This window comes from Helicoverpa zea, chromosome 11, assembly GCF_022581195.2.
Source record: "Helicoverpa zea isolate HzStark_Cry1AcR chromosome 11, ilHelZeax1.1, whole genome shotgun sequence".
NCBI classification, from domain to species: Eukaryota; Metazoa; Arthropoda; class Insecta; order Lepidoptera; family Noctuidae; genus Helicoverpa; species Helicoverpa zea.
The window spans coordinates 5791325-5863413 of record NC_061462.1 but is presented as its reverse complement, the minus strand read 5'-3'; the positions used below and the strand labels follow the sequence as shown (position 1 = coordinate 5863413).

The following is a 72089-nucleotide window of genomic DNA, read 5'->3' as shown; positions in this document are numbered from 1 at the left end:
TATCTCAATATAACCTAATTTTTCTTGCTTAAATCTGGGATAGGTTTCATACTCTCGGTATCTGACATTAGCTCGTTCAGAAAGATAAAGCTCCTCGCCCTCACAATGGCTGTATTAATCTAACAGTGCTTGAACAAATCACGCGAGCGCTAGAAATAATAACTAGCTTCGTACGAGACTGAAAGCGACTGCACAAATGGTTTCGAGATAACTCGTCTCGAGTCTATAGGCTTGTATTCTCATATCTAACAGTTACTATGGTACACGTTCCGGTAATAATACATGTGCGTACGCCTCCCGCTTTCTTACGAGATATCCGCCTATGATATGAGAAACCCCTATTAATATCTTTCTATATTTTGTATTGTTAGGAATAAGAGGAAAATCTCCCTTCAAACGATTTCATTCAATTTTCTAATGTTGTACAGGCGCTGAATATAAAAATCGAACGTTCGGTGATTAATCAGTGGTTTTGTGATAAATCGACGCGTCAAAAAAGCTTTTACTTACATCGCCCAATGGATATTGTAATAGTCGCTGAAAGTAGAATTGTTGAAACGTTTTAGTCACAAACAATAATAAATCGTATTTAAATGAAGTATTAGAAATTATGTCCATTGTCAGCAAAGATTGATTCTATTATTATCCAAGAATAACTTTTGTTCTCTTCAATGTACTTTTATTATAGGTGCTTCTTCTTCGTTAGTTGCCTGTTCATAACTCCAATTACGAAATTCTATTAAATTATACAAGTTTTAAATGTCTTACACGAGTATCCATTCAAAAAGTGCAAAAAGCGAACTTGAACAGCACAAAAGCCGGACTAAAGTATCTCAAGCCATACATCAACAAAATTGACCCGAATATCGGTGGCACAAGGAGCAAGATTAAATTTTAAGTACAATAATAAATTTATGGAAGGTTTGTGGAACCGGTAGCGCCGTCGCAGCTTAGCTCGGTGCATAATGGCAAAGATAATGATGTCAAGAGGCGGAAGAAGCAATTACGACCTCGAGCCGTTTGCAATCACGACGAGATATTTCTGAGAAAACAACACCGCTCCAGACAATTCCAAGATTATATTTCTTCTGAATATTATTGCGGCATCTCCCGTCTTCAAGAAAGAAAATCTGTTATCTTATACTATTTTGTGAACAGCCGATAAAATGCTCAGATAAAGAGAGGCACAATACAAAACTATTATTAGCTGTACAATAGTTTTCTGTACGCAATCCTAGACTTCAATCATGTTGGTATTATACAGCTTCTGTTATTCTTACTGGTGATCGCTTTAATATTGAACTTCGAGGAATATTTCGCAACTGATGCTTGGTTTCGTAGAACACACTATTCCCTCAGATAACAAATAAAAGAATGGGAGCGGTCTGCCAGTAGCTTTGCACGTGTAAAATTATTACAGTGAAACTTTTCCAATGGCTGTAAGTGTCGGTAAAAATCGAAGTAAAATCCGCCCTGTATTTTTGAAAATTGTTCTCTTCCTGTACGATTTTTTGTATCGCTCCTTTTGTTTTCAATAACGAATCATACGTACATTAATAATGTTGTTACTATTCGAGCGGGGAATATTCCAGGGTGACAGTTTGAGTCCACTTTGGTTTTGCCTGGCCTTGAACCCTTTGAGCACATTGCTAGAGGGTTCGGGGCTGGGCTATCCTTTGCGGAGAGGGGGTCAGGTTATATCCCATTTGCTTTATATGGATGATCTGAAACTGTTTGCCACTACAGAACTGCAGCTGATGAAGCTACTGAAGATCACTGAAAATTTCAGTAGTTGCATCAGGATGGAGTTCGGTGTGGACAAATGTGCAGTCATGCATGTAAAGCGAGGGGGAATTGTGGAATCTGAGGGAGTACAACTCTCAGATTCCATAAACCTGAGATCACTCTCCGCAAACGATACATATAAATACTTGGGTATGGCGGAGGGGTTAGGCATCAATGTGGCTGTCATGAAACAGTCATTACGGGAGCGTTTCTTTGGCCGCCTGAATAAGGTCCTAAAAAGTTCCTTATCAGGCGGCAACAAGGTTCGCGCCTATAATGGTTGGGTCATGCCAGTCCTGATGTACTCCTTCGGCATACTCAAATGGACTCAAACTGAATTGGATACCTTGGATAGGAGAGTCCGCACACTGCTGACCGCAGAACGAATGCATCACCCACGATCGTCGGTGATGAGACTGTACATCCCACGGAAATGTGGAGGCCGAGGCTTTTTAAATGCAAAGACGCTCCACAACCGTGAGGTGTGCAGTCTCAGAGAATATCTTCTCAAAAGCGACGTGGGTATGCATCGTGATATGGTAGCAGTGGACAAAGGACTCACCCCGCTATCGTTGGCAAATGAGAACTGGCGCAGACCTGTGGTACTAACTACCCATGATCGCAAGGAGGTATGGCAGAGCAAACAGCTACACGGACGCTTCTTCGGGGCTCTTCATGGTCCCGATGTAGACTTCAATGCGTCCGTATCTTGGCTACGCTTCGGTGACTTGTTTGGAGAAACCGAAGGGTTTGTATGTGCAATTATGGACGAAGTTATCCTTACGAATAACTACCGGAGATATATCGTGAAAGACGGGACGGTTGACATATGTCGGGCATGTCACCATCCGGGTGAGTCTATCAGACATATTATATCTGGTTGTTCTCGTTTGGCTAATGGTGAATATTTGCACAGACATAACCAAGTGGCCAAGATTATCCACCAGCAGCTTGCTCTGCAATACAACCTTGTAGACCTTGAGGTACCGTACTACAAGTATGCGCCCGACCCAGTTCTCGAAAAGGACCATATCACGTTGTACTGGGATCGATCTATCATCACTGACAGGACTATTGTAGCCAATAAGCCTGATATTGTGGTGATAGATCGATCAGCGCGCCGCGCGATGATAGTCGATGTCGCCGTTCCGCATGACGAGAACCTTGTGAAAGCTGAGAAAGAGAAACAAATAAAGTATCTCGACTTAGCGCACGAGGTTGTCGCCATGTGGAGTGTCGACACGGCTGTTGTTGTGCCGATTGTCGTTACGGCCAATGGTTTAATAGCCAAGAGCCTCGACGAACACCTCAGGAGGCTCTCGTTGGGCGGCTGGATCAAGGGACTGATTCAGAAGGCAGTACTCCTTGATACGGCACGTATTGTGAGGAGGTTTCTGTCTCTGGGACCCTAACCACCGGTACCTTGGACCCTGTGCCCGATATCGGTGGCAACCTATTTTTTATATTTTTAAATGTTTTTTATTTTTATATTTAATATTTAAAAATGTAAATTATATGCTTGAAAATAAATAAATAACAATCAACTTGTTACTATTCAAATTGATCTACAAAAATAAGCATACATAATGTAAGGAGAAATAAGGTAAACCATTTCGGAGTAAAATACTGGTTTGCATTTAACGTATGTGTTCTTCAAGCATTTCGCTGCAAAAAGCGCCTTAGAAACCTCTTCCACAAGTTTAACCTACATTATGTTTAACGTTATGCGCTTCGCGCTACACGATAGCCAAATGTTGCAGGCACTTGACCCAAGCCATCCTCTAACTACGCGACGCAACACAGTACGCTCCAACAAACTTACAAGATTTACACCCTTGCTTCACTAGTCTTGCTTGAATAACAAAAACATGCTCCGTGGAAAACTTGCATAAATGGAACTTCTTGCAGCTAAAACACACAGAATTCTAGCTTGAACCGCTCAAACTATGTCTACTAACAAGGTACTAAAGTTGCCAATAAATAATAATTAACCAATTGAATAAGTTTAATCATGGCCAACAAAAAAATAAACCGTAATTAGCCATTTAGCCGACGTGGCTTTAAGACCAGGTATAAATTAACTGTGCTAACCAATAATTACAACCCATTTAAGACCCAACTCATGCAAATATTCAATATGCCAGTAGCCTAAACACGTCACTGAAAATTCCCAGAAACACCTATTCGCTGTAAAATTTTACACTTGCGCAAGAAATAACAAAACACAACCCAAGTATTAATTTACGCCTGAGTAATAGTATGTCAAGATTGTCAAGTAATCCGCTTAGAGTAGATAATGTATTCTCGTAAAATAAAGTCGAGTTAAGTCTCAAAGTAATTTGTATTATTTCGCTTCATGTTTTGCTTAATTATTCGCTACATCTAGACAGGCAGGTGCGACGAATCTGTATTTATTTGCATTAAAAATAAATTTACCGAGCGACTTGCGTAATTCAGGATTATCATCCGACAGCTGTGTCAGACAAATTCGAATTTGCGGATTATGACTTAATTTTGCTATCAACATGATTAATAGCTTTAAGCTGTGGCATGTGTGGGCGCTGAAAAATTCTGAAGGAGGTAAGTACGGAGGTAACCCTGTTTGTATTAACTCCCGTATGAAGTCCCTTTATACATTATATATGCTGCTTTGTAATTACGAACAGACCCATGTCTTCCCGCAGGTAGTAAGCGGTAACTAATGAGTTATTTCTCGTAGTACTGCACATTGTATTTTAGCAATTATATGAAATTTCACACATTTTAAACCTCCTTCTAAGTCTGAGAAATGGCCTGTGTCTTTCAGTGGGATAACAAAAAGGCTGATAATGTTTTTAAAGCAAATTATAAAAAGGGGAATTTGAATAAATGTTTTGACCAAGATATAATTAAATATAAACAAAGACTCACTAACTACCGACATAGGTATAGTGGTATAAACCTGTACTCTTATTACTTACGTAGCCCCAAGGTAAGTCAGTCGTCTTCTTAAATACTTGGCACTACGTACAGCAGTTTTCAGGGCATTAGCGACACACGCCCGGAGTTCATTATGAAAGTACGTACGTGTTATAAAAGTAAAATACAACTCACCTGCTTTTACTGAGAAAATTATTTTCCTAAAAATTGTGGGCAATAAATGTTTTTGCCTTTAAAGTTTCGACCTACACACGCTGGTTTTATAAAGTTAGGCGTAATAATAAAATTATAAACGTTCACTTTAAAACATAAAGTTGATAACTATGCAAAGGTGGAAGAAGAAGAGGTCTATAAATTTTTAATTCTTGTGTAGATAATAAATAGTTCCCCTAGATAAATAGTGATATCGTGTGTAGCTTAGTAATATCTCGTATGTACATAACTAAAGCTAATACATAAATGAACGTACCAGCATCTCACTGCAAAAACAAAATGCTCCCTGTAGACAGAAACAGACAGACGTAAGGGAAGTTCTATTTACCTCAGGCGAACCATAAAATAAATTAAAGACACATAAATGTAATCGCCAAATACCGGAAAATAAGACCAAAATACAACGTTGATATAAATTTCATGAAATTTGACACAATTACGGCTACTCCATAGTCAGTTTAAAGTTGCCTAATTTCCACGGAAAGTAGAACAATACACGTAGCCTTACATTCCTCTTGTTTACTCAACTTGAATTGTGTAATCATATCAACATGAACATAGAACACTCTTTACAACAACGATACGAACTGTGTCATTAACCAGCGATATGTAATAATAACCACCGTACAATTTAAACGAAGCCTACGTAGACGTATGTGTACGTGAAATAATAGACAAATATCTACATAGACACTGCTCCGGCTATTCCTCGTCCAAAACAAAGGACTGCCACCAACAAACAAAAACGTGATTTACGGGAGTGTGAAATGAAGGTACCCTTACGAACCTCTAAATTATTATGATAGGGCGATAATAAAATACCTACTATTTTTGCCTTTGAGGACAAACAACTCAATAATAAATTCTGTCAGTGTCTCATTCTGTATTTACTTAAGTAATTTTCCCTACTTTATCTTATTTAAGTTTGTTTAAGTAAATTATCAGATCAAAACGTCTTTAAAACTGAGCAAAGGGAGTATCAATAGGTACGTATCGCTAAAAGTACTCGTATTATTCGATATACTTTGGCAAGCTATTCACGTACGTTCCACCTTCCACATCATTTACCTGTGAGCCTACACCTGCTGACAGATAAACAAACGATTCAATAACTGATTTTATTTTGTTTGAGAATATATTACAATTTATGCGCCAGTAAATACATACGACGTCGCATATTGTGAGTTGCACAACATTTTCTATAAAGGACAATTAATCAAATGGATAATACTAAGACGAACATTTGTTAAGTTTAAATAGTTTAAGGGCATTAAACGATGGCGTTGATTGTATTTATTACTTAATTATTTACCCATTTATTTTATCGAGGATATCCCGTTTCACTTTCTCCATTAAATGTCTTAAAAGGGTTCGAGGAAAGTGGGGACGTTGTGCTTTCCGAAATACGTTCGGTCAGAGAGCCCGTGAGAACGTAACAAGGTGCATACGACCGCGTGCCATTGGATAGCACATGTAATGACCTATTATGTTTTACTTTTATTTCTTTATTATCCCGATTTAACAGCTGTTATCAACATTTATGTTACCAGCAGGCGTCCAGAACAGTAAATACTTGCGCATCACTCACGAATTTAACGCGTCAGTGAAAAGACAATATCTATAATATTTTTACTCTCCATATATTAAGCTGCAAACGTTATTGATGTACCTGACATAAAAATTTATGGATGGCTAAGTTGCTATTTTTTAACAAATATTCTGTTGGGTATTCGTAAAGCTCGGCAATTTCGTTGGCCACTGTTCTACTTTTAAATGAAATAAATTGAATTCATAATTGATACGAAATCGGTCGCTCTCATAATGTAAGAGTTTGTGCTTGATCCTCCGCTGGGGCAGAGTATTAAGGTCGTGAAGTGGAGGCATAGACAATTTGATGACAACAATTGCGGTCTTCACTCAGATAAAGGCCACAATGGCTGCTAAAGAAGACCTTGGAAATTGGTTCGGCTCTTTCGCTTTTATTTTTCGCTTACCTTTGTATACAATTTCGTCGACCCATCGCTTTGAATTAATTTCACGCCAGGGCGGTCGTTTGTATTTCTTTTGTTTCCAAGGTGGGGACGCTTTTGGTCCCAGTTAAAGATATATTTGGCCCGTTAGCACATTGCGACAACTTTGAAGCCGGCTATTTATTTACTTGTCTCAATAGATGCCGCCGCGGCTCGTATTTCAGATTTAATCAAGTCTGACAGCATGATTAACGTCACCTTCCCATTCGTTGAGCTATCAATGAAAATGCTGAGGCCCCGATTTCTACTTTTTAGTTGACTGTTTTAAAAGCAAGCAATTTTGTTGCTTTTATTCCGTCCCAAAAGACCAACATGTTGATTAATGTAGCAAATTAGAACAGTTAGTAGCAAACTATGCTTAAACACAGTAATAATAAGAAGCATCTGGTTTAATTGCGCACTTGTGTGAATAATTGCGTGGTTCGTTCATCTCGATCGCGGCTGACTTATGGGGTAAAGTTGTTCAGGCATTGCGGCTTGCCTCTGACACCTGGCAGTAATTAGGTTCAAATTTATTGCTTTTCCTTGCACCTTCCGTCGTCACACAATATAAATCATTTTCGTTAGTTCTCTGACAGTAGAGTGGCAACGTGTATTTTATGAAAATTTAATTTCACTCGGTATGAAATATACGTTTTCGAACAGATAACGCTTTGTACTCGAATAGTGTCATTTATTTTAGAGTAAACTATGGCTGTCAAAATTTTATTCATATCGCTTACCAAAAAGCAGCAACCCTCTAAAATTTTGTGACTAAAATGTAACAGAAAAGTAACTCCATTAGGGTAATGGGAAACAGTGGGCTCTCACGTTGCTAGATTTTTTTGCTTTAGACCGATGCCGCAGTGCAGTTACAGGAATACATGTATCAAAGCTCTCTTTCATTTGGATACGCGCAACTCCCAGCTGCTGCATCCCAGGAAATATCGGCTTTTATTAACATTACACCCTACCACAAATTATGAATTGAAACCGACTGCTCGCTAGCTTTTACTGTAATCACGTTTAAAATAATATTCATGAGATAGGTACTTGGATACCGGTTCGCCGATTAGTGCGGAATTTATTTTAATTTTCTGTACTTACTAATCTTAACTGTGCCGCAGGTAGAAAGGGCGAGCAATTTAGTAATTTATTTTGGATAGAACGACCAACTAATGCACTTTTCCGTGTTGGCCGTGCAATAAAAACCTTTCTTTTATTACGTGTTTACAAACATATGCAGTGTTCCGGTACGACCGCGTGAAAATTAAGTTTCACCGTGGAAACGAGCCGGCGGTGTATATACAGGTACATAAACTACCCGTGTGTTCACTTCACAGTTTAATATGAAAATATTAAGTGAAAAATTTAATTTACAACCAGCCTAGTTGACGAGCTTTTCGATTTTTTACCGAGACTCCTCACTGTTTAAAATAAAATTGATATCACGTAAAATATTATCACTGTTAAATTATTTACAGTATCGATATCGAATACATTTTTCGAGAGGCCAATGAGAACAGTTTGAATTAAATTAATAATATGACCAGATTTTTCAACCTTCAGAAGGTGAGCAGTTAGTAAGGTAGTAAGGTAAACGTACCAATACTCGTCGGATTTCGGAAATCACCGACTTTGAAGCGCAACTGTGTGTTAAATATTCAATAGAAAATGAAAATTTTTGCATGACGTGATAGAGTATTTATTCGTTATTCTAAGTAACTAATGTTTTTTTAATCTTTTTCATGGGTTTATGTACTTATTAAGGCAAAAGTAAAAAATGGGCGATTTGTACCAATAGTCGTCTGATTTGTACGGATACTCGTCAAATATTCCCAGTACTCGTCAACTTTTAATGCTAATGTGAACTCTCTGCTCTTGAACATAAAGTTCAAGTTATGTACATTTTTTTGTGCTTGAATTTGTTAAGCATACTTGTGCCTTCGAAACATTAGGTAGATAGATAGAAAACCAAATCCCTATTTAGAATAGCAGGTCATAATTTGTTAGAAGAGCAGGTATTCAATAAAACAGATACATAGTTGCATTTTAATTTATATTCCTATCTATCAAACGCTTGGAATCACAAAATCAGTCTATAAAATATATTTCGTAATCAATCATATAACCATGCAGTCATGTGCATATGTAGCACGAGTAAAATTATTACTATTAAAATATTTAAGAAAGAGTATACTGTCCCCCACCTCCGGCTGGCCGGAGTGAAGCATGATGGGGGATAGGTCTCCCGCCTCTTGGCTTGCCTTCATTGGCCCACCAGATTGGAATCGCTAGAGCAGGATTAGCAGCCCTGCTCGGAGATTAGGTGCCTCGTGGTAAGTGGCGAGTGGGCCGGTGATGCTGGACCCACAGGGAGCGCGTGATCTGTGTTTAAAGTCCGCCGAGGTATCCTCACCCTTCAGCCGCTCAAGTACCTGTTGCCCTCTTGTTGCGATTTAGCGACTGATTCCCGGGGGCCCAGTAAGTGAGGTGGTGAGTCTCCACCTGCCTTTTTTACATGTATTTAATACATTGTCATCGGCAGGTGCCATAGTTCCCGTAGTTTCCCCATTCCTAGTCCATTAGCATCCCATCACAATAAAGGGCTTCAGCGTATTGGCTTAGGCCCCACGTTCGCCTTCCAAACATCCGGGACCCTATAGTCCCGACGTCTAGAAGAGATCTAATAATAATCTTAATTAGCCCCGCAGGACATCTGAGGCGGATGACGGGGAGTAGCGACCCCGCGGGGCTATATATACCGAGTACTCCAGGGAGAGTATACTGTCCCTGTCCTGCTTTACTCCGGCTGGACGGAGTGCAGCATGACGGGGGATAGGTCTCCCGCCTCTGGCTTGCCTTCATTCGCCGTCCTGAGTGGAGACGCTAGAGCAGGGTAGGTGCCTCGTGGTAAGTGACGATTGGGCCGGTGATGACCCGCAGGGAGCGCGTGATCTGCGTTTAAAGTCCGCCGAGGTATCCTCACCCTTCAGCCGCTCATGTATTGCCCTCTTGTTGCTATTCAGTGACTGATTCCCGGGGGCCCAGTAAGTGAGCTGGCGAGCCTCCACCTGCCTTTTAACAGGTATTTTATACATTGTCATCGGCAGGTGCCATAGTTCCTATAGTTTCCTATATCCTAATCCACTAACATCCCAACGCAATAGCCCAAGTAGTTTTCCTCCACAGTTAGCAATAGGTTAGCACAGAACCGGGGATTGTCCTTGGGTTCATTTCTATAGTATATGTATACAGGGATAATCGTCGGTTTAGTGTCACCATTTCATTAAAGTTGTCTCAAAGGGCGTTTTAAATTTTCTTGCTGCATCTGATGTTGTGGCCCCTTGATTTACAGCTTCTATGACTTTTAAAAGGCCCTCTTGCTTGAAGTTTCTTTCAAGTATGATCTGCTATTAAAATTACGATCATGCAATCACTAGGTACATACAATTTTAAATAAAAAAATCTTATTAAGATTACTCTTTACCCATCAATATCGAATACGACAAGCAAAGAAGTGACAGGGATGGAAGCTATGTCATCTTAGTTTTTAAAACTGATTTTAATATTTTTTGCGTCAAAACTAGTTGAATTACATAATTTTTATACGAGCGCTATTAAGGCACGTTAGGGAGACGCGGTACAATACGCGTGACGACAAAAAGCATAGTGTAAGAACAGGGAATTTTTGCTTGCCACAAATTGTAATCCAAGCGTAGTAGAAACAAAGGCTAGTGGTAGTTGTATCCAAAGCGGTAGATATGTATCGCGTGTCCTTAATCGAATGGCGGAGGCCTACAGCGGCCAATATATACCTAAAAAAACACACTCGTAGAAAGTTCAAAGTGCATACTTATAGAAAACAGGGGATTGAGCCATTAAGAAACATATTACTGTGTACGTGCATCTAGAACCAGCAGAGTAAAAATTTACACCTAAGAAAAAGCTTAAAAGAAACCCAGTTTTATCAACAAATGTAGTCTAAACCTTAAATATGTTTGTTCTAGAGAGTTAACAATTTTGTAAAAGTCCCGATATTACCTATTTATTCGCATTTTGTACTGTAAAACACAAAATATCCTCATTATGACGAGTTTAGATGCAACTTTTGATCATGTCCCAGTAGTCGTCATAATAATTCTAAAATTGACGGGTTTTGGGTCAAATGGGAGTTTCAAAGTACCAATAGATGTCACATAAAAAAAATATATCTTCTATGTTAAAAGTATTCCAAATTGCATATTACATCGTTAGCAAATAAACTTAACTATCTAATTAAACAAAGAAACATACCACAGACCCCACTAGAGTTATGTAAATCAAAACACAAAACCACGTGCTGAGTTTCACTTTTGACAGCTGAACTTCACGAAAAAACTTTTTTGTTAGGGCACACACGTTTCGAATAACATATCTTAGACACCATGACTGTTAAAACCCCGTATTGTAATTTCAATTGTGCAATATATTATCAACAATACATTGACATATAAACCGGCCCATTTTAAGTTCAGTAGAAATAATAAATAAAAGTTTTTAGACTGATTGACGACTGTTGGGGCATGACGACTTCACCCGCGTTTACCTTACCTATGCATACTGAACCCGATGTATTTTAATTGTTTACCTGCAATTTTAATGACGAACTCTTTCATAAGTAATGTTGCGCCTCCCAATATTTTTGGATACGGTTTTGAAAAACCTCTTTTCGTTTCATAATCCTGAACCATTTTACCATGAATCGCCCACTCGTTAAAGGTTACGGCCAAACATCACCTTCAATGAAAAAATAATAACATAATCGTATTTCCTGATTCCTCTATAATTACCGTGCCCAATATCGGAAAGGGATGGCGTACCTACTCTTTCCAAAAACCAGTAAACACACGTGTAACGGTTAGCTCAAGGTCATTTTTACTATGTTTACACAAGCAGACAAAAGTTATGATCCAGATGAATGATCGTACACTTACGTAATTAAACGACTTGCACTTTTTTTCCTTTCATTGGTTCGGATTTGGCGATACCCACAAAAAGAGTGGGCACAGGGCAAGCTCTGTTTTCCCTTGGGCCATCAAACTTTGCCCATTTGTCCCATTCCTACCCCATACCCGTATGTAATGTGTGCTTAAAAATAAAATAAATCCACGCTTCAGTAAAAGGACGATGGGCGTTTTGGTACCCTGTCCAACAGTGTTGATTTTAGTACCATTGCGTAGGTCTTGGCAAGGCAAAAAATGTTTACTATGACGATTAGTCCCAAATCCTTGTCCATTTCACGTGGCATCGACTAATAGAATGTGTAATGTTTATAAATCGTCAAAGTAGATGTAGTTCTTAAATCCAACTGTATTGAATAAAAACTGGTAAAGTAACAAAAAAACAGGAATTTGGCCTTCTTAGAATGTTTGCCTGCCCACTGCTTTAAATAAAGACTGTGCAAAACCTTTGCAGTTCACGCAGAACTAGCTTATGTATTTGATGAAAGTCTTTCAGTATCTACAATCAATTAAAGTTGAAAAGTCAGAAGACGATGTTTACATAGTACATATTACGACTCAATCTTGCTCCTCAAGAGGTGCTGAGAAAATGATGAATTTCTTCTTAAAAAAAGATGAATAGAAATGTTTTGAACTTTCGTCAAATCAGATGACGATTGTGTTTCCGTAGTAAGACTCCATAGACTATTACAATCTTTAGATTATAATAGAGTGTATCTCAAACAATGTAAGATAAATATTAACTTAGTTTAAAATTATTACACTGACGACATATGCCTCTTAATGATTTTGCATATATGGATGACATACTTGTTGCTATGTCGATTCAATTTTTATCGTCACTCGGATCGGACAGCTAATTGAGGCAAGCCCCATAGTTTTTATTATTCTTCACGTAAATACCTTTCTAATGATATATCATACGTTACTGTTGGAGCGGGTACCAAATCCCATACAAAGTGCCCATTGTCCTTTAACAACACGCAATAAATAATTTACATGAACGATTAAATTGCCCTTTTGCGTATGCTATTTATTATTTCAACACCTTATTTACCTGTGAACTATAAAAATGTCAAATGGCTCACCAATTATGTGAGGATTAAGTTGCGCGATGAAATCATTTTTAAATGTTTGTCAATAAAAGATAAAATATAGTTTACATTTAACGTTTATTTTTATCTCGTTCATGCGAATGTAGGCCAGAGTAGCAGGCTGCTACAGTAATTTAATTAAATTCAAATATTTCATAGACGAGCCTAGACTTTAATGGAGATATATTAGTTAAGGTAGGATAGTTTATTTTACAAGAATTCCTGGCTACAGTAAACTATCGAGGAGCTAGGAATATCTTGATGTTGGCCAGCGTGACTAGAATATTCGGCATCTGTATCAGCTTATAATCCGACTCCTGAGCGCTAGCTTCATAGATATCGAGCGCTGTGTTCGCTATTAATCCGTTTACCAACACGGCTAACATTACAATGACTATTCAAACCGCAATATTCAAAGATAATCTCTGTGTTAAAGGCGATCACTTGTATCGGAAAGTAATCGTTGTTTAAAGCACGAAATTCAAAGCTCTCTTTGACGAAATACTTATGGTACTGTACATTCGTTTTACACGACAGTGATTTACCTTTAATGATTGTAGCAAAACTACAAAAAGCAAGATATTGTAATCAGAAATCAATTGAAATTTTACTAATCCTGTGCTAATATGCAATTCAGTAATTATAATGGTCAACTCTAATTATAATTTTGGCAGCAATGCGTAATTAGTGTCCTAACAGAATTCGCACCGAAATACAATTTAAAGTATGATTATTTAATAACATTGCAGTAGGTAACATGTATTCAATTGGCAACGGTTTCATGAAACCACTTATTTTATGATTTCAGTTGGCTGGGACACAGTTCTATTTTTCAGACAGGAAAAATATATTTGTGACTTAAAAAAACAATTGAGAAGCACACTCAAACGAAAAAAAAAAATGCGTTTAATACTGCAATCATAAAGATTTCAGGTAATCAAAAAAGTGACCAATTCAAATATCTTATGGAAAATATTTTTTCGTGTACAAGCATGTTTCTGAGATTCAATCTTATTAGTTATTAATCAGAGGCTATTGTAAAGATATTAGAGCAGGTACGAACGGAACAAGAAAGTCTTTCATTCTATTAAATGACTTTTGAAGGAATCTTTTCATCAATTTCCCTCCTTAATCCTTATTTTATTTTGCAATTGCTTTCATTGTTTATAATATTGTTGAGTGAACTTTATCAGATTAAAAAGTCTTTAGGCCAAATCTTTATTTAGAACTTTAGATGACTTTGTTTATTTTTCAATGTTTGAAATAACCAATGGAAAATATAGAGGCCTGAAAGTGGAATACAGACTTTTATATACAAGAGAGTGGGCGATAAACAAACAACGTAGCTGGGAACATTTTTGTGTCCCAAACGTATGTATACATACATACAATGTGCATAGGCCATTCGTTTCACCGGTCATTGCAATATACAGAAACTAGTAGGTACTCTGTGTGACCAACTGCAAGCTTTTAAATTGCGCACATGACGATATTGCTAACCTTATACTTACATCTGTGTATTTGTCAACCTGCATCATAAAAGCCCCGGGCGTTTCCTCCCATAACATAAAGCAAGTAGGTAGGTAAGTTTAAACCACAAGCAAGCGCTACCTTTCAGGAAAAGCAACACTAACTTATTCTAATTTTCAAAATGCAAATCCTTACGAATATAATAAAAGCGAAAGTAACTCTGTATGTCGCTATTATATACTAAACCGATTTAAGGTACACATAGATAATCTAGGCCCTAAGAAATGACACAAGCTACTCTTTATCCGGGTTCGGGAAGTAGGTGGAACCACAGGGAACACCTGTTTACAAAATAAACCGCTTACGTTTAAATAAACATGAACTTGAAATATGATAAAATATAATTATACCTCGCTTATTTCATTATTTTGTAGTACTATTTGAGCTCTAAATTATAATTATTTACCTTGAAAATAATTTCTCAATGTTTGCTTGAAGTAAACTAAATTACCTAGTCGATTTTTACGTTCTTATGCACCGGTCGTCTATTTAGTAGGCTACTTTAATGATATGCAAATGTGGTTCGGACCATTTAAAACAACTTTGTGTAAATGCACACGTAGTTGCAAAACCGTTTAAAAATAATGTTGTCAATAAATTATGCAGTAGTTTTAAATCAGAGGACTCGAATACTAAATTTAATAAGTTATTTAACACACTTTGTCTAGAATTTAATAAATCATGTCCTATTAAGAAACTAAAAATCGACAATAAATTAAAATTCAACGAATGGTGTACAAAAGGGATTAGGATAAGCAGAGATGTATTGTATAACCTGTACCGAGAAAAATCAATGACATCTGATAAATCTTTTCATGATCATGTACGGAACTACTCTAAGGTATTCAAAAGTGTATGTATTCTTGCAAAGTCTAAATCAATTAGTGACAGAATAACTAAATCGGATAATAAAATAAAAACCGTTTGGAAAATAATAAATGCGGAAACGGGTCAAATTAAAGTCCGGGATACCGAACTATCGTTAACGATTAATGATGCAACTGTGTCGGATAATGTGCAGGTTGCTAACGCGTTTGATAATTTTTTCTCTAATGTACCAGTAGAGGTTACTAAATCACTTAACTCGTCCTCTACACTTGCAGAGTCATTACTAAAACAAAATTTTACTAAAGAAGTACCGGATTTCGGATTCCATTACATAACTTTTAATACAGTAAAAAAAGCTTTTAAAAACCTTAATTTAAAAAAAACGGAAGACTTATGGGGCATCTCTGTTAAAGCCCTGAGCTCCGTGATTGACAATATTGCACCAATACTCAGTCAAATCTTTAACTCATGTATAGATGAAGGCACCTTTCCTGATTTGATGAAACACAGTAAGGTCATTCCAATATTTAAGTCAGGTTGTAAGAAAAATCCGTCAAACTACAGACCCATTTCTATTCTCCCGGCTCTAAGTAAAATATTCGAAAGGATCATGCTTGATCAGATGTTAAACCATTTCAACTTAAACGATATACTGCACGACCGTCAATTCGGCTTTACAAAGGGTAGGTCCACTACGGACGCAAGTGCGCGGTTAGTCACTCAGATTTTGGAAGCCTGGGAGAGTTCGCAGGATGCCGTCGGTATTTTCTGTGATCTCTCCAAGGCGTTTGATTGTGTGGACCACGATACACTCATTTCTAAGCTGAGACACTACGGCATTCGTGGAAAATCTCTTGAACTTGTCCGGTCTTATTTATCCAACAGACAGCAAAAAGTGGATGTCTGCGGCTCAACATCTTCGGGGACAGTTGTAAAAATGGGCGTGCCTCAAGGCTCTATACTGGGTCCATTTCTGTTCCTAGTTTATATAAATGACCTTCCATTTGTGTTGTCTGATATTTCGGATGTTATTTTGTTTGCGGACGACACTTCCCTTGTCTTTAAAGTTAAGCGTAAGAACCCCAATGTTAGTCACATTAATGAAAGCCTAGAAATTCTCTCCAAATGGTTCGCAGCCAACAATTTATTATTAAACGCTTCCAAGACTAAATGTCTTAAGTTCTGTTTGCCTAACGTCACTGCGGTTGAAACAAATATAATGCTCGATAAGAGCAAATTAGAGTTAATTAACAGTACTGTATTTCTGGGCATTACCATTGACAGTAAATTGCAATGGGGTCCCCATATATCCTCCCTATCAGGGCGACTTGCTTCTGCTGCTTTTGCAGTCAGAAAAATCAGACAACTGACCGATGTAGCTACGGCCAGGCTTGTATACTTCGCCTATTTCCATTGCGTGATGTCATATGGCATTTTGCTATGGGGGGCAGCGGCTGATGTCCAATCAATTTTTGTTTTGCAAAAAAGGGCGATCCGAGCGATCTATGGCATGGGCTCTCGCGAATCTCTTAGAGAATTCTTTAAGGAAATTAATATACTTACTTTACCTTCCTTGTATATTTTTGAAAATATTATGTTTGTTCGCAAAAACATCCATAAATTCACAGTTAAAAGTGACATTCACCAGATAAATACACGTAACAAACATAAATTAGTGGTTCCCAAGTTTAGGCTAACAAAAACAAATAAGTCGTTCTTAGGGAATTGTGTACGTTTTTATAACAAGCTACCTAAATGTATCCTTGATCTCACTGATAAAAAGTTTAAGAATGTAGTTAAAAACATTTTGATTAAAAAGGCGTATTATAAAATTCAGGATTACATTAATGACAGTGATGCCTGGCGTTAAATTAATATTGTTTTTTCTTTTTCTCTGCACATGTGGCTTCCCCGGCGACCGGGACACGGGAGTGCCTCCGCCCAGACCAGCCAAGCCCAAGCCAGCAAGACCCCAAATTGCATTATATAATAACTTGGTTACCCAATATATTTTTACTTTGAATTGTATAAATTATTTTTCGAGTAACGATTGCACTAAAATTATTTTGTATAATTTATTAATACATTTTTAGCTCAATTTGGATTGTATAACATTCTCAGGACTAGATAGAAAACTGTATGTTTGTAATTATTTTTATTTTCTTTTAAAAAGAGTGTCCATGGAGTTTCTTGCCGGTTCTTCTCCATGAGACCAACTCTTTGGAACCGTGCACCTAACTTTGACGTTTCGAAAGAGCTTTCATAGGCCTATTTGAAATAAAAAATTTTGAGTTTGAGTTTGAGTGAAGACCGTTCTCACTCGGCATCTCCAAACGATAATATGAGAAATCGATTGGAAACCCATACCGGAATATTCCATTACCTCCAGCAAGCAACAACGGTCCTTTTACATTTCCAATCAGCGCTTGTGTGCAGAACCTACACGGAATCGGGTGCTAATAGGCTGGTTGTCTCTGAACCACGGCACGCTCGAGATTTACTGGTGAATTTTACGCGGCCATTTGCATAGTAGTAAATAACGTAGTGTCGGCCCCCGCCGCTTATTTAGACGTTATAAACTGATTACTCACTCCATAACGCCACGCCACATGTAAATGTATGACTGTAATGTCTATAACTCTTCTATAAACGGCTATAATTTATTATTGAATATGCTCTAATTATAGTAGCTGGGGTTTTATTTTGAATTTTAATTGGAGACGAATAGTTCATTATTAGACGTGTGCTGGTTGGAGTTATTAGTTTTATTTTTGTACCCATAGCCATTGCTTATGCCGGTTCTACAGCCAAGCACATTTTTCTTTTATACGGTTTGTAAACATGGCTAAAACTACATAACCCCGGCGGGCTAGCAAATATTTCATATTGTAGCAAACACTTTGCTGCAATATAAAACACATATATTTCAATACGTTCACCTGAATATATTGGAATATGTGTGCTGTGTTCCAAGTAGGTATGTTTTAGACAAATAGTTGCATCCTCCATAAAAATGTATTATTGCGTACCTAAATTATGGGAACGGAGATGTCATCTTGAAGGTTGACATTAAGAACGCATTCAACTCGGTGAACAGGGACACCTTGCTGGCAGAAGCCAAAAAAGAAATACCCCAAATTTTTAGTTTCCTCTGGCAGTGCTACAGACATCCAACCAAATTACTTTATCGGGACAACCTATTAGAATCCGCTGTTGGCTGTCAACAAGGTGACCCCCTCGGGCCTGTGATCTTTAGTTTGGCAATTAACCCAATAATTCGGCAACTAAATTCTGAATTTAACGTCTGGTATCTCGACGATGGGACCCTGGGAGGCAACAGTGATACCGTACTTAATGATTTCATTTTCCTAAGAGACAAACTCCATAACATTGGCCTTGACCTAAACATTTCCAAATGCGAACTATTTATATCTGACACAACCGACAGACAGACGACACTCCAAAATTTTAACGCAGTAGCCGATGGCATAAAAATAATAGACAAAAGTTCTCTTTGCCTCCTGGGGTCACCAGTACTAGAAGAGTCATTTTCGGATTTTATTGAGAACAAAATTCAAAATTTCAATGATATTTCGGAAAGGTTATTCAAAATTAATATACATTCAGCCATCACCATCCTACGATACTGCTGCTTTGGCCCCAAATTAACCTACATCTTGCGTGCTTCTCATTTATGGAAGCACATCAACCTTTTGGATCAAATTGATAAAATAATTCGACACACACTTTCATCAATTTTAAATGTGGCCTTGGACGACAAAGCTTGGTCTCAAGCTACACTTCCCATCCGTATGGGAGGGCTTGGCGTCCGCAAAATTTCCAGTATTAGTTTACCGGCATTTATTTCCTCCGTCCATGGCACTGACAAATTGATCAGGAAAATCCTACCTATTACACTGATCAATTTTGAGGTGCCATGCCTGGCGGAGGCTATTAATGCCTGGAAAGTCACATGCCCGAATACCGATCTACCCGCCAACCCATCCTCCCAGAGACAGTGGGATGAGCCGCTCTGCAGAGTAATACGGAAAAATCTCATTGATACGTCAATTACTTCTGCGGAGCGAGCACGCCTACTGGCTGTGGGTGAATGGGAGTCAGGTCTTTGGCTTCACGCATTTCCGTCGGCAAACATAGGCACCATGTTTGACGACACCACTTTCAGACTCGCTGTCTGCCTGCGTCTGGGTGCTTCATGCTGCACTCCTCACCGCTGCCACTGCGGGGAAGCTGTCAACAGCCTCGGTCACCACGGCCTGTCGTGCAGCCGGAGTGCGGGCCGCATACCACGACATGCGAATATCAACGACGTGATCCGTCGGGCTCTTGTTGCCGTCGGCGTGCCAGCCGTACTTGAACCAAATGGTTTGGCACGCGACGATGGCAAGAGACCAGACGGCATGTCGCTATTTCCGTGGAAGATGGGTAGGACTTTAGTGTGGGACGCGACCTGCGTCGACACTCTTGCGCCATCCCATCTTCCTAGAACTGCGTGTTGTGTCGGCTCCGCCGCTTCACAAGCAGAAGACCTCAAACGGCGCAAATATAGTAGCCTTATCGGGAATTACATGTTTGAGCCGTTTGGGGTTGAAACTCTCGGGCCGTGGGGTCCGAGTGCTCACGCGCTTGCAAAGGAAATTTCTAAGCGCCTTGTTGACACTTCTCGTGACCCAAGGGCTGGCTTTTATTTCGCACAGAGGTTGAGCATTGCCATCCAACGTGGCAATGCTGCCAGCCTTCTGGGTACATTACCCTGTGACAGCGATGAGGAGCAATTTTTTGATGCTATGTATTAGTTTTAAGTTGTATATATAAGTTTATTTTTAATTTTTAAAATTAATGTAAATATTATGTAAATATTAGTTGACTGAGTTTATTGCGTATACATTTAGTATTCTGTGATATGAAAATGTTTTCGTAAAATGATTACGCTGTGTTTTCATTACGGTAGCATTTTTATTTTTTTTATTTGTTTGCTCGGCAGTTGTTTACTCTGCCTCTCGACCTATAAAGTGGGGAGAATCGAGTGAATGTGCAATTTTCCATGATTGAGAATTTAAATTTGTTATGGCATGCTGATGAATTGGTTTCACAATGATTGTGCGAACCGAGCGGCGCGTTGTATTGTTCGACAATCTGATGACTCGTGCTGATTACTTTATGACGGTAAGCGTTTAGAACTGAATAATCGGTAGGATTTAGTGAAAATAGATGGAACTACATGAGCAATCAATTTATTGCCAAATATAAAGGTTTTTAGTAAATAGTTTTTATCTACACTTGTAACATTTTTGATTTTACTTTCAACAATCTACTTAGGCAGATCTACGATCATTTTTGGTTTACAATTAAAAGTTGAATGTGTGTTAGGTTTTTGCTTTCATCTTAAATGTTAAAATGAATATCCTCTTATAATAGCTAGTTTAGAACTCACAGCAGCAAAACTTATTTCCTTGTCTACAGAACTGAATCTCTTACAGCAGCACTTTTCCAATCAGCAAATGATTCCAGTGAGTGCCCGTTCAAATTGCTAATGTTATTCCGCGTTCCGAATCACTCCGCGACATTCCAGTGATCGATATTAGGAACTATCTAGGTAAGCCTGCGTTCGTGGACTAGTGGTTTAGTTTGACAGTCCAACGGGCGAGGGTCGCAAAGTCGACGAGATCTCATCAATAAATCACAGGAGCCCCTTAAACTGAGAGACTGCATTTTATCTGTCAGTTGTCACAGTCGGCTAGCTCGACAAATTGATGATAACGGATTCGCTGGCGCATCGTTAGTGAACTGAAAATGTTCCGAATACTACATTGTGTAATGGTTGTTACGAAGCAACTTCGTGTGGTACAAGGAATAGTTCGTCTTTAAAAAAAACATTTGCAGCTGCTATTTTATTCCCCAAAAACCTATGCTGGACGTGTGAAACTTCTCTGATTCTAATAACTCACCACACATTTCAATAATATTTTGGAATCACTACTCCAACATGGCAGTCGGTAAGTAAAATCATTATATTAATCATATAAACCTTGTCTTAAAATAAGTCTCTTAACTATGAACATGAATAATACCTACACTATAAAAACTCTTTAGCTTATTAAAATATAACTTTGTGGTAATAATCGAGCACTTTGCGAAGCTGCTTACGATAAATTTTCCTCTTGTCGTTAATTAAAGGCAAACAAAAGAATACTTGACGAGATATTTTAATATTATATTAAACTAGTTTCCCACCGAAACTGTTTTCTAAAGCCACTGTTACCAGCTATATTCTGCATTTTTAGGATATTTTCACCATCATCTCTTACACCGTTATAGGGTTAAAATGTACCTATACCTACATGAAACACGGATGCTCTTCAAAAGTAACAAAATAATACTTTACCACATATTTTAATATTATATTAAACTAATTTCCCGCCGAAATGGTTTCCTAAAGCCACTTGTACCAGTGCTATTTTTTATATTTTTATTTTTTAGATTATTTTTAAATTAAAATGTATAGTTACAAGAAACATAAACGGTTCGTTTAAACGTAAACAGTCCACTTGCATTGGACGGTATAATGAGTAACAAATTCTGTTACGTTCTGGAAACATCCACAAAAATTTGTTACAAAAATGTTTCTGTGTTGAACAGAGTGTGAAAGGAAACTTGAGGAGCAACGAGTGTCTTCCGCCCAAGTTATGTAGTGTTTATGTCGCTTCCTACATTTATCCTGCAACTTTACAATCTTTCAAAGCTCTTGTTTACTGCTGGATATAAATGTACGTGTGCAAAGGGCCCGTTGGATCCTCTTACTAAACTAGTGCTTAAAAACCTTTGTAATTTTGTTTTATTCATTCCATTAGGTTCACCACAAAATACAATTTTAACGGAACAGTTAAATAACGTAAAATTATTTGAGGTTTTTGATGTTAAACCATGAAAGAGAAAAGCTCAATATTTCACTGTTGATACTTTTGTAAATACACATTAATCTACATGATACACAGCAGTCTTTTGGTGGGAAATCATAAGTAGATATGACAGTTCAATCCCACAACTCACTTAGGTATATTGTTTCTACGTTTTTCCCACGACGTACCTACCTCTGACACCTGAACGAAGGTTTTTTCACCGAACACATTCCGATATATCCTTTGAAAATTTATAAGATTTACGAGTTCATTCGCGGAGTCTTTGTTGAAGCCTTTCAACCATTGATGTGACCCGACGCCACCCATCGAATCGTCCTTTCATAGCCAACCAGAAAGGCGATTCAGGGTAAAGATCAGCTGTGAACTCACAGACACGATAATAGCGATGTTCTTTCACTGTGAGAGGGTATTGGTGACATATATTTTTTTAATCGTATTCTTTGCAAAAAAAAATATCAGAATTTTCAGGTATGTCGCGATAGTGAAGTGTCTTGGGCAAGGGTATGTATATCAAGTATTTAATGTCACTAAAGTGTTTGGAGCTAAACTACTTATTTGGAACTTAATCCTGTACTATTTTCGGGTAAGATTACACAGGCGACATACACTTAAAAACACGGGCGAACTATCTTTGGGTATATCTTCAATTATTTGTTCACTTCAAATATTTATACAGAACGTACACAGTAGCTCAGCTACTGCGTCAATAGTTTGTTGTCAATTATCCATCATTTATTTAATGTGACAATAAGTTCAATAGAAATTATATATTATCATACCTACGGTTTCGGTTAGTTAGGGGTTTACACCTACGATTAAAACAGAATTAGGTACTTCTACAAACCACAAAACCACTGGTACAATGAAGACTTGAAGTAATTCGCTGCCCTCCACGGAAACTGCAAAGGAAATAAGTTTATTCAAGTACAATTTGCATTTTATTCTCTTCCAGTTTACTTTTTGTCGCGTAACAAACTAACTAACCCGGAGTTGTTGAGCAAATGCACTGAAATTGCCTCTTGCCTATTATTTCAACTAATTGTATCTCCCTAAGAGGCAATGTGGCAAATTACTGGGACCAGCTGTTGTTTCAATTGACCCCATTTCATTCTACGGTTATAATCTAATGTCACTATGGAATTTCCTTTTACAGAACATTATCACTAAGCCTGTTCGAATGACTTACGCCTTAAAATATTTAGGTTAAAAAATATTGCTGCTTATGAGATCTCGAGGCAAAATAATTATTCCAAAGACTACCATACACTACTACTACATAATAGTTACCAAGAATTTACACCTACAAAGCAATAAACACTACTGATGATCTGCTTGGTTACCTGGTAGTCACCTGGTGATATGCACGTGCCACTAAAATCCATTGATTTTTCTAAATACACATTACAGGTTAATGGTTACTTTGTAATTCAACTAACGCTCTAAAGTCTGTTAATCATTATGGATCTATAGAATAATTATGAACCGCTACGTAAACAAATAACTTTAGCGGAACCATGACCTCATCTTTGCGGAGGTCGACCAAAGTATCTGTTCCCTCCTAATTTGTGGAACGAACGGTAGGCGTGCCGAAACAATTCAGCCACAAATATATTCAACAAGACTGCGCTGCAAATAGCTGCACACCACAAATAAATAAATAGAACTATAATTAGGACATCGCATGTAGTTTGCGAACGGCCTAAATTATTAAGTTACCACGCCAACATATAATTTCAGTCATAAAGAAAAATATTTGAACACTGAATAATCTACCTAAATAGTATATGAGCTTCCTCAATCTAAATAAGGATGTAATTTATTTACCAGCCAAAAGGATTTTTGATTCAATTATACCTAATTTCTAGACCTAAAAGGTACTATCAATCAGTCAAGGAAGCCATTTATTTGAAAAGATTTTGCTCTAATCAAAATTAAAATACTGTTTTGGTATAGCGACGAAACTTATAAAAAAATCTATGTTTGCGTAACTATTAATACAAATCAGTGGCATGCAAACATAGACATACCAAATAATACGCAATAATCTTTATTGAATCGAAAACCTATCAAATGTAAGAATAGACAAGTCCATCCTGGGTATACTTTTTTGTTCGGAGAACATTCTCAAAATGGCCAAAACTATTTTGGTATAGTAATATAAGTAAGCTTGCCTATTATAAGTACATATTAATGGATATAAATATAGCTGATGTTTACAAAATATAGTTCTTTAGTTGGGTTTTCATCAGTAAATTCATTCATTACATATATGTTTTTATCCAATCCACTATAGTGTACCGCAGACCGCGGCACAGCGGTGGTTTTCTGTGGGTCAGTGATACAAGTTTCACAGATAAATATCGCTGAGAATCACTGTATTAAATTATAATGTATACCAGAAATATTAATTCAATTTTATTTGTTTGGGAAAACAAATAGTATCACAAAACTTTAAACTTCATATAGGTTAAAAAACTTATAGTTGATCAAAAAGGATTCCAAGAGAAAAATTTCGCCGTAGCCCATTATTGCCGTTGTCAGTTTATTTACCTCTGCAAACGTGTGACTTATAAATTTATGTAGGCGCTGCTTAATTTTCGTCCAGCTTCATACAAAACTATCCTTTTCTTTTCTCCCCTATATCACTAAAATTATTGCAGCTATTTTCCTGTTCCTGTTTTATCTTCTATTTTCCAACTTCAAAAAGAAATTGAAATTTGCTCAACATCACCTAGCAACGTCTCTATTAAAAGTTAGTACGCTCACATTAGCGTTATAACAAACTTTTCAAGTCTGTAGATAAAGACTAAAACCGAATCCGTCTCATTAGGGGCTTTCATGAAGATGCATTGTGTTGCACGTCGAGTTCATCAACGCTGACTGCATTATACCCTCGCAGTTTGCAATCAGATCATAATAGGTATGTCGTACCATATCGCGGATTTTGCTCACTTGATGAACTACTCGATTTTTTTCATGATATTTCTGTCTATTGGCCTCTTCTTGATTTAGTTCGGGCAGTAAAATTTTAATAAATAATTTCTCGATGTAGACAATCTAAACATGCGACTACTTCATGAAATGTTTTTTTTCATCGTACCTTGAATAGGAAAGTTAATTTCCGGGAGAAGACAATGTGCGAGTACATGTTTTATTCACCCGTGTGATAAAAAATCTATACAACTTACAAACAATATATTGAAATGTAAGTAGATCACACTGAAAAACTGAATGATTGTATCGGCTTCGCACAACTGAACCTTGAAAATCAATACTAAGATGACAATAGCAGGATACCGACATAAAGACTATACAAGAGGTATAATGTTTATTTCTATTGCTACGGAACCACGGAAAAGAGTCTAGAGACTATACATGGAGTAAGGAAAGATGAGCGGAGATACAATATGCAGCTAATAGTAGTCAAATATGTAGTCAAATACGTACAGTGAGTTCGTTGAGACATTTGTCAACGATTTTTGGTATTGCAAAAAAATGGTTGGATCCAAAGAAGGCATATAAGGGCGGAGACAGTAACGGTCCTCGTCTACCAAACACCCGCATTTTGGTGCGCTACTTTCTCATGAAAATTTCCGAATCTCCGCTAGTCATTTTGTTCTTCATGGTGTTACACAATTCTCAAACAACGCTTGTCAATGACGCAGGTGACCTATAAGTGTTCCTTTTTAATGACCACTTGTGCGTACTTAGGTACTTATTGGAAAAAAGTAGTCGTATCAGGGTTATTTTGTAAATAATTTGCTTATTTTGTATAGCTGGCAAACAATACCAGCGTAGGTATGTGTCAATAAACCGTTAGATACGCTTCAATGGCATTTTATACAATGTTAGACGATAAATATGACTTTGTTTATCTTTTTGGTTGGTTCAATAAATTATTAAATAGAACCAAGGCCTTATTATTTCTCTTATCTAGGTGCAGAAAGTAGTTCCATCGGGAAGCGGGTAAAGTCTGAAGCTAGTTGAAAGTATTGTATTTTCCAGTACCCTTGCACCTGCGATCTATTTATACCTACGAGGAATATTATTTCCTCAGCGCATAATAATGAATTATTCTTTAGTCGGAAATGATTTATTTTATTTGTAGTTGTGAGCTATTTAATTTGTTTCAATATTTATTTATTAAGTATTATATGTTTTCAATTAATTTTATTATTGTTTAACAATGCTTTCCTGAACTAGCACTAACAAGAAACATATTAATTGATTACAGTTTTCGCTATGTATATTTAAGCTCCTGAGGGTTTTCTAGAAAATTAAAAACTTCTTTTTCCAATATCAGTGTTTTGACCGGGTCATGGAATTTTTATATGAACTCTCGTACATAATTTCCTCTATCTGTCAGCATATAATATACCTACCTAGTGTATGTAATATAGTTAATTGGTACCCAAAATTCACAAGGTATGTATTTTAAAAATTCCGCTGATTTCGTCTTTTCGTAAATTAAAGTCGGCTCGCTGATTGGCCCAGATAAGAAAACTTTTTTGGCTGAAAGTGAAGCTAATCATTCAAGATTAGCGATGGCGCTGAAATGTGGCGGGAAAAGGCCTTAATATCAACGTAATAGTTTACCTCTGACGTCAACATTTTATGTAAATAGTAGGCGATAAGTATTAAGTGGGTTTTGAAAGGTATAGAAAAATATAAGTAATCTAGTACAGCTGTTGTATTTATCAATTACGTACTTATTACCTTTGCAAATACAGTTAATAATAATTTCATTATACCCTGTTATACTGAATCGTTTGAGATTAAAATACTGATAGGATTACACGCTACGTGCAATTTTGATAACAAAGTCACGCGAAACTGTGACTAACGTGAAATTTTCTTTACAATTAGTAATCTTTTGTGCTTTTGGTCCCGTGTTCAATGTCCCATTTTCAAGATTTTTTTAAAGAAAAATGTTAGTCAAACGACTCGAATGGATATCTCTGGAAGGCACTAGAACACCCTTTAACGTTACCTAAAACTAGGGCTGAAGATATAGAACAATCTCAAAAGATCTTTTTAAGACCGTTTCTCCACAGATCTCCGAATAAAAGACAAACAACGTTCCCGCGCAAAGAGGAGTCAACTGAACAGTCGACCGCTTGGCAACTGTCACATTCTATTTATGTACTATTCCCATTTCATTTCTAACTGTTTTCTTTAACCGTTTGTTGCACTTCCTGAATTCTCTGCGATAATACTAAAACGAATACAATTTTCATAAATAAAGCCAAAAAACGACTGCAATAATACTGCAATATTTGCTTAAAGAACCATAAATATTAAATTAAAATAATTTCGACTATAAACAAATCGTATCAAAGTACTTTGAAAGACAAAGATGCAGTTGAGTATTTAGCGTCAGTGAATCTCGGAATTTCGGTCATTGCTCAGTCGACCCGCGCGACAAGGGGTAGCGGGGCAAAAGGTACTTAATTGTGGCTTTGGTGAATCGGTTATCTTCACTGTACTTCAACTTAAAAGTCTGGCTCAGTCCCAGCTTGACCTATTTACCGGAGGGACGAAACTTCGCCAGAGTTTATTGGATAACTCAAAATTGTTGAAACAGTCGGAACAGTCATTTAAACAACGTCACTAACATTAATCTGGATTAAATGTAGTTATCTATCAGAGTTATGCACTGAATGTTGAATAAAAATGTTCATAAATATTAATAATATCAATTAAAAACAATCCCGAAACTCATAACACGTGAAAACACATTTCTCTCAAATTGAATCAACTTTAATAAACATGGGAAATAACAACGACAAAGAAACATTGTAAACAACTTTAATTATCCTTAAATTACATTCTATTATTTACACAGTAAATGCCATTAAATATAATTACGAAAACATAAAAATCTTCTAACGTTTCTGAGTGTTATAATTATCCGGTTTCTCATTAATAAACGCTTTACTGGCATCCTCTTCCATTTCATGCGACTCTTTGAAATAATTCTCAATTTCTTGCAGAGTTTTATCTTTCGTCTCTGGCAAATATTTGTACAAAATAAATGCAAAAATGGAAGCTGATATACCATAGAACAAGAAGGCTCCATGTAGTGCAAGCGCTTTGAATATATGCGGAGAAAGTTTTAGTACAGTCGCCATTAATAGTTCAGAAAACAATGTAAGTATGAGCAATGAAGAACTCTTATATCTCAGAAATATTAGTTCACCGAAGATAGTGGACGGCATTATCATCGGACCACAAGTAATGGCAACTGAAAACGACGTTAACAGCACGATAGAAACTATTTTATTTTCTACTATGACGTTCAAACTAATGAGATACAAATACAGGGATATTAAAAATAAGAAAAATATACCTAAAGCTGATGAAGATAACAACAATGTTCTTCTATTTATTAACTTTGATAAAACACAACCGATTTGCATGCCGAGTATTGTCACGGCGTCTAAAATGAGCATACCGGTATATGCTGCAGACTCACTACTAGTTATTGCACTAATCAAATCTACAGCGTACATAGAACATACTAATTTTCCCGAAAAATGATATAAAGACATAACACCCATAGAAAGTAAAAGTGGTTGATAAAAACCCTTAGCAGACACTGTTTCTTTGATGATTAGAAGTCTATACCACGAAGTTGTTTTTACTCGCGCAGCACGTTTTCTTAGATATTCTTTTTGAGATTTTATGAGACTTTCGAGTTCATCTTCCGATTCTTTGTGATGTCCTTTCAGCCAGTGATGTGCTTTCGCGCATTCCTCAAAGCGTCCCTTCATAGCTAGCCATGATGGTGACTCGGGCATAATAATCGCCGTCAAGGAATACAGACAGCATACAAAAGCAATTATAGCGATGTTCCTCCAGTGGCTAAAGGTTCCAGTCACGTTTGCAATCCATACACCCCAAAAGAAAATCGACGATTCTATCATCATAAACACGCCTCTATATCTAGGTGAGGAGTATTCCACGATTATAACGATGAGGACTGTCATGTTACTGGCGAGTGTTACACCTTGTAGTATTTCGCTGACCAAAAGATGCGTTGGATTCGTACTGCAGTAAAAAACTATGAAGCTGACTAGTGTCAACACTGTTACTATTAAGAACGGTATCTTCCTTCCGATGTACTGAGTGAGTATTGGCAGGATGATAACCCACGGCATTGAACAGTAGCCCAGAATGGATGCTGAAAGAAAATAAAAAATACTGTAAGGCCAGTTTCTTAAATTTAATGTGAGAACCAGTGACTTTATTAGAATCATTTAAAGACTAAACTGATCAAGTTGTATGTTAATTTAATTATTTGAATCTATCTATCTATATAAATAAAAATGAACTGTTGTTCGTTAGTCTGATTAAAACTCGAGAACGGCTGGGCCGATTGAGCTGATTTTGGTTTTAAAATGTTTGTAGAGGTCCAGGGAAGGTTTGAACGATACGAAGTTTGCGGGATCAGCTAGTTAGAAATAAAAAGATTATTACATAACCAAGATGCCATGTCCTCTGTCAGGGGATCAGATGAAGAATTTGCTTCTTTCCGCAGCTGTGGTATGAAGACTGTTGGTGCCCCGAAACATAGACCCAGGACGAAATATATCGAAGTGCATACCGTACATACGTATAGCTGAAAAACAAGAAAAAACTAGATTATTATAGGTAAAGCTATTTTTTTTTAACCATGGAACATTTTATATTTGTGTCTGCTACTCCTTCTCTCTCACGTGATATTTATTTACTCATAAATGTACACTAAATAATATAATATATATAATGTACTATTTGTAAACTCAATTGGTTATTTTTGGCTGCTAAATTTTTCTGTGCTTGAGATTGATTGCAAATAATATCACCAACATTTTACCTACATGACATACATCCAGATGCAGCAAATCCAAAATTCACACCATTTATACCTGCATTCTTGTATTTCTCACAGTCACAATTAGTTATATTAATATTAAGTATGTATCTACATTTTCTGTGTGACACAGTGGTAGATATTATCATCAACAACAGGTAAATATGAATGGTATGCAAATAAAATGTTAACCAACCTGTCTTAAGAATGGTTGCCATAAAAATCTCCTGTGTTCCAGACATTCTTCGTGATCGAAATGTTCGGCGCCAGTTCTACTGTCTTGCTCCATACCGAATGCCTTTCAGGTTTTACATGAAAACTCGTTCTTTCTGTAGCATGCATTTAAATGAGCTTCAGCAATCACGAAGTGACTTCTGAAAATAACACCATGCATAAATTAATGTTTTTTTAACTGTATTTAGGTAGGGTATTTTTCGTTTTGTTTAATTGCACGAATATCTAGTAACAGCAGGTAATCAATTTTACAAGACACTCGTTTTTTTTGAAAAAAGAGGGTAACGTTACGACGAGCTCACAAGCTAAACGCTAAACGTTAATTTATTTAAGACGGTAATCTTATCACTGACATTATGAGCAAAGAGTATTACGATAAGGTCAAAGTTCACAGTCTAATACACCGTCACGTCTACAAAAACATAACCTAATCAAACATTTAAAACAAAACACGATCTACTCTCACCATTTTATTTCACTTTATTCCACAACAATGTATCTGATCACACACACTAATAACGTCATATTTATTATTTTTTAATTAAATTCACTTTACGAAGGTACGGTTCGATCGATGTCTTTATTGCAGTTGCACTGAATCGGATAGCTCGCACTAATTAGGATGCAAACACATTGCAACGACGCCGGTGTTTGACGAAGTGCGAGCGTCTGCATATTGCAAATGCATCGTAGCAAAAATAAATCGTTTTATCAGCGTTTTACTGGAACAAATAAGTCATATTTAATTAGATATTACATTGTCTCTGTAAATCGATTTTTTATGTAACGTATTTCGCTAATTAAAATTTACAAATAAACCTACAAATGTTTTTTTTTTAATACTTTTAATTCCCAATCTAAGCAATTCATCCACATGGGTTCTTCGCGGTTTTTAGAAGCCCTTAATAAGATTTAGCAATATTTGTAACTTTTAAACGTACCTAACACAGGTTCACAATGAAATCACACCTTTATTCTCACGGGCATTCGAGTAAGACACTCTAAATCATTGTTATGAATTGATCCGTCTGGTCGGTCAGACTTCTGCACAATCACATAAAAGTACGTATAAAACGACTATATACCTAGAAATACCTTTACATTTTTTCTATATAATTACTCAGAAACAAACGCTCATTGTGACTAAGGCATTAATAAACATCCCTAATTATGTCCAATTAGTAAGTACTTTTATGTATTAGTCTTTTATCTTCTAATTACTGAACAAACAAATATTAACAAAAATACTAGGTACATTATACAATGTAATTAACATTTGAGATAGGAACAATTATTTACTAGTAATAATTATTATTAATGCACGTAGATACGAATTATATTTCATTTATTGAAGTAAAGTCCTTACCTGTTTACCGGCGTTTCGTTCAAATAATTTCTGCTGCGACATGTAAACACTGTGGAAACATGCTGCTTATTTCCCGGAAATTATACCTAACGTCAGTGCTGAACTGGCGATAGAGCAAAATATCGAAGTTATTCAAACACGTTTGATTTAAACACCACTTTCCGCACTTGTGTTAAAAATCCCAGTTTATATATAAACGGGGTCAACAACATGTACTATGTAGGTACATTAATTTATGAGTAACGTTTTACGATAAGACGCGATATAAAAATATTCCGTAAAAATATTGAATAGGCGTCTGTTTTATTCAATCACTGCGTGCTTTATTAATGCCAGTTAATCAAAGACAGCGAAGGTATTTACGAAGTGGACGCCAACGTAAGAATCTTGAGCTATTTTTCGATTTCGCATGGGCTCATAATATCTATTTTTATACGTAACTGTTAGATATTCTACGCATGTGCGAATGTTTGAAATTATTACTATCACTCTATGGCTGTGGTTATAAATACGTGATTAAAGCAACTGAACATATAAAATGTTCATTTGTTTATACCTAAGTGATAGGCGATGCCACATGGTTCAATAGATGAATGAAACCATTGTAAAACTACACGTACAGTACCTGTTAGATTCTTACGCACTTTCCGTACAAAAATAGTATTGTTGGATATTGTCAGGTGGTGTTCGTATATTCAAAAGTAATCCTAACATATTATTTTGAAGTAATTTTGAGAACTTCTATAGGAATTAGCAGCTTTTTCACAATGGCAGATTTTTCGAGCAGAAAAACCGAGAAACTGAAGGTACCAAAATGACTTTAAAATCCGGGCAATAGATTTTTGCCACTCTTAATGTGTCGCGCGTATTTGCTCAGTTTTGCTACGCACGATAAAAATCAATCAGTGTGAAAGTGTTGTGACTTACACTGTCGTATTTTTATAAGTACTTTTAGCAATACATAAATACTTACATACAAAATGAAATAATTTCGTTTAGCAATTCGCGCATTAAAAGAGTCCGTTTTTCTTCGAGACAAATGTGACACTTTGTAATTTTTGTTAAGCCTTTCTAGATAAATGAGCTATCTTCCTAAAATAAGTGAGTTTAATCAAGCAAATGAATTCTTCAGATTTATGGTATTACCCTACCAGCAAACTGCAGACTTTTTAATCGGCCGACAGTTTGGTGCTTGGTACGTATGGAAGTGCACACGTAACAACGATTTGAACGGTATCACTAAAAACTTAAATTGAATTCACGATTTTCTTAAAAAAATATTTTTACAACCGTCGGGCCAACTGCCAGCTAACTGTAAGTCTTCAGTGTGCTAGACATAGTAGGTATAGATAGTTCTACGGTCATTCCTAGTTTATTAGCCGATTCCTAACTTACCCTTAAAGTTTGTCAGACGACGTGAACCATGCAAATTACCGCACGAAGATAAACGCCAGGTACCCATGATTTGTTGATGTAGCTAACATGCAAGGCACGGATGTTTGAATGCGAGAAACGGTAATCAACTTACATCAGTGGAAACATCTCTTTATCTGAGAGGAATGTGATTGTAGTTGGTTCGTTTAGTTTATACTTGGTGTAATAATTTTATTTGACGACAAGCCGTTTTCCCGCGGTTTCACCCGCGTCCCGTGGTAACTACTGCCCGTACCGGGATAAAATATAGCCTATGTTACTCGTGGATAATGTAGCTTTTGAATGGTGAAAGAATTTTTAAAAACGGTCCAGTAGTTTTTGAGCATATTCATTACAACCAAACAAACAAACAAAGTTTTCCTCTTTATAATATTAGTATAGATTAAAGGATAGTATCTATTAGAGGAGTCCTAATATGATACAACCAATTAGATGAACATTTTATAAGTTACTTTAGGGTTTCGTTATATTTAAATTTTCAATAATTTTAGAATAACAATTAGACAACTGCAAGAACCATTACATTTTTATAAGAAAAATTCACTTTTGCTTATATATAATGAAAAAGAAGGTCACCATCTAACAGCAGAAGTTTGCTATAAAATATTGATACATCTCCATTAATAATGTAGCATAGAACACAAAACATGTTTTCTCTGAATCTCAGCTGCAAATAAGCACTCTGTTTGAGAGCTTATAAGATTTCCCGAGTTAAACCTCGAATTCTCGGTCGAACCCTTTCAACCAATGGTGTGACGCCGCACATTTTTCAAAATGCCCAGTCATCGCTAACCGGGAAGGTGACTAAGAACAAACAATGTATTTGAGGAATATTCCCAAATAAAAACAGGATAAAACCTTTTGTTTATTCAATGGAAAAACGCTTCCGTTACATTTGAAATCCATTTGATCAGACGAAGTACTTGCTTTAATCATGTTTATTTCTAGTTTCTTGCGTTATATTACTATTATTATCAACCGTGAGTATCACCACAAATCATTGTCTTCCAAGTTAACGTAAGTGTACAAAATGATTTTAAGTGGGTAGTAGTGGTAGGTGGTCTAAGTACTAGTCCTTTGAAAACAGGCATGATGTTACATACTATATATATCTAAGCCTACATACTTGCAATACTATACATCTTAAAAAAATATTATTAGCTACTAAAGGCGCCCTAAGTGTAATTTCCCTAATTGATAGTTAAATTTCCCTAATACTGCAATTGAAAACAATAAAACCGGCCAATGTATTTATGCAAATGTTTATGTAGGGTAGTTTCTGTTCATACAAACTTGTTACCTACCATGGGTATTGCGAATACTCGGTTATATAAAGCCGTATATCGGCTCTGAAGAGAAAAAAGAACTGAACCGTATTTATACCTACAACAAATATTACATGCAATACACTATACTGCGTTTTTAAACTGAAAACTTCGAGGAAGGGTTTGTTGTGGTTTTATCGGAGCACAAACGGATTAATAAATAGGTTCACAAATTTTTGTCAATTGCATAAGTACTTAATTCTCGCCATACTTTTTGTCTTCACGGAAGATGGTGCAAGCCACTTGTGCTCGAAATTTAGAGGGCGTCTACTGTCGGGTAAAAAAAAACAACATATATTTCTTACTATTTGAGACCACTTTTATCATTAATAAACGCTTTGCTGGCATTCTCTTCAATTTCAAGCGAGTCTTTGAAATAATTCTCAATTTCTTGCAGAGTTTTATCTTTCGTTTCTGGTAAATATTTGTACAAAATAAATGCAAAAATGGAAGCTGATGTACCATAGAACAAGAAGGCTCCGTGTAGTGTAAGTGCTTTGAATATGTGAGGAGAGAGTTTTAGTACAGACGCCATTAATAGTTCAGAAAACAATGTAAGTATGAGCAACGAAGAACTCTTATACCTCAGAAATATTAGTTCACCGAAGATAGTGGACGGCATTATCATCGGACCACAAGTAATGGCAATTGAAAAGGATGTTAACAGCACAATAGAAACTATTTTATTTTCTATTATGACATTCAAACTGCTAAAGCTGATGAAGATAACAACAATGTTCTTCTATTGACTAACTTTGATAAAACACAACCGATTTGCATGCCGAGTATTGTCACGGCGTCTAAAATGAGCATTCCCGTATATGATGCAGACTCATTAGCAGTTATGGAACTGAGCAAATCTACAGCGTACATAGTACATACTAATTTTCCTGAAAAATGATATAATGACATAACACACATAGAAAGTAAAAGTGGTTGATAAAAACCCTTAGCAAATACTGTTTCTTTGATGATTAGAAGTCTATACCACGAAGTTGCTTTTACTCGCGCAGCACGTTTCCTTAGATATTCTTTTTGAGATTTTATGAGACTTTCAAGTTCGACTTCCGATTCTTTATGATGTCCATTAAGCCAGCGATGCGCTTTGGCGCATTCCTCAAAGCGCCCGTTCATAGCTAACCACGATGGTGACTCGGGCATAATGATCGCCGTCAAGGAAAACAGACAGCATACAAAAGCAATTATAGCGATATTCCTCCAGTGACTAAAGGTTCCAGTCACGTTTGCAATCCATACACCCCAATAGAAAATCGAGGTTTCAATCATCATAAACATTCCCCTATGTCTAGGTGAGGAGTATTCTACGATTATAACAATGAGGACTGTCATGTTACTGGCGAGTGTTACCCCTTGAAATACTTCACTGATCAAAAGATGCATCGGACTCGTACTGCAGTAGAAAACTATGAAGCTGATTAGTGTCACCACTGTTACTATTAAGAACGGTATCTTCCTTCCAATGTACTGAGTGAGGATTGGCAGAATGACTGCCCATGGTATTGAGAAGTAACCCAAAACGGATGCTGAAACAAAAACAAAATTTCCGTTAGACCAGAGCCTTTGCATGACATGGTAAAAACATAGAATAAATAACCTGTTTGAATATGTTGACAAATTATTTGAATACTTATTTTATTTAAATTAAAACATGAGAATTATTACACAACCATGATGCCATGTCGTCCGTCAAAGGTTCAGATGTAGAATTTGCTTCTTTCCTCAATTGTGGTACGTAGACTGTCGGCGCCCCGAAACATAGGCCCAGCACGAAATATAATGCCGAGCATACCGTGCATACGTATAGCTGAAAAAGAAATGGTTCTTTAATGCCAGAATTTACTCGTATTTTCCTTAGAGTCATTATGTTATGCTTTTGGATACACTATCATGCTCTAATGTCTATTATGTAAAGCTGCTTAGCTTCCACATCCCTTAAGCATAGGTACATCTAATACCATATTTATCGTTTAGTCTCCTGGATTGTAAAACAGTGAAACTGCAGAATCTTTACCAACCTGTCTCAAGAATGGTTTCCACGATTTCCTGTGTTCCAAATATTCTTCGTGATGGAAAGTATCGCCTACCCTGATGTCCTGATCCATACCTAACGAGATCTACGTTAAAACTACCGCAAAAAAGTGTCTTCAAATTATAGAAAAGGAAAATACTCTTATTTCGGTTTAGTTTTTATCGGTTTTATGGTCTAATTGAATTAATAAATGAGATGCAAACATTGTAATTATGTAATCTACACAAGCTGTGTGTGCGTAAGTATCACGATGTTTTTTTAATGCTGTCTGATTGTAGGCCTATTTGTTTTTCGATTAAGTAATTTTATATGTATATGTATACCCATTTAATCTCTGAAGTATATATTTTTGTAGGTTACTCAATCTGCCTTTCAGCCATCCTAAATGTTCTTTCTGATGTTCAATATGTTCGTTCATATTCATTGGATAGTTGAGTTATGCAAAACTGGCATACCTACAAACTGTTGAACAGTTTAACTAAATTCTGTATGATGCTTTCATCAAATTATCATTTCCTAGATTCACACTTAATTCTTAAGCTGTCTATTTTGTTTAAGAGAGTCTTATCGTAGGAGGTACCTAAAAGTAAGAAAAACCCCTTTGTAATGAAATTTAAAGCATGGGTAACGCTGCAAAGAGCTGCTAGGTTAATTTTGGTTTTTTGCTATTCAAATTATTGCCTATAACAGATAAGATATTAAACATGAACTTGCGTTTACGGAATATGGTCTTTTTACTCATTATGGTCTTATTCTACAATCCTGCCATAATTTAGCGTTAAGTATCCACCAGTACAAATTAAATAAACCCAAACACGAGGTGCTTTATACTGTCAAGGAGTTCTGTCCAATCTCGCCGGCTCCATTATCAGATCATCTACAAATCATTTGGAAAACATGTCATAAGCATATATCAAGATTTTGAACAAACCACTTGATCAGTCGAAAGACTTGTTTTTATGTTTATTTCTTGTTTGCTGCACAAATTCAATCAACCGTAGGTAAGTATGATTTATTTTTTTATAATATGTAGTCTCAAAAATAATAAAACACCGAATGGGAACAGGACTAGAAAAACTTGATCAAACATTTTTTTCTGTTCTTGTGTAAGTTCGATAGTAAGACAGACATGCCGACAATCGTTTCAGCCAATAACTTAATAGCTAAGCACCGCAAATCACACCTAAAATGACCCTCGTTAGACGTTTGGATCAGGCGTTTGATGCAGAAAATTATATCTCTGGACATGGCACACATAGCCAGAAGCAAGTTTCTCTCAGAGCTGAGAAATTTTTGAGATGCTTCGTTGATGAAATTTAATAACAGAGCTGGGTGACGAAATGAAACTAAACATTCAGTAATTAACTGCAAAGATACATATATTAGAAACATAGAACACTGGCAATGCTAATAGTAAAAAACCAAAAAGCATGACGTAGATACGATAATTTAAATGGTTGTTATACTAGTTTTTTTGTAGATACAGAAAATTAAAGAACGCACTATCCACACAAATAAATGTAACACTCCACATGTTCTTATTCTTCGGCGCTTTGGTAAAAACCAAAACCGATAGTTTAGGTAAAAATAACATTCTCTCTAGCTATATTGACTTTCACACAATCATTCTGCTGGGTCATTCAAGTAAAAGCATAAAAATATTCTAACATTTCTGAGCAATGTGATCATTAGTTTTTTCATTAATAAACATTTCATCCTCTTCAGTCTCATGCGACTCTTTGAAATAATTCTCAATTTCTTGCAGAGTTTTATCTTTCGTTTCTGGTAAATATCTGTACAAAATAAATGCAAAAATGGAAGCTGATGTACCATAGAACAAGAAGGCTCCGTGTAGTGTAAGTGCTTTGAATATGTGAGGTGAGAGTTTCAGCACGGTTGCCATTAATAGTTCAGAAAACAATGTGATGATGAGCAACGAAGAACATTTATATCTCAGAAATATTAGTTCACCGAAGATAATAGTTGGCATTATCATAGGACCGCAAGTAATGGCAACTGAAAATGATGTTAACAGAACTATGGAAATAATTTCATTTTCTTCTATGAATTTTAAACTAATTAGATACAGATAAAGAGACATAAAAAACAAGAAAAATATACCTATGACTGATGAAGACAACAACAATGTTCTTCTATTGACTAACTTTGATAAAACACAACCGATTTGCATGCCGAGTATTGTCACGGCATCTAAAATGAGCATTCCGGTATATGCTGCAGACTCACTAGCAGTAATGGAACTAATCAAATCTACAGCGTACATGGTACACACTAATTTCCCAGAAAAATGGTACAAAGATACAAGACTCAGTGAAAGCAAAAGTGGTTGATAAAAACCCTTAGCAGACATGGTCTCTTTAATAATTCGATATCTACTATACCACGAAGTTGTTTTTAAACGTTCAGCACATTTTTTTCGATATTCTTTTTGAGATTTTATGAGACTTTCAAGTTCATCTTCCGATTCTTTGTGATGTCCTTTTAGCCAGCGATGCGCTTTGGCGCATTCCTCAAAGCGCCCGTTCATAGCTAACCACGATGGTGACTCGGGCATAATGATCGCGGTCAAGGAATACAGACAGCACACAAAAGCAATTATAGCGATGTTCCTCCAGTGACTAAAGGTTCCAGTCACGTTTGCAATCCACACTCCCCAATAGAAAATCGAGGATTCTATCGTCAGAAACACCCCCCTATGTCTAGGTGAGGAGTATTCCACGATTATAACGATGAGGACTGTCATGTTACTGGCAAGTGTAACACCTTGTAGTATTTCGCTGATCAAAAGATGCATCGGACTCGTACTGCAGTAGAAAACTATGAAGCTGACAAATGTCACCATTGTTACTATTAAGAATGGTATCTTCCTTCCAATATGCTGAGCGAGTATTGGCAGGATAATCACCCATGGTATTGAACAGTAACCCAGAACGGATGCTGAAATGAAAAATATAGCTTCCATTAGAACCGTGCCTTGAAATGTCAGAAACAATGAACTCGTCATGTATTTACTTAAAATCTTCCCAGCTTTCCCCCAAACGATGGTGGGTCAGCTTCTAGCCTAAACTGTTCCCCCGACCAGGGACCGATTATTGCTAACCCTATGCTCAATCGGTGCGGCTGTAACTAAGCCACGAGCTTTGTGTACTTATTTATATTAGAAACACGAAGATAATTACTTAACCATGATGCCATGTCTTCCGTTAAGGGTTCACTGGTAGAATTCGCGTTCTTCCTCAACTGTGGTATGAAGACTATCGGTGCGCCGAAACATAATCCCAACATAAAAAATATTGATGAGCATACTGTGCATACGTATAGCTGAAAAACAAACGGTTCTTTGTTACCAGGAAATGCAGATTTAAAATCCTATTTCACTTTGAACCATTGGAAAAATTTTCAGTACTTTAGATGTCTAGATGCTATAACAAGTAGAATACTATTAAAAACATGAATGAAACAAAGGAATGTTTACTAACCTGCCTCAAAAATGGTACCCAGAAAAATATCCTTTGTTCTGAACAGTCTACTTGATTGATTTGTTCGATACGTCCTGTGCTATTTTGCTTCATATTTAACAATGCCTTTTAAATTTTTTACCAAAGCCAACCTCGGAAATCAAAAGGCTACTTCTGCAAAATACACGATGAATACGTTTAGGTTTAAGTTGCGTTTAATTATTTAATCTACACAAATACGGTTATATACTAAGCTAACGTTAAAGTAGGTTTTAAGAACATAACTTTTGTTACTGTCTGTCTGTTTATTTGTTTTAATTATTTTGTAAACAGCTTAAAGTAAAAGTGAAAATCATTTATTGAAAGTGGGCTAATTAGATAGCACTTTTTGACGTCAATGATTACGAAGGACAGCACTCACAAAAATTCACCACTTTCAAGTGTTACGGCTGGAAAGAAGAAGCGGTGATGAACAAACTTTCCAGCAACACTGCTGTCTATTACAGTTTAATTATTGTATAGCAGCTGCATTAATAAAACAATCTTTACTGGCATATAAGTGATGTTATTAAGGTTCAATGTTTTTTTTTTTTAAGAGAAATGGTTTAGTATGCATGTAATAAGTATGAAAAAGTATATTAGAAATATAAAAAGCAGTTATAGAGAAAAAAAGTACTATTGAAAAACATATTCAAAACAGAATTCAAACTGCAGGTACATACACGAATTTCATTCGTGTATTTGGAGTAATCGGTTTTATTTTTTTGCATTTTTTTTTTGTCTACTTTTTGTTGCTCAGTGTCCTTGGGCCCAAAATCGACATAGGGTCTTGTATGTTATTCTCATTGTGTGAAGTTCTCATCAGAATGAGTAAAATAAGCACAAACATCGTCAGGAACAGGACTTATATTGATGTGTCATCATTTCAAGCCTTCACGGCTACAATTTAGCAAAATGCTTCCAAAAGTGGAATTTATTAATCATTATACAACTTAGGTAATCAACGACAAAAAACAACTTTAAACTGCTGTTGCTACAGATTGCTTCTATCCCAAAAGAACTACTGTTATTCTATTCAGTACTAATGTTAATCTGATATATAAGTTACGTTTCATTAAAATCGATTCAGCCTTACCAGCGTGATTAAGTAACGATTAGTCTAATTCACAAACACACTTATTTAAAGTATTAAATCAATAGCGTATGCCAGCGGCAGCACACGGTTCAAGAAGATACTACTTCCCGCACTTGGATAAAATATAGCCTATGTAAATTGGGAAGAGTGTAGTTTCCAACTGCAAAAGAGTTTTCAAATCGTATCAGTAGTTTCGGAGCTCTTGGGGTACAAACAATAAAATGTTTCCTCTTTATTATAAACAAGATAGATAATGATTTACCTCCATGTAATTGGTCTACGTAGCCCTTCATTAGGTAGGTATATTTGATTTATTTAAAAGGTTTAAATTCTTGCCTCCGTACCTCAAATTCTGTAAAAAGTGCGTGATAACACAATTAAACACGTATTGACAATTATTAATTGACTACTACGATTAAGATACATTTACTTACCTACTAATTGAACACTGGCAATGCTAATGATAAAAACAACTTTGTATCACGTGTAGAAAGACATTATACGTTTTTCTAGACGAATTGCTTAGCTAAAATGAAATCTGTAGTCATACACTTAAGGTAGCTATTTCTTTAAATGTGGTAGCGAGCCGAAAGGGATCCCTTGTAAGAGGGCCCCGTTGGTACTCTGTCCTTGTCTGCTGTCTTGCCAGCTCAAATTGAACGAATGTTTTTTTTTAGAAATGGTAGAAAGTTTTATAGATCATGATCATGATTTATCAAAAGATGATTCATAAACTTTGTAAGTACTTAAATATGTCTACTTAAGTATCTATAATTAATATCTTTAATCGATTCTTTGTATTTTAATAATAATTTATTTATTAATACTGAGGAAGAGTAAATTAAATCTAAGATGGTGGTTTTCTAATTTAGTTGATTGGTTTGGTTTTGTCATGTTTACTTTTTTAGAAAAGGACACAATACCAACGGAAGCCCTCTCGCTCGGTCTGATGTTTCACGTACGTGTACAAGTAAGGATGATAATTTAAAAGGCTGTAAAACTAGTTTTTCTCTAAATATACAAATTCGAAAACTAACTAGGTACCTACTCATTTAATTGCCTACATAGGTAATGTACTAGTGTACCATACAACTGGATGACATCATGTGTCGCATCGCTACATGCCTAAAGTTAGGCATATCCTGTGTTGCTCTACATGGCTGTCATTGTTGAACCTTTCAACAGTCTCGAAAACCATGGCCTGTTGTACTGCAGAAGTGCTGGCATAAAGGATATACCTATTCCGACGAGGTCTTTCCACCGTTGGCGTACTACCAGCTGTATTAGAGCCAGTATGATGTTGTTCCTTTATGATCTATTATGCAAGTCTTCTGATTTGGTGAATGTCGTAGATTTGGTGTCGTATGGTACTTGTTTTGTCGTATAACTAAACCAAACAGCTCCACCAAATAGCACATCTTAAATAAATTAAACGGCAGCAGTAAATGTACAATTTATTTAGTTTAGAAACAATAAATAAATAGTATTTACAATACAAATACCACATAATATCTATTAATTTTGACACCACAATTCCTTTATGTCTCTTTATTTTCCATTAAGTCTTTTGAAATCTCACCAACCTCTTTATATTCTTTGAAATAATTTTCTATTTCTAATAAAGTTTTATCTTTGCTTTCGGGAAGATATTTAAACAATAAAAACGCAAAAATAGACGCCGAAAGCCCATAAAAAAGGAATGCGCCATGCAATCCAAACATCTTAAAAATGTAGGGCGATATTTTTAAAACAGATGCCATCAATATTTCAGAAAATATGGCGAGCGTTGGAAGCGACGAGCTCCGATATCTCAGTGGCGTTAATTCTCCGTAAACAGAACAGGCTAATATCATGGGCCCACAGCTAAATATCATCGAAAATAAAGTCAACAACAGTAAAGAAATAATCTTATTCTCCGCTATTAAACATAAATTAATCAAGTACAAATAAAGTGAAATTAAAAACAAAAACATAATACCAATCGAAGATGATGAAAGCAATAACGTTCTTCTTTTAAGATACTTCGATAACAAGCACCCAATTAGCATACTGAATATTGTGACAGCTTCCAAAATAAGCATCCCCGTGTATGCCGTAGACTCGCTGTTTGTTATTCTCTTAATTAACTCTATGGAGTACATGCTACACACAAACTTTCCGGAGAAATTGTAAAGCGACATAACAGTCATTGACAGTAAAAGAGGCTTGTAAAATGCTTTTGTCCTTACTGTTTCTAAGATGTGTTTGAGTCGTCTCCCCGAAGCTTCTTTCCGTTTAGTCTTATATTCTTTCTGTGAGTTTATTAAGTTTTCGAGCTCGTTTTCAGAGTCTTTATCGTATCCTTTCAGCCAGTGATGGGATGCTGCACATTCCTCGTACCGACCATTCATTGCTAGCCAAGACGGAGACTCGGGCCATAGAAAGGCAGTTAAAGAAAATGTCGAGCATATGAAAGCCAAAATAGCAATATTCTTCCAGTGGCTGAAAGTCCCAGTTGCGTTGGCTATCCATACTCCACAAAAGAATATGGTTGATTTAACTGTCATAAATATACCGCGGTATCGCGGTGAGCTATATTCGGTGACAATAACAATCAGAAGTGTCATATTGCTGCCGACAAGCATGCCTTGCATTATTTCGCTAATTAGCAGAACAATAGTTGAAGTGCTGAAATAAAATACGACGTATCCAATTAGTGTATTAACACACAATATAATAAAGGGTACTTTTCTTCCGAACAGTTGAGTGAGTATTGGTAGAATCAGTATCCATGGCAACGCACTGTACCCGTGTATTGAAGCTGGAAAGGTTAAAATTCATATTTAAGTAATCGTTTTATCAAATTGAATTAAGTTTTAAATGCAATGAATATCGAGAAACTGTATTGCGATTACTTGCAATCGTTAATATTTTATTTAGTTTCAGTTTAACCAGTAATATTAATTCTACAGTTAAATCAGAAGTTATATTGAATGGATACACTGAAAGTAACACCGTATGAACCTACTGTATTCATGTGAAAATAAATACTTTGACTTTGGAGTTATTACGAATATTTACATACTAAGCCATGTAGCCATGTCTTCGCTGACGGCCTCCGTAGAGTTAGCATCTCTTCTTATCTGAGGTATAAACACGTTGGGGGCTCCATAACATAAGCCGAGCACAAAATATATCGTCCATACTCCGCCGACCACAAATAACTGAAACATATATATAACAAATAATTATACACGGATAATTTTACATGTACAGTAGAATCCGTTTATTATGACTCCGCTTATATTGACCAACCGTTTATTGAGACGTAAATTACACTACGAAGTTGAGAAGAAAAATGTATAAACATGTGTACTTATTGCATTTTATTTCTATTTTAACTCTCTTACGTTTTTGTCTTTTTAGGAGATTTTTTACTTTCCACGAAACGCTTTGAATGACGTTTTTGTTAAGTCCCATCGATGTCATTATAAACGGATTCAACTGTAGGTACTTCGGACTCTCCAAGATAAACATATATAAAAGACTATAAAAGAAATTCATGAAATACAAAAATCTCGGGATTTACTAGTACAATATTAGGGTAGACTGGGTACAGTTGTGCCAATTTTCGTTTGATCACCAATAATTTTGATATTTGACTAATTAGCTCGCAGAAAAGGAACTTGTATCGCAATTTGTACATTTGTGTACGTAAAAACACTCATATATTGTTCCTTAATACAATGTATTACTCATAAGATCAATTTAAAAAAAAATGGGAAAGTGTCACAACCGGCCACATACCAAGGGCGGTTGTGACATGCATAAACATATATCAAAATGGTCTATAATATCTTTTATTGTAGAAATGTTTAACATAATAAGCTTACAAACATAGTTTTAACAATCAACAAAACAACATTTGCTCTGTTCAAACTTGTAGCTGTAGAAAGGCTTGTAGCTTGAGCTACACGTACGAAATCCCTTGTTTCACTTCTTCATCGGCATCTTTTTATTTTTTGATATCACACTGCGCTCTTTCGGTCTTCCGCAAACGTATCCTGGACATCTAAAAGCAAAAAACAATAATATGAGATTTATTATATGTAAAGATATTCGTCACAACCGTACCCAAAAAAATTTACGAGTACACAACCGTACCCAACGCATCATTTTGAAAACAAAAAATCGCCATGATTTTGCCAAATACTTTACGTAAAAAGAAATCACTTGTTTAAATATTAATATTCAACTTTTAAAGAAAAAAATAACAAGATAATCTATCTGTATAAAAATAACAGTAATTAGGAAACGAAATCGAACAAAAATACTTACTTTTGATTGTTGAAAAGCAATGTGGGCTCCTGCTTACGTCAACGTCGTGCGCCGGCAAACGCAATACTGGGGAACGTGTTTAGGCTTGTGAGCCACGTCTTTCTCCCTCACAACCTCCCCCGTTTTACGTATAGTTTCGTTACAACTGCGACTGTCACTACCGTACCCTGGCACAACCGTACCCAGTTTACCCTATAGAAGTCTTAATTCAATAAAAATACTTAAATCTTGAGTTTTGATTATGAAAGTGTGAATTATGATGCTATTTATAACCTCGTTCCATTTTAATAGGCTCCTCAAGTCGGCACTGTTGTTAAACAATATTCCACAAATAGAAACACTAAGGAGTTTGTTGTTGTTTCTTGGCAATTATAAAATATCACTTATTTAATATTTACAACTTGAAAATAATTAATGTTATATTTTACTGAGTTAAAGTGTAATTAACTTATTGTGTTGCCTAACCTTTGGCTAGTTATGGATATTCGAACAGTAATTCTTGAATAGGAATACAATTTGTGACACAAGTATACTATAACAGGAGAAAACAACATATACGCGAATAAATATTTCTGAATTTTTAACCCTTGCAGCATTGAAATAGAGTTCAAACTACAACAACGCATTCTAGGTGAATTGTGACTAGTATATTAATGTACATGTGTCTACAAGTGGTATCCATCGAGTCCATGGCGAACAAAATGACTGGAGGAGATGTCATAACGGAAAATGTCCCAAGAAAGTAGCGCGCCCATATGCGGGTGTCCGGGGGACGAGGAACGTTAGTGTCTCCGCCCTTGTACACCTTTGAAACCCGCCCATTTTTTGTAATACTAAAAATCGTTAACAGATGTCTTGCAGTACCCGAACGCCTTGTTAGTACCCTCGTAACTTTGGTCTTTGCTCATGCACACCGTACTTATTTGACCTAGAAGAAGACACTTGATCTATCTGACCTAAAGCATCTCCGCTCATCTTTCCTTACTCTGTGATAGTATCCGTCGAGTTGGTCAACTAAACTACTGAAGCACTTACGTCAAAAGGCTAAAGCCGACATGTCCCGACATTGTACTCGTGTGAACTGATCCACGTTTAGATTTTTTAAACGTACGATACAATGGAAAAGGATAATTGTATGGAAAGTTTTAGAAGATTGCTTAGATCTAAGGTAACTATTATTTTGTAGCGACATTATTCTGTTTATTAGGGGACGCAATGATGTAATTAGCTATTATTTTTTTCCACAAAATCAAATAATATTGATATCTTTTATTTCTCATAAAAAATAATTTCTTTCAATTAGAAGCCCTGTCCAATGCCCTACTGAATGGCAGTGCATCTAACAATTGTCGCCGGGGAGCAGTCAACGCCTCGAGCAGTGACGAACCGTTGGGAGAGGCGTTATATAGGTACCTATAGTCCAGCAGAAGACATCTTTCGTATGAAACGATTAAAATGCCCTGCCTCATCTCGTGATCATCTTTCTAAATAAAATCGGAACATATCCATTTCACCAATCCGACTCAAGCATCGTGGTGATAAGAACTCATTCCTCCTCTTTATGAGACGAGGCTACATTATGCCGTACAGTGGGACAATAATAAGATGATGATTATTATAGTACCTGTCTGAAAAATGGTTTGCATGTAATTTTCACTTCCTTAAGTTCTTCAGTTTTAACTTCACTATAACTACTTGAAGACATTGTACGGGTCGCCATTTGCCTTTTACCGTTATTCTGTTGACTGACAAATATTTGCCTAAAACAAAACAAGTAGCGCAACTTACAGATAGGAAACCAGTTTAAATACGAATAAATAGATTAAATACTATGAAATAGATAATAATGTAATTTAGAATAAATAATAAAAGAGACATTGACTCCCTTTGAAAAAAAAAAATTTTTTTTATATAAACGTATAACTTTTCTCCACGGTTTTCTCCACCAGCCTCCAAAAGAACCACTTCTCGCACCTGGATAAAAAACAGCCCCTGTACTTTCTCCGGCTCTCTGTACATACATTTAAATCGGTTTAAGTTTTGGCGTGAAAGCGCGACAGACAGACAGACAGACAGACAGAGATATTTTATCATACATGAGTAACGATTGTAGACGTTACGAGCAAGAAGTTCTCTAGCACTGACTTAATAACATAATTAATTAACTAATATAAATTCTGAGCAGACCGATTAATTGTAATGTTGTACAATAATCATCTTAATTACTGTTTAATTAGACGTAGATAATAAACATTATATGATATGAATACATATAAACAACACTCACAACTTACCACGCAATAGTTTCTTGTTTAAGTGTTCAAAAATGTTAGGAATTGCCGATGTTATTTTATAAAATCTTTCGACGTTTCTAGAAAAAGTAGATTTATTTGAAGGCCATTTGCTCATTCAGTACAATTTAAATAAAATCTTCCCGAGCTAGCCAAGTAATCATGCTAATTGAGAATTAAGTGAGACGAGCTGTTTAGTAAAAGATTGGGAAAGGACATTAATATTAATACGAGTATACGAAGTATATTTAGTGATTTTAACTTTAATATTTGTCATAAAACTGTTCAACATTCACCATTGAGTTGGTTTGTCGACAGAAACAGCAAAACTTGCGGAGATTTTTTTATCAATCCACGTCCATCGTTTGTTGTCATATTTACATATTTTTGCCTAAACCTAAAAACTTGCATTCCTTTTTTGCTATTGTAATGGATTTTCACTCTATTCGGTAAAACTCAGTCAGCTTTGCGTTTTTTGGGAATACATATTTTATTGTGTACTGTAACTGCATATAGAACGATAAATCTTTTGCGTATATTTTCAAGCTCTCCCACTCTTACGGCACACTTTTTGCTCAACCACATTAAAAACACATGACCCATGACGATGGGCAAAAAGTTTGCATTCCTCACGGATTTCTTGTGGGCGGATTTTACCATATAAATGTCTGTTTATGAACTTCTGTTATTATGGCTATGAATTTTGATGTTATTTCAGGTTGCAAATCGATAATGTTGTCGGTAAAACGTTTGCTATATGTCACCATCAGGCAACTAAACGCGATCTACTATTAAAGAATATCGGCACAAACAACCATTAATTAGGTACATGAAGTACATCAATTTCATAAACAATATCCTGTTGAATTTGAAACCGATTATTATAACTTATGGCCACATATTAATAAACAGTTCGCGAATTTTCCTCTCACATTATCGGGAATATCACAATGACATTTAATGAAGCTGCACTATTTGTTTCTGCCACATTCAATATTAGAGATAGGCTTACAATGGAGGCTAGTTGGAGCCGATAGTGTTTGTTTTCATTTAGTACCTAAACATAATTGCCCTTTTGCAGTGCGCTTCCTAGTCACGTACAAATGCGCCGTAGATGACTATGATAGGCGTTAAATAGTGACTGCCAGATGGTATGAGACCAATAACAGGGGATCATCTCGCTGAATTGAAACTGTGTGCTGATAATGACAGGAGGACTCTTGGTATTTAACGGGCGTGTTTTACATAAGAGGTAGGTAATGTAATCCGACTGTGATTCATTTTGATTCCTGATGAAAAAAAAATGTTATTTGTTAGTTTTCTTTTTATACTAATGACTACATAAGCCATTCTAAGTAATTTTTATATTTAAAGCTACAGGTAAATGATTTAGAACTTATTAACCACAGTAAAATTAAAGGGACCACTTTCAGATTAAATCTTGCGGTGCCTAAGGTTATGGTCACCTGAGGCTTGCAACTGTAGATGAAACAAAAGATTTTTCATTCAGTCCACCGAAACAAAATAAAACGTTATATTCATAATTAAAAAATATTTATTTACTGTAACTTAATCCCGCTTTTTAATTGCTTTCATTATTTGGCAATTATTTTCTCACAAACGAAAACAATAAACAAACGGTTTCGAGGGCGTACCTGGGCTAAGGAAATATCGTGTTCTGCCACCGGACTGGCATATGATACACAATTCCATTCAATTAAGTGGGCTTTTTGTGGCCAACATAGGACCAGACCAATCCAAAGGCACAAAGGACTTTCCAAAAGCAAAATCCATTAGCTGGATCGATGAATTCTGCGAACCTTATTGGACATTTTTTTACTTCCAAACAAATATAAACAAACTGACTCTCAAATTCACGGAAAATATTTCCAGTTTTATTTTAACTACTGACATTTCGTGATTTCCAAGTATTTCTTCACAGAAAAATAAAATGAAATTGAGACAAAAAACCGCCTTTCTTGACTTTGTCAACGGAGTAATGTAAACAGGAAAATCACTTATGGGCTTAAAATCTGGAGAGCTCAGACTACAATCAAGGAATTATTAAGTAACAAACTCTGTCTGCAAAAACATCTTTCACTCGCGTGCCTCAAGATAAAGTTTGTGAATTAATTTGCCAAATAACGTCGAAACACGAGATTTAAACTTGCCATCAAACTTTGCTTGTTAAATGTTAATTGTTATCAAACGGAATACCTTATTAGACTTTCTTATGAGATAAGAATATTGATCACTCATGATTTATCTGAGTGTAATAATATTATTTAACAGATCAATGCTGTTTGTTACAATGTCATTGTCCCAGTTACTTTCCCCTTCAGGCTGAAGTGCTAACAACGTTCCCTCAACTAAGAGTTTGATAACTTGATAACGTGAAATTCAATTTTTAAAACGGAATCATGAGGTCGCATTACTTACTGCAGGAAATGGAATGTCGCCGATTTATTTTAACCACCTCGACTTGTTCCAAACCATTAGCTTTTTCAATCCAAAGATGAGTGTAAAGTGGTAATGATAACGTGAAAATTATTTTCCAGATACTCTTCGTCCTTTGTGCATTATTCAATTATAATTGATTACATATTTTAATGGCTAGAGCGTGTACCAGCTTTGATTTATAGAATGTAAATGGGGCTTTATTCAGTATTATTCCACCGTAAATATACCTTTATTTATTAACATTGCTTTTTAGAATTTCCAAACATTAAATAAACTTTACCAGATACAAATGAAGGCCCATTTACCAAATGTCTATGTTCATAATTGTAATCATTAAAACAATTACTCAATTCACCAACAAATACAAGAGAAACCCTCGTTCAATTGATGTCTTATTGTCAAAAGATACAAAAGAGTACTCAAGAACACGAAAATAAATAAAAGGATAAAAATGACCTGCATAAATTACGTCAAATAAAACATATAGGTCTCATACCCAATAAAAATACCTGCCTATACATTCAAAAGGGCAAGACTCAGACGAATAGTTTCAGCGTATTGAGAAGGGATGTGAAAACAGTTTAAGTAAAAAGGATAAGTGTGTTTTCGTAGCATGTGTAGAGAAATTCGACACCCACTCGGCTATTTACGGGCGATGGTGCGATAAGCATTTTCTCTTTCAATACCATCAAAGAGACTGGCCGCCTATTCAGGGCTTCACCCGACAAAATGTAACACATAAAGGGTATACGAAGATTGCAACGCTGTTTTTGACTCGCCTCGCAAAAACACTGTTAAAATCCATTTCTATCGTACATCATTCGACGTAGAGTTTGTTTCGAGCAACTTTTTCATTTATAGGTCGCGCAACGAAACATTACCCGAGCGTTGTCGAGTGCTGATGAAGCCCATCAAATCATTTGTCGGCATGGCGACGCCAAACTTCAGCTATTATTCCGGTCGGTTTACTAAAACAAAAGTGCTCTTAATTCTTGATCTGGGATTTCATGTGATCATTACTTTCCTCGGTTCGTTTGGCCGGCCTCGCGGCTGGATGGAGGACTCGTTCCTTGTGACAAATTAAATTTTATCAAGCTACAACAATGCTCCTTGGGCATTATGAGGCGTAATCCTTTAAGCGAGGAGACGTCTAAATATCTGAAAAGCAAATTCGGCGATCGCACTTTCCAGGGCTATTTAAAAATTATGCTCGACGAAATTTTGTACCCTGCTTGTTAAATAACTTGTTACTAGATAAATGTCTGGAATTGAAATCAACTGTCTGGTGAACAATACAAATAATTTGATCAAATATAAGGAGCTTTTCACATTCATTGATTGTGGTGTAAATTGAGTCCGGTCGAGGTCGCCGTGTGCATTTTCACTTGGCCGTTTTCCTATTTTCTGTGTGAATTGTGTGGAATGTAAAGCATTTTCAGTAGAAGCAAGTTTGTATAACCTAATCTGTTTGATATCACTTTACCTGTGGAATCAGATAGGTTAATATGGATTACAATTTAATAATAGGTGTTCTATGCATGTGTATTGATTAAATTATTAGGTATGTAGAAATTACAACTCAGCGCGGTATTGACTGACGATGAATGGAAAGCGAAATCAATCTCTATCTGATCTGGGCTTAGAATAAATGTATGGGCATAATTATAATTACAAATTACAATCTGCAATGAATACTTATAGGCCTCTAGACACGTAAAGATGTCAAAGCTGTGAACTATTAAATCAATTTCACAAATGCTCTCACAAATCAAAAATTTGCAACCCAAACATTTCGACGAGAACATATTCCTAGTGCTTATACTAACGAAAACTCTTGCGCAATTTCTAACCTATAAAAAGAAAAATAGCCCAACATCACCACTACTGTAGACACCTCATTTTCTCATCACCATAATTTAATATAAACTAGTTATTTAAATTGTTATATACAAAAATGGCTGTAGTTTCGCGTGAACGTCGAAAGGTGCGGAAGCTTTTTCGCTCGTAAATCCAGCGAACGTTTCTCTTCCGCTCCCACCGCTCCCCGATTAAATTCTCCAACATTAGCGCATTCATGGCAACAGATAATATATTCAATCGCCTCGGCTGAATCTCTGTTCAATTCATTGATTTATACGTCTGACACTTTATTTTGTTGGATTATGAGTTCTGTCTTTATTAAATGTTGCGCTTAATGGAGATTGTGACTAAGCTTTTGTAGCGAAGAATTTAACTTTTTAATTTTTATTGATGCTGTTCAACTCACTGAGTGAGTTCACTCGTCTATGCTGGTGAAAGATAAGTTATGTAAATCATATCTACATATCTACTTGTATATACCTACTTACAAACATATCATTATATCGTTGATTTAAATTCTGGAAGACATTACCAGTATTTACCAGAAATAATGGACAAAAGAATTCGATGCAACTTTTTAAATTGTCACATTTCGTTAAATTTCACTTTAATTAAGTTAACCAAAAAGTGTTACTTCAAAAGCATGTGTCGTGGACCGAAATAAATTCATTGTAAACACAATGCCGTACGCTTAATACCACGCGGATGTTAGCGCGTGATTCACTCGGCCGCAAATCAGAGGTAAATCAGATTCGGTCTCCCATTGCCAATACATTTGTGATAGCAATCAAAATGTTGGACGTGACCTTATATGTCCCTTAAACGCTTTTACCTGTAGGGACTGGGTAATTTGCTTTTCCAGTCTTTGTTGATATGTTTTCGGAAATGTTAATGAATAGGCGCATTTTGTTTTCGCCGCTAACATGCTGCTAGTTTAGCCTGTTGAACTGCACTAGCTTATCACTCAGATTTCATGGAAAAGCTGGAACATGTATGTATAAACAAAAAATATGAAGAGCTTACTACGAAATTAAAATAAATATTTATAAAGTTGGATAGCATCCAAAAAGCGTAAAACAAAAGCGACTATAAACATGTGGTTTTACACTGCAGGCTCCGCACGAACAACACGTAAAATTAATTCAATGCGAACAAATTATTTTATTAAGAAACTAGAAACAGCATTAGCAATAAGTCGCATACGTGTTGGATTGTTCCATCCTCATACCTCGACGTTTGTGAACAACTTTCCGATTCCTAAACTTAGAAAATAAGATTGGGCCCCGCGTCTACTGGTAATGGCTTTGTTGTGTACCGGCTCTAGTTTGACGGGTAACTCGAATTCTCTACTAGGATATTCCCGTGGTAGTTCCCAAAGCACTACACATGTCTCACTTCTTAAACTTTAAGTTTAAGACAATTTTAACTCCAATAAAAAGAACATCTGTAAGGAATACTCATTCTTCGCAATATAATAAAAGTCTGTTCATAATAATAATTCCCTCGCCTATTATCATGAGTCGAACAAAGAAAGTTTTGCGCAATAACCAATAATCGTTCCTTAATATCTTTCGCGTAAATGTTTTCCAAGTTCGATCATTATTTTCACCTCAGTTCACCGTTGGACAAAGATTCTTTTATAATTTATTGTCAAAGTGATTTTTTCGTTTTACAAAATGTGACTGTATTATTCATCGCAGTTTGAGAACATTTAGGTAGGCATGTTAAAGTTACATTTAGCTAAAACTTCCGCAATACAAAGTACTCTATGATTTACGAGTAAAGTTATGGCAATGTGACTGAAAAGTCCTTAAAAGTCCATAATGTGTATGGCACCGCTATCTGTCTCCCCGTCGGCAAATTTAGACGTAAATAAGTAGTTGCTCGACGTAAATGAAACAGGTTTGACAGTTTGCTGAGGTACTACGCAACTTACAAGTTCTCATTTCTGTCTATAACACAAGCGGGGTGCAAGTAACTCGATCCTGCTTGGCAACTGATACCTCCCCCTTTTTCTTGTTTACCGCGCTAGACCTCAATTTGTAGCATTTTATAGACGATTCTATTTGAACCCCCGACGCAGAATGGGGTGTTAAGTTTAAAGCCTTCGTCTGTCAGTCTGGTTGAATCGTTTTGTTTTTAAAAATCCCTGTGTAAAAAACGTCAACATTGCTATTTTAAATGCATGCTTTGAGAAATATTTTGACGAGAAAAGCATCGAATAAAATAAACGTCGAACAAAAAATGAACTTTTATAAAAACAAACTTTGAAACCGAATATCTCATAGTTGTTATTTTTGTCATCGGAATTCTAACATGGAATGTGAAAGTCGTAAAACGAAGCCTGTCAATTTTCAGGGTATTAAAGGACAAACTTTGATAATGTATTCAACAATAAAGGAAACATCATCGTGGGTGATAAAATCGTTCCGCGACGATATTTCAAGCGGAACGACAGGTGATATGAGTTATATTTGGGGCATAACTTGGTTCGTAGTACGTAGTGTAGGAACGGCGTACGTAGGTATGTGTGGGTAGTCAGTGCGCTCTGTAGGTACGTACATATACGCAGCCGCACCTGACCACAAATCAGCGGTAAATCAGATTTCGAACGTCCACGTCCGTGATTGCAGAAACGAATTTGTGTTGTGTTATGCCGACAACCACTAACAATGTAACCGCTTACGTCATTCCGACTGCACGGTTTAAATGCTTGTTGACTGATGGATACTAACTTCGTGCGTGAGTGAATTTTCTGCATGGGAAAACTCGTTACAATATTGATATGGTTCGTTATTAAATTATTACCCTACAATATTTTTTTTAGTGAATACCGAAAATAAATATTAAAGTATCATCCGTACAGACAAAAATAGGTCACCTATACCCAATGTACAATGATACCTAATAAATCTCTAAATACAAATAGTAAACAAAACACGTCTATAAAATTCAAAGCTAAGTAATTAATGAATTCACTTGTAATTCCGCATTGAAACTGCACAAAAGAAGCACATCAAAGAGTAGTGTGCACAGTACAGGAATACAACAACTTGTACCGAGTTTGCATCTCAGAATTTACTCAGGGATTGTTTGCGTTTCATTAACGCTGGTCAACAAGAGACCTTATTTATCTGCTTGTACTTTTAAGACTTTTGTATTAAACTAAATCTACTTAGATTTAATACTTACATTAAGGATTGCCAATGTAATTAGAATCTTGCTGGTACACTTCGCAAACCAACCGCTCTTAGTAACCCAAATAAATATGTAGGTCATTTGTTTGCACTGAACTTTATGTAGGTATGGAGACGTTTAATTAAATAATACTTATATAAAGTAGTTTCAGATCTGTACGTTTTAGACTGGTGTTATAAATAATTTAGTAATATATTCCCTACGAAAGTTGTATGAACGTACATAAATCCTTATTACTAAGAGATAAACTAACTAGAGCCGGCTAATTGCTAGTTACGTAAGATAATTCGTGGAAAGTTAGCCAATTAAGGGGGAGCTAATATTTTGTAAATGAGCGACGATCTGTCTCCCTAGTGCCGTTAACGTCACGCCGACACTTGCATACGTCGGGCAAAGCGGGAGACGGATAGAGTAGTGGCGGCCCGACTCCCCGAATCTGTTCACGGTAATATTTCAAAGCCTAGCCTAGTTAGTGCCTGTATCTATACGAGAAATTCAAAGACAAAGGTACTTTGCAACACGTAGTACATTATTTGTTCAGTCTGCTATGGGAAGTTCGTGAGTTTGTACCTTTAACGAACAGTAAAACTAGATTAGTCTATGTACAGTTTCGGACAAAAGTTGGTTAGCAATTTAAATCTACAGCATACAGGCCGTGGATTGAATATTTTGGTGCCAATTTAAATTTCATGGGAAAGCAAAATGTTAATGAGCTTTATTGAATTGGTTGAACGTAGATAATATCTCTTTAAGATCCTAATATTTCCCATACTATAAACTGACTTTCTGTGGCCAGTACCGAAATATAAAAGTATGTGCAAATATTTCTGCTAACAATGATAAGTAGGTACCAGAATGAGGAAAATTTCGTAGAGCTCATTCAGAACAGAAACACAACAATAACATTTCATTAATAAAAGCTAAGTGCAAACACATTCTGAAGATTCTGAAGATTAAATTAAACAAACTATGAGGATATGTGAAGATTGCACACATACATTCAGAATGTGAATGTACAGTCGTAAACGCAAGAACCTAATGTCTAGTCAGATTTCCCTGCGACAAAACTCGTCTCCCATTGCAGTATTTGCGGGACCATGTACGCGGATAGAATACTCGAAGGCATAGATTGTACTTACTGCTGCAATTTCTTCCTTGCGCGCTTACGATAGCCATTCAAATCGTTCAACGAGAATACGGAATATATTTCAACCAATTACCTATGTTGATGTTAAATGCAAACAGGATGTTTTACGATGTAATGGTAATATTGTGTAATTAGCCTAAGTAAAAGATACGTATTATGAAGAGACTATTTTCATGGAAATACTCGGGATAACGGAAAACAGAGGTAGAGCTGTAATGATAAATAATAATTATCGGGTGATAAGCTGTTATTTGCGAGACTAGATGGTACTTTTTCTTCGTATTAATCTGATACATTTCACTGAGTACAAAAGGTACTTTGTATTTACATGAAATATGAATGCCAAAAACGATTCGAGTACTTTTACTGGGTAAAAACAAGCATCAATTAATCCAATAATCCAAATCGTTTTTAGCATGCCGATTGCGTAGATCAAAAGTTACGAACATTCATTCACAATTTAACAAAAGCAAACGCAATAAAAAAAGCGTGTGAAAAAATAATCAATACTGATATCGCAAATTGAATGCAGCATTGTGGCGCACTTCATTTAAAATCGGCGCGATATTAAGACTTCCGTACAATGAATGCAATAAGCAAGAAATCTCAACAAAATGATGATTGAAAATGAAAGCAAGGGCGAGTCTTTGTGCCCGCCGGGGCGCGACTACCGGCAGAGGACTAACGTAATTGCACCGCTTCACTCCGTTCAATAGAAGTGTACTTACCAGCTTAAGTTTTTGCCCCCGGTTTTTAGTCGGTCTCCAGCTAAGCGCCCAAGCAAGGCAATAAGTCTATTCAAAAGCTCTATTTAAAGTTTACTCACGACTAATTGTCTCACACAAATGCTAATCTCGAAAATTAACTGCACTTATGCTGGGGTAACTAGGTTAGCTCGGTGTTTCACTAAATTAAACCGACTTTGTATACAATCAGCCTGAATGTAAGTAAGGCGCCACAGGTTTGTCTGAATGCTGCTTTATTGTAATTGGATTTTGTGTTATGCTGGTTATATCATTAAGAATCTTGATGTTACCTCGAAAATGATCCATTAATGATATGAAACGAATTTTTTTATTAGAACTTTCTGAGCACTAGACAATGGTGATTAGAATGAGTCTTTTGTCTCCTGTGTTAGGATTGGGGCGGGAAACTGTCCCCACACACGCGTGTCCTATATGAATCATCAGCTGTTTTTCGCGGTATCGCCCTTGTTCTGGGTAAACTTCTTCCCGCACCCGGATAAAATATACTCAGGGATACTCTAGCTTCCGAATAGTGAAAGACTTTTAATATCGGTTCAATAATTTTGCCTTTTTTAGGCTTTAACAAACAACATTTATCTCAAAGATTTTGGCCATTATTAAAAGAAAGAAGGAAATTGGAAAATCAAACGTGTTTCTAACAATTCCAATTCGTTTCAGTTTCGATAAAACACATTCTACATTCCTAGAAAACTTTCTTCTAAAAGTGGAATATTTGAACAATTTTAACAAAAATGCATAAGTGATTTTGTGAATGCGCGGCTATGAAATAAAACTAAAAGGGTGCAACGTGAATTTTATCATTTTTCTGTTATGAAAGTTTCCTGGAACCGGGCGGTGAATGAACACTCAAACAAGATTTTAGCAGATTTTTCAATTTCAGATCAGGAATATAATTTAGCCAATCGAGGGAGTTCTTTGCGCTTTTAACGACTTATCCGAAAAGAGGAACTGGTTGTTGAGGAATTTATTTTAATTTCAACAAATCATTCTATGCATATTTACATCTACATACGACTAAGAGGAAAAACTAAATACAACAAAATTTGTTCTTTAAAAAATTAAAGAGTATTTTGATAAAAAAACATCTGAAAATGTAAAATGAAAACTATCATAATACTATAAGCATTTAATAATAATCAATACGTCATGCCGAATGGCATCGAAAGGGCAACATAAAATAGCTTTTTATTTCCACGAATTTCGAAAAGAGAAAACAATATTTAATATGCCTATCATCCAACGCCGATGGCAATCGTTGTTACATAATATAATATTATAGTCAAAAGGCTAAAACATTTGTGTCTGACAGTTGTTTACGGTAAAATTAGAGGCAAAGTGCCTATCAATGAGTTTGAAGAGTTAAGCATAAAGTTTTGACCGTCGGGAGAACCCTTGGAATAATGGCCTGACATATTCTCATGAGAAACACATCCGATAAACTTTATTGGGCAGTCATTTATATACTTTATATTTTCGCATAAAGAGGGGATAAAGAGCTCACCGCAAGTACGTTATACTCCAGGGTGAAAGAATTCGAGACAGGAAATAAAAACAAAATGTTTACTACATCGGCACATTTCAATTTACATGTACGCAAAATACGACATATAAGAAATTGTGGCCGTCTAAATATTTGACTTTATTTATGCTGCTAATAAGGATAAAATTACGTAGCCAAAATGCTTAACAAATGCCCGCCTTTGTAAGCGGTGTTCACATACATCAACTTAATGCGTCTTTCTTTTGAGTTTACGTGTTTACACGACACTCGTTTGCGTACAAGTTAACACGAACAACACTTTAATAATTGCCGAGCGTATTATAAGGGTTATCTTAGGGTTGTCTCAGACGGGCCGCCCGCCGCTTTCTTACCTGATTACGGTATACTCGCCTCCGCCGGGCAATTTAACGTCATAATACCTTAAATAATTCAATTGTATGCACCCTGCTGGGTACGAAAGCCGACGGATTTTACTCAGAGCATAATGTAATTTTCTCGTATGAAACTTCACACAAACTGGCGTGGCTCGTAATTAAACTACACTGTAGCCAAATTGAAAGCATGCTGATTAATATTAAAGACACAGGAATTGTAAAAAATACGATTTTGCTAACTGTGCTCATAACGTAATGGTGGTTGAAATTTTACAAGAATAGCTTTTTTTCATATTATACCTAGTTATTTAAAATTGCCAGCGCCTTCTTACATAATCCAACTTTATTAAATTTTGCGTTGAACTAATTTTTACGTAAAATATCTTCATGGATTCGTAGAATGCCAACCCTACTTTTTCCTGCCACCTGCGAAGAGTCATATTAATTACTTCATAACTTAAGATTTTGTAAAGAGTAACAATAACTAAAAATCTAAAAAAAAATACATTAAAATAATGTCGTTTTTTTTTAAATTAAAAGCGTCCAAATTTTTGTCATTATAACCCAACATAACATCGGTATATAATCATTATCAAAATGCATTATCCTAATATTAATTTACATGTTCACGACTTCTAATTAATTATAATTATATATAATTAGTTTTAAGTTGTATATATATATAAGTTTATTTTTAATTTTTAAAATCAATGTAAATATTTTGTAAATATTATAATATAATAAAAAATTAATTATTATTATGTTGTAAGAACCACTTTTAGCAAAAGATTGACGAAACAAACACAAACTGGTTGAAATCAGAACTTTAAATTAATAAACATAGGCCTATTGCAGAGAATGGAGACAGCTGTTGTCACTGTCTCAAAAGTATTTGCTTTTGTTCCTAAGGTGACTATTCAAGCAGGGAAAGATAAAAATTACGAACTCCGAGGTGCTTCGAGGCGTTTTTATCAAAGAAGAAAACAAAGGGTTGTTTAATGACGGTATTAGTGGAAAGTTCACGATAAATTCGGGGTCGTTAGGGGCTCTTTGTCACTGTTGTATTGTGTCGTGAGTCAAGTACTCGCGACCGTTTCATTGGAAAACCTAATTCAATGTGAATTTTAAAATTTAGTTCACCCCGGTTACCTAGATCTAAACGTATTTTTTTCAAGACTTTTTCCTCTTTTGGATCTGTTTTAATTAATTATTCAAGTGCCTTTTTAAATAAATGAAATGAAAATTTTCAGTCTGCAGAAAAGGTAGGTCGTTACTTCGACAAATTAGGCTATAAATTTTGTTAATTATTATTTTCTATACAATACTTTAACCAGAGAGAAGTCCCTTGGTTGAATAAAATAAAGGTCTTCTGATCGTATAAATGCCTTTTCAAAGTAGCACAAAACATGTTTCAAAATCAGATCCATTATTTAAATGCCTATGAAATCACTTTTCAAAAGTAACTGTTTTGTACCTATGTGAAGACGGTCGCACATGCATTAACCTGACATTATTGCTAACACAAACTTTCTAACGTAAATAATCTAAAATAATAATACACGAGATCTCAAATAGAAGAGTACCAGGTGAACAGAAATCTGTAGCAAGCAACACTAATGGAAGGAAACATTCGAAAAACAGCACATAAATGTACCACGACCCATTAAACAGCTTTCACAAAAATACTGAACTGAAAAATTTCTTCCGAAGCAAAGTACCAGGAGGCCAGAACTGTGTAAGTGGTGAACGAAGTCATAGATAAAATAAGGCTAATGCCTAAACATGTAGGGAGGCAGCTACCTAAATACCACAATCCATTAGCAACGACTGTTATTACTTTGCGGCGCGGCGTCCGACAAGACTGACGTTTGCACTGCTATCCTGCTAAAGGCATCCTCGTGAATATACTTCGTGTACAGCTAACCTTTTCTGAGCATCATAAATGGAATGAAACTCGAAAATGGATGTGATTATATTTGATTTCCAATTAGCGAGAGTCTTTTAAGAAGTTTTTTTTTGTAGCGTAGTTACTTACTTAATTTCTTCTTGTAAAACTTTAAGTTTGACACTTTATAGATACTAATTAAGCAACTTAATGCAAATAATATTATGGCTGTGCACAGTTTTTTTCCATGGAAATAATAAAAGGTTAAAAGTATCTGTTCCGTGTTAAAACTTAAATTATGTGGACATATCCAATAACAAGTAGAAATAATTCCAAAGTAAATGGTTTCGGCACTTGTATTTAAGTAACGTAACCCCAGCTAATTGCCGTGAGACGCCATATTGAAAATTCGTCTCAAAATATGTAAACAGGAACGTAACAATTTGCCTTTACTTAAACACTCGCAGTTTAATTCAAAACGTAAATAGCATCCAAGTAACAATTACCGGGAATTGGCCCACTTTAGGTTAGAGCAAAGAGTTCCAAATACTTATTAAGGTTGTAAGTACCCATTATGGTCCCAGAAAACATCCCGACTGTATTAAGTACAACAACAAATAGGTTTTGTTGTTTTGCTTAATTCGCGCTTACTATGTTAAACGGGGATGGTGCATATTATTCAACTGAGAAACTAGTTTACAATAACGATGTACAAATTATTTCATAGTAAAGTACCCATTTAGTTGAAGTGTATAAATAAAAAAACACAAATCAAATCCTAATAATGACTCAATGACGTTAAAATAAAAGTACAGTAGCTACTTCAAATTAAAACTAGAAGTAGATAACTTTAGTAGCAAATAGGTAGTGGCAAGCACTAACTGCCTGGAGCTCCACATTTCTCAAGGGCTCTCCGCAAATTGCTAGGTAAAAATCTCTCACAAAATTAATTAACTACGAACATTGCAACTGTAATTGCTAGTATCATAAAAACCGTTTCGACTTGTTATTTGCTTTGCAAGCCGCAGTTACGAATCATTTGTAAAACTTATCTTTTAAAGAACCTGACAACCGGAGTAATTTTGTTATTTAAAATACTAGAAATCATAGAACATAAATGTAAATAAATTATTTAAGGTCACGCGTGAAAATACGGGGTCAAAAGTCAAAAACTTTAACAATATTCAAATCACTTCCAAACTAAATAAAATATTCTATTCAGTTTCAAACAACAAAATCCCATCAAAATAAACTGTTCATAAACATTATTGAGCTGTGAAATGCTGACTGATCAAATGATCCAATTACCTCTACATACATAGATATGTTTATTGTAAAGTTGATGTGAGCAAACAATTGTGTTATCCAATTAACTATGCAACCACATTGCGCCAAGTTCTCACCTTGTAGCATTAACAGGGGTTTCTAGTCCAAATACTCGCTATTATAACTAACCGTATGTTGTGTATGTGTGTGTTACAGATATGCGTCATGGGTTCATACCCTCGAATGGCTAAAGGAACAGGCAAGCTCGCTCACTACGTTGGCCACTTAAGACCATTAAACAAAGGTCAAGTTTCCACACGATGTTTTACTCCACCGTCAGTCAGTGTTGTCTAAGATTAACGTAGAAAGGTTACGTGTAAGGAATTCCCGTTAGCACACATTCAAAGCTGTAAATAAATATAACACAATTTCTGATTAAAAAGTAACTGATTAAGAATTCATAATATGATTAATCCCAATCAAACAAGCTATCATATCAGATCCGTGTAACAAAGTGTAGGTAATTAAAATTTTCTCGATTTTCTGCATCACACAAATAGATTTCTCTGCCCCGACCAGCGCGAATTCTATTAGCGTTATCGAATAGAATCAAGTCGTAATGAATGATAGTGATACTACATAGGTAGGTCTGTACGAATATTCACCTGCAAAATGACTTTATGTTTCAAAATTCGTAATAATTCTATGCAGTATCTCATGAGTGCTTCTATTTTTATTTCAAATAATAATTTTGCTTTTACACAATCTAATAAATAAATCAAAATTATCAAAGACATCGTTTAAGGAAAATTTCACAAAGTACGTCTTTAACCGCTTTATCTATACCGCTGACGGTGCCGTAGGTAAATCTGTTGACTGCTGTTTAAAAGAATCTATTCAAATCATTATCGGATGATGAAGCACCCTTTTCTTTTACCCCCAGGAATGGCTCCCCCTTTTCACGCCATTATTTCGTATTTTGCGCCAATCTCGGCCAGATAATATCAAAGTTTAATTTTATTAAAAACATCTCTTCTTATTTTCCTTCTCGTACACTTTTTCTTAACGAGCACTGAGCAGTTTCATTATGCTCCTTTGTCACAGTTTTTTTCTAATATTCTCTTCATTAGCAACCTCGCACAGCGCATAAGACCAGTATGCAATGTGTAACCGATATTTCCAAAGCTTTGCCTTGCAGGCCGGCCGACCTCCACTTATGACCTACATTGTGCTAAATAATAACATTCAGCTTTATCAGAATTAATAACGAGTTGATAGTGCCTGTATTTTATACATAAAGCTGGGTAAAGGACATAATAATAATGGTTCTTGAGCTACAATTAAATTTGATTAGGGTTACTCATTGCATGTTTAAGCGTTTATTTTTTATGCGGCATGGAGCGATAATTTTAACTTATAATATCTAGAGATAGTGGTATTAAATCAGACCACATGGTTTTTATATTAATTTTGCTATAAGAGTTTCTATTTGTTTACTCAGTGTGATTTAATTTTTGGTGCAAACAAATGAGCAGTCAACCCTACTACCATTCTGTCAACCAATGTTTTACACTCCACGGGCTATTTCGATATAGTTTGCGTCAATATGCGAGATGAATTATTTTAATCTGAATTTTAATCATCAGTGTTCTAGCTAATTCATTTGAAGCCAAAACAAATGCATTTGTTTTACAGTTTAATGAATTGAATTTTCAGTTTAATGAGATGAAAACCGCTATGCTTATTATAACAATGATTAAAACATTAGTCCTGATTTGAAAGCCTCGTATTTGCTCCAAAATAAATATATTACATTTTGACCTTTCCTTCATGAGAAGGCAGTACACCGAGTTTAGATATTTGAAGCAACCTCTTAAATCAATTTTGTTTGAATAACACCCACGCGTCGATTCGAAATAATTTTTCGTTTATTCAAATTACATCGTAGATTTGCAAAAACATTATACGCTTGAATGGGTTGCTACCTAAGATAGGTAATGAAACCAGCCCTAAAGTGTAAGGAAATGATATGGAAACTTGATGGATTTCATACAAAATGTTTATTCAATCAATTAATTTGTGTATTCGTGAGTTCTTCTGCTTAAAATTTCATCATGACAGTAAAAACATTCGAAGGCGCCTTAAGTAGATAGAGGCGAGTGTGATGAAAAGCTATTCATTTATTCATAACTCTCAAAGTCGTAACTTGTTTAAATGGGGAACAAAAAGCCGTTTTGTAGGTAAATGAAAACAATGGTAGCTAGTGGTTATGGTTGCAAATCAAATTACAACTTTTACATTACTCGGCTGGTTCCTAGATTCATTCAACACATAAACTTGTGAGGCCTTTTGCACTTAAAACTTCCTCTGGGGAAAACTGTGCGGTCACATTATATCGTTGAACGAATTGTTATTGTTTCTGAAGGGAACTTTAACCGCTGCGGATTAAATTCAGCCGAAGTGGCTCGTCGGCTTTCATTGTCATAAACTGCGCCGACATGTCATCTCAATGTGTCCTATATTTTTTTGTTAGACTATTTCAATTCACGTGTTTTATTCGTAGCAAATAAAATTCCCGTTGGGAGTCGTTTTGTTCAGTTTTATTGTTATTTTTATTCGTGTTATTAATTTAATAAACCTTTGAGATGGTATTTTACACTTCACCGTTCATTGATTGTATTGAATATGAACAAAGCGAACCGTGTAGAGGAAAACGAGGATATATTTTCCGTATGAATATTAAAATCCAATGACACTCGATTATTTTTTCCTTTTTAGTACCAGCAGTTCAGTAGGTTACGACAAAAGTTCTTTGTCTAACGGAAATCCATTTACGTTTACAATTTTTTTACTACTATTAGGATACCGGTATCGTAACCTTTATGCATATACATGTAGTTTTATAATGCTGTATAATTTAAAAAGGTATCGCAGTATTAATAATTCATCACATATTTATGAAATGCAAATTTTTAAGTAATTCGAAGGCAATTTTGTTGATATACTCGAGAAACACATCCCACGTTACTATGTTTCTTTTCACATGAGGGAATTCAAAACAACCATTAATGTAACTCAGGGTAATCATGAATATTCCATTGGAAACCCTTTTAGGAGATAGCCTTCTACGAACCGCTTTTAAAAAATATTTCTAAATAATTAATGCTTCAGAGGAATTTTATAATGGGTAGTTTACGATCACAGTGGTATTAAAAGTTGCAAACAGGCACCGCTTGCTTTATAATTTGTTTGATAATCAAGATGGGCACAGTGAAATATCCCGCTGTGATATCGCCTTACAAAACAAAAAGAAAGTCAAAAGTGGAAAATAAAACGTGAGCCTTTATAGAAGTTGTGGAAACAGAAAGTTTTCCAATTGATAATAATTTCCATTGTGATGCAACACAAAGGGGAACAGGAAAGTATGAAGTTCTGAAATAAATTCTTAATTTAAGAGCTGACTGAACGCTATCTGAAAGGAAAGTCGGGATTAGAAGAACAAAGACTACGGCTCAGCTCACTGTAGAGCTTAATTTTTTGTTGATTTCTGTTTCGCTCTTTGCTGTTTGCATAAATTGGACTCGCAAACTTCGTTAAAAACTTTATGCTGATAGGAACTTACTTCAATTATAATGAAACTGTCACTTACTTAACGTAAATAAGCTTCTTCTCACGTTGGCATTGTTATTGTTCTATCTACTGTGAAATGCAAATAAGTTAAAATGATATCTACCTACTAGTTACTAGTAGGTAGGCTCGTCATTATGACTCAACCCTTGTTCGCAAAAATATTTTGGAATATTCCAGTGATATCACAATCCTGGCAAAACCCTATTCACAGCGATGACTTTACAAATAATCCGGAAAACCTCGGCAAATATGCAGTAAAAGCGAAACGTTCACATCAAATAAATCGTAAATCCTTAACCAGCCATTTATAAATCATAACCAAACATTTCGACTTTAATTGAACATGAATAAATCAAGAAACACCTAATTACGTTTACGAACGGAAGAGGAATCTATACTAATATTATAAAACTGAAGAGTTTGTTTGTTTGTTTGAACGCGCTAATCTCAGGAACTACTGGTCCGATTTGAAAATTTCTTTCAGTGTTAGATAGCCCATTCATCGAGGCTATAGGCTACTTTTTATCCCGGTACGGGAAATAGTTCCCACGGGATGCGGGTGAAACCGCTGGCAGAAGCTAGTTTCCTAATAAAATGAAACAGGTAGAACTCGTACCCTTATACGAGTGCTTTGCATAAGTTCCATAGACGACACATAATGTGAGCAAGCGAAGAAGAAAAACCAACGTGGGCAAATTGGTTGGACGTCCGCAATTTATTCCACTTATCATAAAAAAAGCTATTCTAAGTACAAAAAAACTATGGGGTGTAGTTTTTAAGTGTTAGGGTGCATGGTATGGAAGGCGGTGGTCGTAAATCCTTGTTGTTCCGTTCCAGCGCTGCTACCCGATTACATTCTAATTCCGACGTACAACGACTTGCAGATCGCGGCGCCCTATAAATACGGCCAATTAATACTCGTAATGACGTCATATGTACTGGATTTGCAGTTAGTAGGTACAGTTGCAACGTAATGTGTTGCCTGCAATATGTAGCCACATTAAGTCATTATTATCCAACGGACCAGGTATGCTAGATGCCATGTACTTTCGCATACAATAGTATATTCAATAGTATACTCTACACTACACTATACAATAGTATACTCTCGATTAATTACGTCTCCCGATTAAAATACATATTGATAACATCTGAAAATCGATCTTAAACGCCCCTGTAATTTGAATTGCGATACAATGAAACAAATATTCAGGGATTAAGCAGCAGATACCATATTACATTATATTAATGATTTTAATCTAAAAATGCAGACATAATCCTTCTAATGCGAGAAGCAAAATAATTAAATTTAATCCCTCCAAAGTATTGTCGGCTATTGTTGAATATAACGGCACACATTTGCCCAATAATATCCGCTGCCTGAATGAACATGTTAACTGGATTACGAATTAAATCCTCCTCATTATATTTTTAATTCGCATTATATATTAAATATAGGACGATTTAAATGTAAATGCCGAACGTATTTTATCCAATCATCATTATAATACCAGCCTTTTTGCTGCCACACAATTGCTAGCAATCGTTTGATGCTATTTGTTTTTGTATTTATTAAAATCTATAATAATCCATATTTATGAGCTGAATTCAGAAGCCACGAAATCCTATTATTTAATTACATATAATTAATACCTTTAATGGTTTACTCAGTGCTGCTTTGTAATATATTTTTTTCAATACACATTTAAAAACCTAGTTTTCCCAAAATTGACTGCGAGTAGCAACACAATGTCATATAGGTACCATTCAACTATGGTACGTCGGGCGGACGATAAGCTATTACTGACAAATAACTGTAAGATAAGGCAACTAACTGGTTTTCTTCCATCAAATACTCCTAACAAACTCGAATGATTGATTTTACATTCATGTATTACTTATGTAAAACTTTAGTTAATACATAAAAATAAAATATAAGTTACCGTGCACATACTAGGCGATGATCTGTTCTCACACAAAGGGTAAAGTAAAAATAAAAGGAAGATACATAGATACCGGTTTAAAACATTGGTGGTACTTGCCAAGCTTCGGACCCGCATACTCAAGCTCGTGAAGCAGGTACTTAAAACCAGCACACACATCCTTCAGGTGGCAGTATATTAACTTTTCGCCTTACACCGCGTCTGTAATACAATGTTCAAATAAAGGAGCATCACAAGAGACTGCTAAGCGTTTGCCCGACGCCCGGCGCCCGCTCGGCCAGTCAGCCGCGCTAACAATCTGCTGACAACTCATCTTTTTGTCACGGCTTCAGCTAATATTGTCGAATAACTCCTGCGGCATCACAGAACCCCATTGTTATACCCACACTCCAGCAGATTTTTCTAAAAACTCTATCTAATATTTCAAGCCCTTCACTATTTTTCTTTAACTCCTCTAAAATAAAATACGTGTTCATTTTCCACTCTCGAAACACTTAACAATTCAACAATGTTTGATATTTATCTAACCTCAACACTTAGGTGAATAAAATTAAAGCCTTTGCATAATTTAGTCATAAAATGTGTTAACATGTTATTCTATTAATTTCAGAATACAGATACTTCAATAAATTTTAGCATAAATTTAATTTGTACGTACTAATGCTACGAGGGTTTTACATGAATGGTTAAACAGTCAAACTGGCAACGTTATTCGAGTCAAACATTAGAACATTGAGGCAGTCAGATTTGCACCTAATTTGTAAACAGGGGAAAGGTCAGCGGACCGTTTGGTCATCTTAATAATTTATAGCCATGCAAATTACACATCCGTCCTGTAACGCCATGCCATACAAACCGACACTGTATAACTATGTACTTAAATGTTATACATGCCATACAGGACGACTTTGCTACGACGTAGGCAGTGCTACGTAGCGTAGGCTGGCGTAGCTTTACCGTAGCAGCTTAAAATCTTAATTTTTTTTACCGGTGTTATATTCACTTGTATATCTTACCTCAATTTACATTATTAGCTTAGTAGTCCAGTAATATAAGTGTAATTTTTACAACTCCTCAAATAGTGAAACGACCAAAGTAGTGTCTCTGTATTTGCAGAATTGTTTCTTACTAATAGAATAACACTTTTAATATGGTAAAATGTAGCTTCACTCCCACGTATAATGTTAACTCTTCGCTTTATGTCGTCGCTTAAAACTTTGCTCAACACATAGAGGAAGACGATAAAGGAACGCGAACGGCACACGTACATAATAAGTACATACATAAGCACTTATTACTGGAATTAAGTACAACGGTAGCAAAGAGCCTCGTTTACACGAATTAAAATAATCCTCTCAACAAATCACCAACACATTCAAAGACTACATAAAACGTACAGAAACGGACGGCCGTTAAAAGGGTGTATTCTGGTTTCTCTAATTAACATACCGCTGACGAAAACCCTTTTCTTTTCGATTGACGAAATGGGTGGGATCAAAATCGAGAAACATTTTTTAATAAAGATTTTCAAAGGCCCTGTTTAGAACAATCGGACAGGACCACTTTAAATTGTCTTTCACGAATATTTTAGCAATCAAGATAATTAGAAAAACGTTGATTAATTTCACTTGGGACGGGTAAGATACCTTCTGAGAGATGCTAAAATAGGCAGACCGCCTCCGTAATCCACAACGCTATAATCAAGATATTATATTGAGTTATTTAAGAAAATTCTAAGAAATAATATAAAACACAACAATCCCTTGAAAATCCACCATTTTCCTCTTATTTCTTTTTCTTGCAGGTATCAATTCTAGGAAACTGAGTTTCACATAACATTACAGTTGAATAACTAAAACAATAGTAATTAATACCTTATTATCCGCTTACTAATCACACAGTTCTCATTATCATTGCAAATATTTTCGTTTATATTATAGGAGCCGTTCTTCACGCTCATATGGATATACAAAGTTACATCGCCAATGGCGTAAAAAGCGAAGTGTGTAATCGCATTTCAAGCATGATCGCATTTCCATATAATCACTATTGGACTATCACAACCCTCGATTCTCCCAGGCAGCTGTTACATTTTCTCATTTCCTAGTATCCACATAGAGTAGATTAGCCAGGTAACTCGGCACTAACTACTTATGCGAGTGCAACCTAGTACTCTAGCTGTACAGAACGAATTACTGAGCTTTTACAATACCGCTATTGCGTTGCACGTAAAATGTAACCTGATGACCAGCTGACAATCGTTTCAGTATGAAATGGAAGATTTTAAAAATTTAACCGACTTCAAAAAAGGTTTAACCTGTTTGTATCATCATCATCATCTCCCGAGCCTTTTTTTTGGCCTGTTTGTATGTGCACGATTATCTCACTCTTCCTGGACCGATTTTGATGCAGGATATTGAAGTCGGTTTAAGGCGAGGAAGTGGTCAACAATAATTCCATAACCGGCACGCGCATCTAAGGCGCCAAAAGGGGTCGGAGCGTCTGAGCGGGGCGAGGATAACAATACGCGCGCTAGCTTATAACTAAAAGTCGTAAGCGACAAAATGGTTTTGTAATTTTAATATTTAGAAATGATAATTTAATAAAAATTCCTACTACCATTTTAAAGAGTATGTATATACTCAACTACTAAAAAAGTTAAGAGGCTTAAATCGGTCCCGTTTGCCCATAATATGTGAATCTCTTTTTAAAAAGAGGTATGTTTGATATATTTTTCTCTGTTATAAAAGTTACCTAATCATGTTTCTACAACTAACAAAATAAGGCTTATATCATGAACTTTCAGGTAACCAAGTTGTATTTTGATCCGTTTTGTATTTACTGAGAAAAATTGACATCCTTGGCGCCAAAAATTCCAATTCGTCCTCTTAAGATTTTTGGTACTACTCGTATTTGGGTACGTGGTACGTTCTTCACAGACTGTCAAAACAACGATGTTGTCTGACTTAGTACAGACACCACGCAAGAATTTACGTGAAGTGTAGGTTTATAGAGATAGCATGTAACAGTAATCAGATAGTATGTTGTAACATTAATCTTACTTATGTGTGAACCTTTTTGCAGGGTGAAACTTACATAACAAGTAGGCAATGTGTAAATAGCAGGTCACATTTACCAAAATGCACAACAGGTAAAGTTACCTGAACAAGAAGTATCAGTATAAAGATTATTCAGTAAAGTTCACCTCGAACGCCACTCAATTGACCGCATACAATTCTATCGCGTTCTTTTTCCTAAAAGCTGTTTGTCCTTCGAATGGAAAAATATATTTTAAAGTATTTTAGAAAATTCTAGAAGCGTCGGCCGGCCAGTGATTGATTGTCATTTGACTATATACTGTGAATGTATTAAGCATCAATTACCAGTGCCTATATAGTGATTAATTACCAACTGGTGTATAATGTACCTGTCCTGTGATACGGTAATTTAACCCATTGTGTGCCCAACGATATACATTGCATGGAGTACTATAGGGTAGCCATAATTGGGTCTCAAATTCACTAACGTAGATTTAGGAACTTTGTGGAACTCGCTCCTTTATTCCGACTCGTTTTATTATTGTTATATTAAAGTCCGTCCTGAGTGGGTAGTTCACTGCTTGCGGCATTCGATCTCGAGCGGCCACGTGGTTGTATAAATAAATTAATAAAATGTTACAATACGACGTACAAATAATTTTCGGTCCTATTGTTTTTATGAAAATAATCCCTGTAGCAACAATATTTCCGCAGATATACGTCATTACTATGTTAATAGTAAACTGATTATCTCTCTAATAATTCTACAATCAATGTTCTTATTCATGGTAATATAATGGAACTTTGTCCTGATAAACATAACATAATTACGTACTCCTTACCTCCCGCTGTTGCAGTCGGTTAAATTACCGCGCCATCTCGTATTAGTTATACAAGTTTAAACATAGATGAAGTTATCTATGTTCTAAGTAGTTAGGTATGTCATAGTTATCCTACAGACAACCTTCAACTATATGTGGGCCTTTATCATGACATAGATATTTACGAGTTAATTGCCTATGCGATTCAGTCGTTTGTGCACAAGTCAATTAACACTAAACTCAATTAAACTCCTATAGACTGTTATTAAGCAAATATAATACACTTTTCAGCCATTTCGATATTAATGAATTACTCAGAAATTTAAAAGCTGATGTGGAATGATACCTACAAATACTAGGGAATACGTGAATGCGTATTTATTTCGCAAAT

The 72089-nt window shown here is 35.8% G+C and overlaps 2 protein-coding genes, 1 long non-coding RNA gene and 2 pseudogenes across 6 annotated transcripts; all 5 read right to left on the bottom strand.

Annotated features, from left to right (window-relative positions):
• Nucleotides 1-28114: 28114 nt before the first annotated feature.
• LOC124634623 (facilitated trehalose transporter Tret1-2 homolog) lies at nucleotides 28115-32146 on the bottom strand. 4 transcript variants are annotated; one of them, XM_047170274.1, is made up of 5 exons: nucleotides 31778-32146; nucleotides 30878-31133; nucleotides 30374-30551; nucleotides 29802-29943; nucleotides 28115-29505 (listed from the first exon to the last, which is right to left on the bottom strand). In XM_047170274.1, the coding sequence occupies exons 3-5, from the start codon at nucleotides 30464-30466 to the stop codon at nucleotides 28208-28210; spliced, it is 1533 nt and encodes a 510-aa protein (XP_047026230.1). In that variant the 5' UTR covers nucleotides 30467-30551; nucleotides 30878-31133; nucleotides 31778-32146; the 3' UTR covers nucleotides 28115-28207. The 4 variants fall into 4 exon arrangements, with proteins under 4 accessions (XP_047026230.1, XP_047026233.1, XP_047026231.1 ...); XM_047170277.1 differs by having other exon boundaries at nucleotides 30374-30548; XM_047170275.1 differs by lacking the exon at nucleotides 31778-32146 and adding an exon at nucleotides 31353-31368.
• A 2694-nt stretch (nucleotides 32147-34840) lies between these two features.
• On the bottom strand, nucleotides 34841-36659 carry LOC124634691 (annotated as a pseudogene).
• Nucleotides 36660-38112: 1453 nt separating this feature from the next.
• LOC124634690 (facilitated trehalose transporter Tret1-2 homolog) lies at nucleotides 38113-40179 on the bottom strand. Its single transcript, XM_047170350.1, has 3 exons — nucleotides 40087-40179; nucleotides 39787-39928; nucleotides 38113-39544 (listed from the first exon to the last, which is right to left on the bottom strand). Exons 1-3 carry the CDS (start codon nucleotides 40177-40179, stop codon nucleotides 38250-38252), a joined length of 1530 nt encoding a protein of 509 aa, XP_047026306.1. The 3' UTR covers nucleotides 38113-38249.
• A 2508-nt stretch (nucleotides 40180-42687) lies between these two features.
• LOC124634689 lies at nucleotides 42688-44412 on the bottom strand (annotated as a pseudogene).
• Nucleotides 44413-45023: 611 nt separating this feature from the next.
• On the bottom strand, nucleotides 45024-45705 carry LOC124634495. Its single transcript, XR_006984875.1, has 2 exons — nucleotides 45518-45705; nucleotides 45024-45251 (listed from the first exon to the last, which is right to left on the bottom strand). It is a non-coding gene; the product is annotated as an uncharacterized LOC124634495 (long non-coding RNA).
• Nucleotides 45706-72089: the final 26384 nt, after the last annotated feature.

Bases quoted from the DNA above. Each gene is read 5' to 3' on its own strand.
- LOC124634623 (XM_047170274.1), bottom strand. From the start codon at position 30,466: ATGGAGCAAGACAGTAGAACTGGCGCCGAACATTTCGATCACGAAGAA. The intron at 29,944-30,373 runs GTTGGTTAACAT...CTTGTTTTTCAG, and splicing joins GGCAACCATTCTTAAGACAG to CTATACGTATGTACGGTATG. The intron at 29,506-29,801 runs GTAATAATCTTT...ATTTTCTTTCAG, and splicing joins GGACATGGCATCTTGGTTAT to CATCCATTCTGGGCTACTGT.
- LOC124634690 (XM_047170350.1), bottom strand. From the start codon at position 40,179: ATGAAGCAAAATAGCACAGGACGTATCGAACAAATCAATCAAGTAGAC. The intron at 39,929-40,086 runs GTTAGTAAACAT...TTTGTTTTTCAG, and splicing joins GGGTACCATTTTTGAGGCAG to CTATACGTATGCACAGTATG. The intron at 39,545-39,786 runs GTAATTATCTTC...TTTTCATTTCAG, and splicing joins AGACATGGCATCATGGTTAA to CATCCGTTCTGGGTTACTGT.